A 72,089-nucleotide genomic window follows, 5' to 3' on the forward strand; every position below is an offset into this window, starting at 1 on the left:
TTTGGTGGTGTTTCTCCAGTGTTTCTCCAGCAGATCAGATTGCTATGCTCAGCACCGCTGTAAGACCAAGGCTGTTTAGACATAATGGGTCATTAGGTCTGGGTGATGAGAGTAGATCTTTGGCCGCTGACCAGACATTGTAGGGAGGTGTTGCTGGGTGCAGGCTGGGTTGCAGTCCATCTGCCCTGTGCACGGCATTTCTCACCCACAAAAGTAAAAATAAACTGTGAGATGCTAAAGACTATAAATCTCTCTTCACAGTGCCTCTTAGGGCAATATGACTACATGCTGTCTCTCAGTCTGGGTTATGAATTAGCTGCATAATTGAGCTGGGCTTTGCTTACTTAGAAGGCTTTTTTTTTTTTTTTTAAATAATTTGGAAATTGTGAGGGCACATGGATGGCATCCAAAGTATTGTCACCCCTTGTTGCCTTTGGTTCATTCTGGAATTTTATTAATAGACACCATTGGAGTGTTTAATTGTACATTTTAATTCAGAACATAAAACCCCATTATTTATTCAGATTATTTCAGAAGATAAATCTCGATGGCTGTTTATAAAATTGGATATAAATTATATATTCTTTTGTACTTCAATAGCATTTTATATCTTTAAAAATAAAACAGATACTAAAAAGAAACTATATTTTCCTAAAACACACTTTCATCTTGTAATGTTCTGTGCTCATAATACATATATGCAAATATTAAAATGCAGTTTGCTTTCTGTGTCATCATCTATATAAAGATTATGGGCCAACATAAAGTTAGGTAAGACACATCTGACAGTCATATTTCACTGCTACTTCTGCTAGTCATAGATGCAAAGATTTGATTAATAGTTTTCCTGTCAGTACAGGCAAAATATGAAAAAGCAAATGCACCAGTATTGACTCTCCTTCATAACACACACAGCACCTGAATCGCAGACAGTTCCTACTCCTGCTTCCTGGCTGAAACCCAAAGAAAAACTGCCTACTCTTCTGTGCAATTGAATGGACAGTTATTTTGGTTGAAACTAGACAGGGAGTAATTTATGGCACATCCATGTAACACCTATTAGTTATTATTATTTCTATTGCAACAAGTAACCCAGGATATGGAGAAGGCTGAGGTGCTCAATGACTTCTTTGCCTCAGTCTTCACTGGCAAATGCTTGAGTCACACTGCCCAGGTCACAGAAGGCAGGGACTGGGAGAATGCAGAACCGCCCATTGTAGGAGAAGATCAGGTTTGAGAATATCTAAGGAACCTGAAGGTGCACAAGTCCATGGGACCTGATGAGATGCATCTGCAGGTCTTGAGGGAACTGGCAGATGAAGTGGCCAGGACACTCTCCATCATATTTGAGAAGTCCTGGCAGTCTGGCAAAGTTCCCGCCAACTGGAAGAGGGGGAACATAACCCCCATTTTTAAGAAGGGTAAAAAGGAAGACCTAGGGAACTACAGGCCGGTCAGTCTCACCTCTGTGCCTGGCAAGATCATGGAGCAGACCCTCCTGGAGACTATGCTCAGGCACATGGAAGATAAGGTGATTGGTGAACAGACAGCATGGCTTCACTAAGGGCAAATCGTGCCTGACAAACTTGGTGGCCTTCTATGGTGGAGTTACAGCATTGGTGGATAAGGGAAGGGCAGCTGACGTCATCTACCTGGACTTGTGCAAGGCGTTTGACACTGTCCTGCACGACATCCTTGTCTCTAAATTGGAGAGACATGGATTCGATGGATGGACCACTCGGTGGATAAGGAATTGGCTCGATGGCCGCACTCAAAGAGTCATGGTCAATGGCTAAATGTCCAAGTGGAGAACAGTGACGAGTGGTGTTCCTCAGGGGTCGGTACTGGGGCCGGCACTGTTCAACATCTTTGTCGGCGACATGGACAGTGGGATCGAGTGCACCCTCAGCAAGTTTGCCGACGACACCGACCTGTGTGGTGTGGTCGACACGCTGGAGGGAAGGGATGCCATCCAGAGGGACCTGGACAGGCTGGAGAGGTGGGCCCATGCGAACCACATGAAGTTCAACAAGGCCAAGTGTAAGGTTCTGCATGTGGGTCGGCGCAATCCCAAGCACGACTATAGGCTGGGCGAGGAATGGATTGAAAGCAGCCCCGAGGAGAAGGACTTGGGGGTATTGATTGATGAGAAGCTCAACATGAGCCGGCAGTGTGCGCTTGCAGCCCAGAAAGCCAACCGTGTCCTGGGCTGCATCAAAAGAGGTGTGACCAGCCGGTCGAGGGAGGTGATCCTGCCCCTCTGCTCTGCTCTTGTGAGACCCCACCTGGAGTACTGCGTCCAGCTCTGGGGGCCCCAGTACAAGAGAGACATGGAGCTGTTGGAGCAAGTCCAGAGGAGGGCCACGAAGCTGATGAGAGGGCTGGAGCACCTCTCCTATGAGGACAGGCTGAGAGAGTTGGGGTTGTTCAGCCTGGAGAAGAGAAGGCTCCGGGGAGACCTCATAGCAGCCTTCCAGTACCTGAAGGAGGGCTACAGGAAAGCTGGAGAGGGACTGTTTGTCAGGGAGTGTAGTGACAGGACAAGGGGTAATGGGTTCAAGCTGAAGGAGGGTCGATTTAGATTAGATGTTAGAAAGAAATTCTTTCCTGTTAGAGTGGTGAGGCACTGGACCAGGTTGCCCAGAGGGGTTGTGGAGGCCCCATCCCTGGAAGTGTTTAAGACCAGGTTGGATGAGGCTTTGGGCAACGTGGTCTAGTGGAGGGTGTCCCTGCCCATGGCAGGGGTGTTGGAACTAGATGATCTTTAAGGTCCCTTCCAACCCGAACCATTCTGCGATTCTAAGTGTTCTTACAGCAGCCCACTGCATGTACTAGGTACCATTCAGCTCTGTCATTTGTATTCTTGGAATTTAGCTTGGGCAACCAAGCTGTGTTTCAGAGAATATTGTTTTGATTACGTTTGGTTGTGTTTAAAGGAAAAGGCAACAGATAAGGCAGCTTCTCACCTTTTTTTTTTAAGCTGTGGTTAAGAATCAGGTGGTGTGTAATCATACTCTACTTATGATGATTGCCTTGGTTTTAACTTAGGATTTATGGAGGATACAATTTGTACCTTCTACATGATTATGATGCAGTTCTGGAGTTTTTATTACTAACAGCGAGACTGGTTAAATTCTACTCTTACCTTGTCATGACTGTGATTCCTGAGCTGTGTGCATTTGGTTAAGAACAAATAAACTGTACCCTTAAGAACAAGCCATAACTTAACACACATTTTATATATGAAAGCAGTAGAGTGATATAAGCAACTGTCTTGGCCCTACTTTGCAGGTATTAGGAATCAGGATTTCAGCCATAATGCAGTCCATAGGGAGGGCTAAAAATAGGAACAAAGCAGAAACCAATCTAAAAGACAATTTGTGTTTCACAAGGTTTTCCAAAAAGGATGAAGAGTTTTCCCTATACCAGGAATAGCTTGTCTACTTATACCTGATCCAAAAGAAAATTAATGGAGAATTCTGTTTTGTGGTTTGGATTGCCTTCTTCGAGTGACTTATTTGTGTAAAATAAATTTAGACTTAGAAAATGATTGTGAGCTGGAAAATAGGAAAGGAACAATAGGGAATGAAGCATATGTGACCTAAAAGGAGACTACCAATGCCTGCTGAAGGAGAAAAAAAAATTTAAAAATGACTGACTGATTCGGAAAGGTGTGAATTCCATACAGGTTTAAAGCATAGTCGTAATTTTTCTTTCATCCCATTAAATTGCCAAATTATTCTGGCCTCTTCTTTTCTTTTTTTTCCTTTCCACTGCTGTAAGGCAACGCTGGCAAAATGACATGCAAGATATTTTATATGTGCAAAACACTACTTAGAATTTCCTGTGCTGCAGCAACATATGGACTTCTATTTGGAAAAACGAGGAGAGACCAGCACTGATATTCTCTACAATTGTTAAAGTTGTTATGATAGCTAAAAATACAACCAGTTGCTATAGCAACTGGAATTTGAAGGCTCAGATATTGATACTTCTTCTACTGCCTTTCAAAAATTTATAAAAACAAACCTTTTCTTGCCCATAAGTTATAATCTTTACCTGTCAAATTAGATGTTTTATGTAATGTTTCTTTCCTACCTGCTCAATTATGAGTGACTTTAGGAAGTGCTATAGAACATACCTGAGTAAACTATAAGCACATACTTCATATAGGTTACTGATATATGTTAGGGTTAAGGACTAAATAATTCCAACAATCCAAAGAATTTCTTAAGCACCATAATAAGCACATATCAATGCCTTTTGCTATTCTAACATATTTTAAAATGTTCAATATTAAAGGCATGATATAAAGTAAGTATAAATACATATTAAAACTGTTGGAATTCTAATCTTTTTTATCCAACATCTGTTCTCTAAGTTCTACATCTGGCTGATTTTTATTTTATTTTTGAGCTCCACAGTTTCATCCAAGTTGCTGCTTTAGTGTTCTTCAATTTAGCAAAATCTGATCTTTTGGTTTGTGTCTAGTTATTGTTAACTCTGTTCTGTGTTAGCTTTTCTTAATTTCTCTCTTATGGCTTGACAATATTTAATTAATATCTGTGGCCGTTTTTTCCATTCTGATTTTTCCTAAGGTATGGCATTAGATAGTAAACTAAACAAAATCTCACTGAAAGACAAAACCATGATTATCAATTAATAACCCTAATTTCTGTTGTGTGCTCGCATGTCTGTAGTGTCAATGTCTAGAAAACCAATTCTCAATGAAATGTATCAATATTTCTTACTGATCAGGGGGTTCCTCCACTCACTGTTTCTCACTAGTGGTGTCAGCATGCAATTTCAATCAACTTTACTAGATGATTGGTGGTAGTAGGACTTTGTAGATTGAGGTTGGCTGTAAAGACAGTGTCTCAGAAAGGCCGACAACTAAATGAGAGGATGAATAGTCCAAAGCCAAACAAAACACTATCTTCGGTGTCTAAGATACTCTGGAGTACTCAATCTTTTGATGTAAGATTCACATTTTAGGATATGAATACTAACTCACAAGTGTACTGTGAGACTGGATAACTGAGCTTAAGGTATCAGAATGGCTTTGAGAATTGTGTCCACAGATTTGGATAGGGTAATAAATTGGTTTATTATTTTGGCTGATTTTTTAACAACTGCTAAGTTTATTTCATCCTAGGAAGATTCAACATAAAACTACAAATGTTCAAGTTTCCAACCTTGGACAAAATTCCCTGCATGATCTTTTTAAATACATTTTATTTATTTATTTTTTTATTTATTTTATTTGTTTCTATCTGCAAAAGGAAATAATGAACATGGTGCCTGTTTAGGATATTAAGCTCATCCCATATGTACATAAGAAAATCTCAAGCCCTTTTTCTTTATAAAATTCAGAGGTATTCTGCCTGCCTCCTGCTTACATCCAGTACATCAGAATGATATTCTCCCAAGAAGTCAAGATTGACCTAGTGCTGCTCTTACTGAAGTCAGAGGTACTTTTACCACTGATACCGTTAGGAGCAGATATTATCAAATGCCGAGCCCTCAGAAGCCATTAAAAAACCCTGTTTCTGTCTTTGTCTGTATCCTAAAATGAAAGTGTGGGTGCTAGCAGCAACAGGATTGCTGAGGCTGATTTCCTTCTGCTATGAGGATGGAAGCAGCAGTGAGGACGTAGTACTACAGAGAAGCAGGCTGGAAGGGCTGGCGCATGTTGTGTTACTCCCCTGCGTTGTGGCCAGTGCTGCTATGCCTTTCCTATTGTCATGTCCAATGCCATGGACTATCAATTCAATTCCTGCATTAAAATGAATATTGTGTACTTCTCTGTAGTAGAGGCACATCATGATTTTGCTGCACAGGTATAAATTACTGTTGAAAGTGTTTTAGGATTGAGTTGGGTATAATAGAGGAGAAAGCAGCAAGAATATAGTTTTTGTGATCTTTATTTGCTGCTGACTAAAGAAGTTGAAAGAAATGAGACATATTAGAGTGGTGCACACACTATGTTCTGATTTCAGGACTGTACAAAAAAGAAAATAAAAGCAAAGCATTTTAATTAGTTTTTGCTGTTATTTTAGAAATTAAATGCTTATGAGAGCTAAAGGAATGTAAGGACCTTAAATATTTTATCAATGATTAGGAGTATATTCTGTTTATACTGATTTAATGGACTCTGTCTATGTGGGTAATTCTCTGTAAACATTAATCTTTATTCTTGCTCTTCATATTTTGTCACTGAGCAATCATATAGTGCTTGCTTACCATTAAAGTCATTAGTGTATATTTGACCTTTCTTTATGAAAAACTTAACTGCAATAGACCAAATTCCAATCTGGCTCAGAATTTAAATTATCTTTCCTCAGGCAAAGCTGAGTTTTAATTTTGAAAAGGAATTTCATAAATTACTATTTAGTTAGCAATCAAGGACTAATGGAATTTTTTTTTTAATCCCTTAAAACAAAAATAAATGTGTAGATCATTAACTATGGTTCTGACTGAATGCAATAATCTTTAAATGCTTTTTGAGAAGTTTGCGTATCATCTGGTAAGTATTTCAGATAAGTTGATTGTATGGTTTAGAATTGTGTAAGATGACATTGCATCTGAATCCCTCCACCATTGTGGAAGGAGATTTGGAGTTTAATCTATCCGAAGCCAGAGGACACTTGCATTTCAGCTGCAGAATCCCACCCAACTATTTCTACAAGTTTTCACCCAAGATAACAGTGATCTATTAGGGATGGCTTATTTTAGGGACTAAGTCTGAAAAATTCCTCTTCTAAAACAAATAGATGGATACAAACAAAAAGACATCAGGAAGAAACTCCAAAATGTTAAGTCAGTGGTGAAATACCTGTAATCTCTTTTCTCCAACTAATTTAAATCAAGACCTTAGCATTCAGATATTTCCCTTTTTAGAAATCATCATTGTTATGTGTGTCAATTTATTTTGTATTTCATATACTTTATTGCACATATGAACTTAATTTTGTTTGAGGGTTTAGTTTCCATGATCCAGCTAGTACAAACCAAATAAAATGTTAGATGTTATCTGACAGGAGGATAAAGTACCTTGTCTATTCTGAGTACCACTGTGGTTGCCACGGTAACAGAAGACGAACCTATCGGCATTCAGAACTTAATTTTCCTTTCTATTTCTGTGTTTTAATGCATCTTAAGAACACGACTCCACTTGAAATTTTCTATAAAGTAAAACCCCATACTTTTGGAACTGCAAATTAGATTTTATTCCTACTGCAAGGCAATAGAGAGCCTCATAATTAGAGCTAGAAATTTATTTATTTGAGTAAATGGTTAATGGCCTAAGAATGCAATTTTTCATCATCATTTTATTCATCCTAGGAATATTTGAAAGTCAATCAGAATTCAGCAAATAGTGAACTGAGTTAAAAGACAGGATTTAGAGCCATAAAATGAATTACGTGTATCTTGAAGGCCATATGTAACCTTCAGGACCCAGAGTGCTTCCCACCTTGCCACCCAGTCATTCTGTTCCATGATTTCCAGGAGCTGAAATTTGGAAACAGCGTTGGTTTATTAGGTCTACAGTGTGGACAACAGAATTGCAGAAACAGGGCATAGCATCCTACCATCTAGAAATGGTTGTATTTAGTTTGCAGAATCTACCCAATAGCCCAGTTATTGGTAGTCTCCTCAAGGATATAGAACAGTGCAGTTGGAAGGGTTGACAAACATGTATTTAATTTTATTTCTTTTTTTACTCACTGAGTAGATAGAAACCCAAACCATTCCTCTGCCAGCAGATTGCCCAAGCACCAGCAACAACATTTGGGAGGGATGCTTTCAGTCTGTCTTGTTTTCTCTCTTCTGTTTCTGAATAAGGGACTTAAGATCCTAGTTGTGAAAACGTTTTAACCTGGTTTAAGATTTATTGCATTCATAATTTTGGAAGTTTGTGATAGAATAGATCAAGGATTGCCGGTTGGAGAATTAGTAGGTTCAACAATTTCAGGAAAAAGGATGAAGTTACTAGTACTTTTATGATCCAGAATAAGGCTTTATGCATAATATTTTTATGTTTTTTTCTAAACATGTAGATGTTTTATATTCATGTCATTCATCACTTTTATTTGCTTGCTATGTATTTTTCTGAAGACATATTTTTCCTAGGACTAATTTAGCCAGGCAAGTCTCATTACTGTGGTCTAGATGAAGTTTTCATAAACCAGCTTGTCTCAGTCGTGGGGCTGAGAGAATGAAATCTGGTACTGAACAAGTTATTGGAATCTCTTTGCAGAGCTCTCTTTATGTCCATATATATTTTAGTATGCCTGTTTGGCCTTTTCAGTTGATAGGTAGCCGTTAGTCAAACTACTTGACCCATGCTGGTCCCATTTGCCATGTCTAACTACTTGACATGTCAAACTGCTTGACTCATGCTGTCCCAGTATGTTACATGCATGTTACATAGTGTAAATTATAAGTAGTTTGGGTGAACAAACCCAAATTGCATCATAGCATGAAGCAGCATTTCATATATTTGCATTGTTAAAACTTGTAACTTTAACAGAGAAAGAAGTTTCAGCTTTCAGTTTGGAAAAAGCTTGTGCTTTCTGTTGTGTTCCTCACTTATTTCTGAGAGACTTGTCTATCACCTTTTCCTAATGGCTACTTTGCTGTTTCTTTTTATAGTAGTTGTTGGTAAATAATTTGCTTTGAAGGTAACTTTGACCACTGCTATTTGCTCGGTTTGTTATTGATTAAGAGACTTAGAACTTTTAAAAACTATGTGGAGGAAAAAAGAATGAATCTTTAGAAAACAATTCTATGCTTATTTTGTACATTCAAGAAATAATTATCCACCATAGAGATGTAGATTGCCTTCCATATCTGTGATATAATTAACTTTGACTGTAATTATTTAGGCACCAGATAAGTAGGACACTTATAATTATTGGTAGCCCTGTAAAATATAGATGTCAAACTGCTAGTATTTGCACTTGTAATTACCATGAGACCTGGAACTATGCCTGTGAATTGCAGATAAAATTGAAAATCTTCAATGTATTGACATCTAAGCCACTGTAATTGGCATTTCTTACTGAACTCTATGACACCTCAGTTTTGATGTAACAAAAAGGGCTTTTAGTTTATAATTTTATCAGTGCCATTCAGTCAATGCTTTTTTATTACTTTGATTACTTTGATTACAATGCTTTTATTACTTTGAGCATGAAGAGAGCCATTATATGCACAGTACTTTAGATTTTATTACACAAAATTAGAGATCAGGTGAACTTCAAATTATGAGATATATAACCTCTCTCCAAACTGGCCACTGATACAAAATATACTACACCAATATACTATACATTGAAAACTAAAGAAGTTTGAATGAAATAGGAGCAAAATTATAAGCATTCTTTCTAGAAGGAAAAACTGACCTGAAGAGAAAAAGCCTCTCAGAAAACACTATTTTTTTCCAATACATAAAAGGCAGCAGTGAAATTGAAGACAATTGTTCATCATAGTGAGGTAAGAGTGGGCAAGAATTACAGGGTTCAGATTGCAGCAAGGAAGTTTTCTACTACGTAGTATTGGAAATTGCTAAGGGTGAAGATAATAAAAAACTGAAATAAATTGCCTATAAGGCTTTGGAGTTTGCACTTTGGAAACTTTTGAGAACTGATTGCATGTAGATCTGTCAAGTTGATTTCTGCCTTCAGGCACAGTTAAGGACAAAATAAATGCTTTCATTCTTACCTGTTATGATTCCTGGATCATTTTCATGTATCAGTTAACTGTTTGAAAACAATTAATACATTTCATCAGTGAATGCTTCATTTGAAGCCAAAAGAAAATGAAGAAATGACACTAATGAGAGAAATGAAAAAGAGAGGGTCTGAAAATAGGGTTTATCTCAGAGCTGCTGTTTTACTACTGCTCAAAAAAAATGTTAAAGTGTTGCCAGTGAGCTTTCTGAAAGATAGTACTAGTACTAGTGAAATGTACTAGTGTGCTTTTGAAATGCCAATTTCTGACAATACGTACTGTAATTCAAAATAATAATACTGTATAGAATGACATTAATAACTTTCAAAATCAAAGTTATTAAACAGTAAGTCTACTATTTTAGAGACACCTCCCAATTTTTTTGCATATATATATATGCAAAATATTGTAAATTTTCAACAATATATATGTCTAGGTACTTCAGTACAAACACTCCTCTCTCCTCCACAAGATCTTTATATATAAATAGGTTCAATGTGTGTCACAAATTATTCACAGATTGCATTAGAAGGCAGCATTCCTTTATTTTAGAATACACTTCAGAGTCTGTACAGCAGAGATCGCAGTTCTTGAGAATGAGCCACATTTCAGCTGTCATTTAATAGTTCTTGACTTCTCCTCTGATTCTGAAATCTATAAAGCGATTTCTGTGTGACTGTTTTTCTCTGTGAGTATTTGGAGCAACACACTAGGATCTGAATATGCATATCATCTCCAAATCACACTGTTGCCTCCCCATAAACCCAGCTAAGCTAGGCAATAGTGCACCTCTTAGCCAGTACTGGCCTTCTTAATAGTCCATGAACAACTTATGGTAACACTTACAGTAGAAGCAATGAATAATAAAACAGCAGATGAAAATACTTGTCAGACCAAGCAGAGTAATGCACACCTAAGTAATAAAATGTAAACTGACTGCTGATTTGGAAAGGGGAGTCTCTAGAAGATCTTTCTGGTAAACAGAGCAGAGCTGTTCTGCTTTGTTACTAGTCCTAGTTTGTTTGGTTCATGAGAAAACTCTGCTTATTCCCCAGTGTTTGTTTTTGTGCCTGGTCTTCAATCGATCTTTGTCTCCTAGCTCCTGACTGACACTCTGTTGCCTTGATGCATCACAGCTTGAGAGAAGAGAGCCATTGGAGTAAAGAAGAGAATTAATGAAGTATACAGCTAGGGAAAGAGTTTTCTCCCAGGCATTACATTCTCATAGTTTCAGCATTCCCACAATTCATCGCTTTCTGACTCAGGCAATGTGTATACACACATACACTGAATGTCATCCTTTCTTTCTTCCATCCTAAACTTCATGAGTGGTTTGCTATAAAGTTATCTCATTGCTTTGGTTACCATTTTTCTTTGCTAGCCACTTTTCACTAGCCATCCATGTTTTCTTCTGTTTTAACCACTTTCTCTAGTTCCTCAATCCTTCTACAACATGCTTTCTGCAGTTGTGGGAAAGCTAAAACATGTGTGGCACAAGCAGCTAGAAAAGAATAAGAAAGGTGAGATAACCCAAATATACTACCATGACTGGAGTTTAGATCTCTGCTCCTCATGTATTTCAGTGTGTGTTCAGGGATGTGTCAGTGAAAGTAAAGTTTGCAATGGAAAAATGAAATGGTAGCTTGAGTCTAAATTCAGAAATACATGATTCTGATAGATTTATGCTTTAATTGGAAGTGACTAGATTCTGGGTGTGAGAACAGGAAAGTCTTTGTTACTAACACCCTTTGAAAGTGATTTAAAAGCTCTTTAAAAAACTTTATTGGGTTGTTTACTTGTTTTAAATCAATATTTCAGCTTATTTTGCTAAGTCAGTTTTGAGGACAAGATTGGTGGTTATACTGTATGGATCTTGACTTTGTCTCAAGTAATGCTGTCTGCAGAATGCTGGAGGAATGTTGTTCTAACCTATGCATTATTGGAGTGTTAAGCAGAAAGGTGAGGAGTGCACAGAATTTGTACATAATTTTCTCTGCTATCCCCTTCATGTCAGAACCTAGAAAAAGATAGAGTAAATAAACCAAGTTTATAAAGTCAAGTTGTGCTAGACAAGCATAGTCACTTGATAATGTTCAAATATACATATTGCAAGAACACATGAATTTCAAAATATGAGCTGAATTTTTTACGTTGAAAGCTGTTTACTTGTTTTTAGATTTTGATTGATAAATAGTAGTGCACAGCCTACATTAAGACTAAAAATAATAAATGTGAGAATACAGTATATAGAAATTTTTCTTGAATTAATGTAAAACAGAGAGACAATCTAATTTGTTTGGAAGCAGTTCCAGTACTCTGTATACTCTCAGTAAATACAAACACATATAGTGAAATACTTACTGGCAATTAGTTCTTAAAAATGTACTGTATTGAGTTTGATTTCTCTTTTATCGGTAAGTGTATTTTGCAGTCCTCCAATTATGGTATTTTAGAGTGTAGTCAGTTAAGCCCAGTTTCATTTAACAATGAAAAACATTTTATTGTTCTCTATCACAAAAACCTATGTAGACTGCACATATACTCTGAGTGTATTTTGCTTCAGTTTTAATTTGCTTGAGATAGTAGTAACTGCTTACCACACTTCTCAAGTTTTTCTTCTTTGAATATAGATAAAACTTACACATACTGGTTGCTAATATATTACATTACATTACAGGACCTGTAATGTATGTTTGCTCTGTACAACGAACCTTAATTAGAAAACACTAAAATGAATTTAGAATGAAAGTTAGTTCCCTCTCCTCTCCTCTCCTCTCCTCTCCTCTCCTCTCCTCTCCTCTCCTCTCCTCTCCTCTCCTCTCCTCTCCTCTCCTCTCCTCTCCTCTCCTCTCCTCTCCTCTCCTCTCCTCTCCTCTCCTCTCCTCTCCTCTCCTCTCCTCTCCTCTCCTCTCCTCTCCTCTCCTTTTTTCCTTACATATCTTCAACACAAAGCCTCTCTGAATTTTTGTGGATTCAACAAGTTGAACAAGGCCATGTTGCAAGGTCTTGAACATGGGTCAGGGCAATCCCAAGCATAAATACAGGCTGGGCAGAGAATGGATTGAGAGCAGCCCTGAGGAGAAGGACTCGGGGGTGTTAGTGGACAAGAAGCTCAACATGAGCTTCTGTCCAAGAAAGCCAACTGTATCCTGGGCTGCATCAAAAGAAGCATGACCAGCAGGTCAAGGCAGGTGATTCTGCCCCTCTACTCTTCTCTTGTGAGACCCCACCTGGAGTACTGCATCCAGCTCTGGGGGCCCCAGTACAAGAGAGACATGGAGCTGTTGGAGCGAGTCCAGAGGAGGGCCATGAAGCTGATCAGAGGGCTGGAGCACCTCTCCTATGAGGACAGGCTGAGAGAGTTGGGGTTGTTCAGCCTGGAGAAGACAAGGCTTCAGGGAGACCTTATAGCAGCCTACCAGTACCTGAAGGGGCCTACAGGAAAGCTGGAGAGGGGCTGTTTACAAGGGCATGGAGTGATAGGATGAGGGGTAATGGGTTTAAGCTGAAGGAGGGTCGATCTAGATTAGATATTGGGAAGAAATACTTTACTGTGAGGGTGGTGAGTCACTGAAACTGGTTGCCCGGAGAAGCTGTGGATTCCTCATCCCTGGAAGTGTTCAAGGCCAGGTTGGATGGGGCTTTGGGCAGCATGGTCTAGTGGAGGGTGTCCCTGCCCATGGCAGGGGGGTTGGAACTAGATGATCTTTAAGGTCCCTTCCAACCCAAACCATTCTATGAGTCTCTGATTAAAAGGGAGTGATATCAGAAAGGCATCTGCAGTAAGTGTGCCAGACATGCTGGAAATAAACAATTTGCCACAGAGAGCATGGAAAATCCCACTAGCATCCTGTACATATTGATAATATTGCTTAATAGGAAGCACTGAGTCACTGAAATTTTTGAAATGTGTTGCACAATTCAGGACACCAAGTAAGCAGGCATAGTAGTGTCCTTCTGACCTAATAAAATTATCTGCAACTATGAAAGTTAATTCTCCTGTTATTAAAACATATTAGATAACAGATTTTGTGACTTTTTATCATGAGCTGCTTTGAGGCAGAAAACAATGAGTCTATTCAGAGGCCAGTAGGTTTGCATCCAGGTGATAATGTGCTTATGGTATTAGCACAGCGCTGTATATCACTTTATATTTATCTACTGAATTTTAGCTGTCACTTTATTACCAAGACAACCAGTTACTGTAAAGGAAGATGCACAGCTCCTTGCAGTCATTCTTTGTCTTGACTACCTTGAATAACTTTGTATCATTGGCTACTTTGTGAATGCACTATCCGCTGTCATTTCTAGAGTGAATTAATTAATGAATATTCAATATGTTGAACCACATAGACCCCTTCAAGTTTTCAATGGTGACTTCTCTCCACTGAGAAAATTATCAATTATTCTTAATTTCTGTCTCCTCTCTTTTCCCCAGTTATTTATTCAAGTGAGAAACACAGAGCTGCCTTGACACAAATCACTGAAGCAAATAAGATACTTAATAGTATAGAAATATTGCTGCTGTGGTAGAACTACTATTAGAACTACTCACCCTGGCTTCTGATGATCCAGAGATAGGATTATTGCAGATTTGCCTATTATGAAATTTTCATGCCAAGATCGTACAGGGAAACAAAAAGAAAATCTCCATTAACCTCTTCATTGCAGTGCTGCTTTGTGTGATCTCAATAACATGAAAAATCACAATATAGTTAGAAAAGGTAAGTAGATGGCAGTGGTTATTCATGGAACACTCTTGGCTTAACTGATATCAAAAGATTTATTTTGTTGATGGATCAGTAACAGTTCTCCCTAGAACAATACAAGCCAGGGCAATGAAAGTACTTGTTCTTCTTCAATATTCCAGAATATCTCATAGATGTATCTGTAAAGAATGCTACTTTGTTAAAGATATATTTTTTTGTCTTTTGGCTACCACTGAAAATGAAGAGAAAGATGAAACCTCCAAGACTGAGACAAATGCAGGTATTGTCACTTTCATTAAAGTGAGATGAAATGGCCAGACAGCTCACAACTATTGTGATAAATAAGGTAATGCAACATTAATGCAAGAAAATCACATGTGCATTAAGACAGGATAAAACTATTTGTTGTCTCAGTTTGATAGTTAAATATATTTTTGTTCTAAAACCAGTAAGGTGTTGGTTTGCTTTCTGAGACTGCTTGGAATACATTGGTTTTATTTTGGTGTAAATTTGTTATTTTCTTCTTGTCACTGCTTGAGGGTTAATGGTAAACAAAAATGCTCCAAATCTGAGATTGTAGCTGCTTAAAGTTAAGCTTGTATTTATATAGATTACTGAATCAATAATTAATTCTCAGAATTTAAATGAAAACCATGGTAAAAATAAGAACAAGTGATTTAGTTACATTTATAGGCAGAATATTAAAAAATGTTGAAGGACTACTTTTGCAAATGTACAGGTAAAACTTGCTGTGTGAAGAACTATGGATATAAGGAATCATTTAGAGAGCAACAGGCAAAACTCCTGATAGTCAGTAGAAGGTAGATAATTGTAACAATCTGTCCAAATATTTCACTATAAATTAACTGAAAAGGAGTTATAATGAAAAAAGACTAGGATCACAATTCATTGAACAGTTCAACGTAATTGAGTTCCTGAAGTGATATGATATGGATTAAGGGCTCAACTTTATTGGGTCAAAGGAGTAATTGTCCTTTTAAGGTGAAATTTCATAAGGTGTCTGAGCCAATCTAACAGGGAGTGGGGCAGGGAAATGACTGCCACTTTTAGCAGCAACAATTGCCTGTTAGCCAGTGAGACCTCCCTTTTCTAAAACTTTAGCTATTATGCCATACAGCTTCTCGAGAGAAGTGGAAAAACTGGGTAAGTCAAGAGAGGCAAAAACCCCCACAGGATTCTGGGGAGGGTGGGTAGAACAGGAAGGAAAAATAAAAAAGGAGAATTTCTTTAGCCTAAGTAGACACCGCAGCAGTTGAAAACCTCACATATACATTACTTAATTATTTTGGATGATATTCAAACTGAAACATATAAAAAGTCTTGTTATGTTTATAGGTACAAATATATGTATAAGTAATTTAGTTGTACAGAAAAAAAATCACTGCACCTTACTTAAGACAGCTTTATGACATTTGTAAGAAGCATAACATATTTTGAGGTTCTTGCATATATTTGACTCCTTATTTGGATAGATAACCATTGGATATAGGTTGAGTATGAAGTTCAAAGTTTGGCCTACTATATGTATATGCAGAGTTTCCATGTAAATTACATAACACGTGCAATATGACCATCTATGTCAATGACGTGGAAAAATATCAGTGGAAGGTTTTCCACACACTCTGCTTTCTTTTTTCCAGCAGAGAAGCTGATTGTGGAATATTTTACTTTTCCTATTTATCACCTTGTTGAAGTGTCAGTTCCAAACCTAAAGAATAGCCAAAAGCAAAGTGAATGTTGCTGTGAATTGTTATTGTTGCCAAATGCCAGTTTTTCCTTTGCGGGGGGCAGGGAGAAGGATTGGACTTAATTGGTTGCTTTTTTTTTTTTTTTTTTTTTTTCTTTTTAAAAAGTGCTTTAATTTTGTGTTGAAATTGCTGTTTGGGTATGAAATCCATTTAATTCTTCGCATTATCTGCAACAATAGTAATCTTAATTGAGGAAGCAATAATTAACCTCTCCTTACATACAGAGGCATACAACTGCTGCCCATCTCCCATGAAAGATGTCAGCTGTACCCAAATCCTCTTTTATTTCCCTCAGAAGAGCTTTGGTGTACACTATTGATTTATAATCGCATTGTGTGCATATGAACTATTTCATGCCTTAGTAATATTTGCAAAATTTTCCCCCTCTTTCTGGAGCTGATACAGGAATTTTACAGAAAGTTCACTAATGAAAGCCTTCTACTTCATTTTTAGTATTTTGTGTTATTGGTGATTCTTAGATAAATATAGTATCCAAAGATCATACCCTAGGTAAAGATTCCCTTTTTGGCTTCCCTGGTATGAAGACAGATATGAAGAAAAACAGTCTTGGTTTCAAGAAGTTTGCAGCCTAAATAGCCAATGCACAGAAGGTGGAGGAGAGTAAAATAGAGTAGGAGTGACTCTGCCTGTCACCACCTAGTTGTCATACGGATGACCAAAACTTAAGTCTTCTAGCTGTCAGCCAAGTGCTGTATCCCTGCACTATTTTGCTTCTAGGTAAATTTAACAGAAGTAGACCTGTTAGTATGACTAATGCAGCAGAATTCTGCTTTTTTAAAGAAAGAAATATAACCTGAAGCAATAATGCAATTGTTGATAATGGGAACAACAGAAGTATAACTTAAAAATGTGAATTGAAGTTTTTAGCATTATAAAATGCATATCCAGGTGGGGGTTTAAAATTTGCAATGGTGTTCGGGAATACTTTTCCCCCCCTCTCCTTTTTAGGAGCCTCATCTTGTTTAGTGGCATGTATCTTGTGGGTCAGAAGATTCTCTAAGCAATATATGGTGTTTTCAGATCTCCAAGAACATGGAATGCACCTTAAGACAGACGTGGTTATATGGCAGTATTTGAATCAAAGTACATCTTTCAAATTTTTTTATATAACTATAAATACCTTTTGAAAAGCAAGAGCCATACTAAAGCGTTAAAATCAGAGTCCCCGAAGTTTGGCACCAGATGCATTTTGCTTCTTGAGACCATATCTAGTGTTTTAATAAGACTTAGCACATTCTTCAAAAACTCTTACCATGAAGTAATCTGAATGACATTTGTGGACAGGTGGTGATACCAAGTTTTCTCCTGGAGGGCAGGAACACTTGCAGTAAATGGACTATATTCATATGTCCATTCAGGAAAAAAACCACAGGACTCTGCCCTTCATCTGGCTTGACAGAGTTAAAGAACATAGCTGAAGGAGTGTGCAGAAAAAGCTGCCTGCAACCAATCCACAAATTACTTTGGACACTTTTCTGTATAAAAAGTGTGCTCCATTGAAGCACCTTCAGAATTTGTAGTTATGATTCTAAGAATGTTATTTCATATCTGTTTCTAGATTATGTTTTGGTTTAGTTTGGTTTTGATATTGGTATTTTTTTATGCTGTGCATTTACTTTACAGTATAGTAATATTAGTAAGAGAAAATAACTATAAAGCTCTAATTTGCCCGTCTGAAGTCTATGCCATATAAACAATTCATTTTGAGCCAACATCTGCTTAGTGTTTTCACCTTTTGAGAATAGGTTATTAGAGTGCCTACAGCATACAAATGTCATTTATGGAGTAACAGGGGAAAATACCAGATGGTATTTTGCTGTAACAATGTGGTTACTTCAAAGCTAGTGGCATTACTGCTACTGGGTAGTATCCTGGTCATGTAGCTAATCACAACATAGACCCCTGCTGTGCCTAATTTTTCTGAGGTTTCTATAAATGATGTAAAAACTCATTAGAACTATAATGCTTCGTGCAGGCTTGAAACTTTTGTATGTTTTTCTATTTCTTGATAGCCTCTTTGTAGAAAGATTTTTAATACTACATGTGCACATCTTTTTTTTACTCTGTATACTGTCTAGTGTAGTTACAATATACACTTCTCAAAGTCACTTGATAACACTGCAAATCAGTAACACTTCTTAATATTTTTACATTATTGTATCAGAATAGAGATACACATAGAGTCGTCTGACATGTGATGTAATTGAGAAAAATTCTTTAGTTGTCCAAGGAAACAAAAATTGTTGTCAAAACAGAGGTAGTGAGAGACTTGGGACTGTTTACCTGGAGAAGAGAAGGGTCCGGAGGGATCCTTTCAATGTGTAAAATTGGGAGGAAGTAAAGACAATAGAGCCAGACTCTTCTCCATGGTGCCCAGTGGCAGTAGTAGTGACACATACTATGATTGTACACATACTTGGGAAATAATACCCAATCATCTCTTTTTTAGAATGCAAGTGCTTTGCAGCTTAAAAAGATCTGTGCCTGTGGCTTTAGTGATAGAACTGGTGTAATAGGCATAAAAGCTTTCTGTTTGTTTCATTATACTTAATTTGATAAACTTTAAAACATTGGAGAGATTTTTGAATGGAGCATCAAGTCCTAAACATCCGAGAATGACAAATTACGCACAGTGCATTTGTTTTTCTGACTCATTATACATCATATATTCTGGCTCATTAACAGTATATAAGGACCAGATCTCAGCATTTTAACCGTAAAATAATTACATAAGAAGCTAGTCAAGTAGTTGAGGTTGACCTATGGGTATGTTTTTTCTGGTATTACATTCCTTACCCAAAGCCTGTTTATGTCAAAAGACTCTTATCGACAAGGCTACTTTGGATACAAGTTTAGATGTAACTTGTGTCATTCTTCACCAAATGTTAGTGTTGAAATGAGGAAGGAATTAGTCACTATTGCTGATTTTCAAAACTGAAGTGTAGTTCTACTCGGTCTTGAGAACCTGAACATTGTGTAGTTCTTCACTGAGTTGGGTTCTCGCTGTGTTTTAATGATCTGGAAGTTAACCATCAGTGTTTAACAAGTCATTAGACTCTTTCTGTGCTTGTTGTAGATAAATATGCACCTCCACCCTGAGGCAGGAATGTGAAATAGATGGGATGCTTTGGAGGGATGTAAATGCTTAATGATTATAGTTAGGTAAGTCTGAATCCCATTTTTTATTTAAATTGTCATAGTTTCACCCAAAAATGAATCTCTGACTGTTTATGTAAGCATGTGTTAAAGTAAATAGCTTATTATGAGTATGTCAGTAAAGAATTCTTGGGATAGAATGTACAATAAAGATTCGCCATTCCAGAGATTTAAATCCAGGACTCCACTTCCTATTGACTACTCTAGCTACCAGCCTGTAGGCATATTTCTGTCTTTTCTTTATCTAATCTGTAATTATTCTGTACATTGCGAAACAATTTTCATAGGAGAACGCCTCATTCCAGACTACACTATAGCCTGGAAATCAAAGCCCTTTTCATGAGATAGATGCATATTTCCTCAGTCAAAAGATGTATTGAACCTGACTGTCTTCTGTGTAAACGGAAAATAGTCTGAATTATGCAAAGTAAAAGGGAAGCAGCACTTCTTATTTAAGTACTCAGAGCTTTAACTGCTACAAGGAAGAGTGGTATCTGAGCAGGGCTTTTTTAAAATCTAAGTTAGATATTTGGGAACTACACTGAAAATTATGTGTTCACTCACTGCATTTGGCACAGGGCTTCTGCTGGCTTGGTCATCTTCTGTTTCTGCTTCAAGATTTTTTCTAAGATGTTTCCTCTGCTCTGGAAGTTCCCAAGGGAAAGTTGTTTGAACACTTTGATTTAAAATCCAGTAGAGTTTCAGCACTGATAAGGATTTTTTCGGAGACGTAGCACAGCATCAATGTGTCTCACAACTGATTGGTGATTCTTGATTTATATCTTGCCAAAATTTTATTTTCTTCCCTGAAAATGTATCTGTGTTAGGATTAAAAAAACCTAAAACAACCTCAAACCAAACCAAAACAAAAAGCCTAGCTCCATGCTTCAAACATGACATTAACAAAATTTATTTGTCTGTCAGTGCAAGCACTTTGTAATATAGGATTGAGCATGTATATATTTCCATTTTGTTGTTTATGAATAAATGCAGATAAATCATGGCAAACCAAACTGGGGTCTATTGTTAGAAGACTGAATTACAATCGTACTACAAGCTAACTGTTAATCTTTTCTTCCCATCTTGGTATTGCAGTCTAGAACTACTCTCTGGAAGGATCATGGTAAGGGAAGTTGGTATATCTAATTAAAGAAAAAGCAGTGGCTGACCATGTGCTTTATGATGCTACTATAAATCCTCTGTCAATTGAATGTGAGGCTTAGAACGGGAATTTTCTTTCTCCGATATGCTTGTAAGACTATAACTATAATGGATTTCTTGTTCTAGAGGCTTATTCCCTGTTCTTAAGGTATCCTAAGTAACTTCACTTTTTGTTGTCATAACCATTTTAAAAAATATTATTTTTGTCATCTATAAACTTATAAGGTGATATTTGCACCCATATATTTGTGTGACTAGATATATTCAGGTGCTAATTTAATTTCCACTTGCCTTGAGGTCTAGACAGTAGAAAAATCTGTGTTAGTTTTGAATTTTATATGTATGTAGTGGTGTGTGCATCATTACTTTCTCTGAAGCCCATCATGGACAGCTTAAATATGTGCAATAAATTATTTATACAGAGGACTAGAACTATAACTTTGGACTACTTCCCATTTCTCTGCTAAATGCAAAGAATAATTGGGCAACTTGATAAAGTATTATTTACTACTGAGGCCAAAATTTTTCCTCTCTGGGGTAAACAAATCATTAGGCAGATTTGAAAAGCATCTCTTGTATTTGTAAAACCTGAATGGTGGTCTCCTGTGTAAATAATGAATGGCCTTTCTAAAAGCAAGCATATATCAGCAAGTTGTGTCAAAGCTCATGTGTTTGCTGTATCAGTGTCTGTCATATTTATAGATGGATATAAGATGATGGAGAGTTAATAGTTGACTTTGTGTTATGGCACTTTTCAGTATGAAGTTACTGATTCACATTAATTGAAAGAAACATTAATTTAGCAATTCCGGCTTTTTTTAATTGCTATTTTTCCATGGGTTGCAGAGCTTTTTCCAAGATCTCAGTTTTCCACTTTCTCAGGCTGTCTTGTCATCTGGTATTCCTCTGCAGGATTCCCATTTGTCTTTATCTTGTTCTGCACTAAATTCTACTGAACATTTAATTCTTTTAAATGTGTTAACCAAGGGTATACATAGACTGTTACTGTGCTCGGTTGGTGCATGGCTGCTTGTTAAGTTGTGGCAACTTAGTTGTGTGCCAGGTCCTCAGTTTCTTTAACAATTATCTTTTATTCAATCCCTGCTTCCAGGTTTCCAAAAGTGGGATGGTTATTTTGTAGGACTGGAGCAGGGGAGTGGTATTACTACCTTTTTGTCATGTGTCTAGTTAAAGGGGAGTCTTCTTCAGTGTAAGGGGAGTATTTCCTGGGTACTGCTAGAATACAAATGGAAACAGTAATTTTTCCTAATCACATATACGTATTTCTTACTTATATGACACCATACTACAGAGGTGAGTGTATGAAATCCATAAAGACAGAGATTGTGTAGGAGGGAGGATGTATGCTAGCAAGGTCTATGGGGAAGAAAAGGAAGTCCATAAATACTGAATTCTGTTACTGCAGTTTAAAGCAGTAAATAAGGTTAGCAAAATTGTTCTTTTGCAATCACTTTAGCTAAACATGAGAATATTTTACTCAGTTGGATCCCTAAATTTGGCTTCTGGTACATCTGAGGTTTTTTTGATGTTAACAGATATTTTTAGTGAACTTGTGTATACAATTTCAAACATCACCAGCCTCTTAAAAGCCGATGAATGATAGGCAAGCTGGTATAAGATGCATTATAAACTTTTTGCAAACTAGATGATTTCCTGTTATAGAGCAGCAATTTCAGGTAATAACATAAAACTTATGAGGACGAATTTTCTTTGAAATTATTATCTAAATTATAGTAACGTTTCCAATACTTTCCAAGCATAACTTTATGGCGATACATGAAAAGGAACAAGACATGCAAGAGACTATCCATCTGAAACAAACTGACTGTATTGGGTTTGCGTGGCAAGGTTTTGGTAGCGGGGGGGCTAGGGGGGTGGTTTCTGTGAGAAGCTGCTAGAAGCTTCCCCTGTGTCTGACAGAGCCAATGCCAGCCGGCTACAAGACGGACCCGCCGCTGGCCAAGGCCAAGCCAATCAGCGCCTCTGTGATAACATATTTAAGAAGAAACAAACAAACAGTTAGAGCTTTTGCAGCCAGAGAGAGGAGTGAGAAGATGTAAGAACATCTGCAGACACCAAGGTCAGTGCAGAAGGAGGGGCAGGAGGTGCTCCAGGCGCCAGAGCAGAGATCCCCCTGCAGCCCGTGGTGAAGACCATGGTGAAGCAGACTGTCCCCCTGCAGCCCATGGAGGGAGGATGAGGGGGTGTAGCTATTCCACCTGCAGCCCGTGGAGGACCCCATGCTGGAGCAGGTGGAGGCACCTGAAGGAGGCTGTGGCCCATGGGAAGCCCATGCTGGAGCAAGCTCCTGGCAGGACCTGTGGCCCTGTGGAGAGAGGAGCCCACGCCAGAGCAGGTTTGCTGGCAGGACTTGTGACCCCGTGGGGGACCCACGCTGGAGCAGTCTGCTCCTGAAGGTCTGCACCCTGTGGGAGAGACCCACGCTGGAGCAGTTCGTGAAGGACTGTAGCCCGTGGGAGAGACTCACGTTGCAGAAGTTCATGAAGGACTGTTTCCCATGAGAGGGACTCCATGTTGGAGCAGGGGAACGATGAGAGGATTCTTCCCCCTGAGGATGAAGAAGCGGCAGAAACACCGCGTGATGAACTGACCGTAACCCCCATTCCCCGTCCCCCTGTGCCACTGAGAGGGGGCAGAGGTTGAAGCCAGGAGTGAAGTTGAGGCCGGGAAGATGGGAGGAGTTTTAAGAGTTGATTTCTCATTCCTCTACTCTGTTTTGCTTAGTAATAAATTAGATGAATTCCCTCTCTAAGTTCGGTCTGTTTTGCTAGTAATGATAATTAGAGAATGATCTCTTCCTGTCCTTATCTTGACCCACAAGCTTTTCGTTGTACTTTTTCTCCCCGGTCTAATAAAGGAGGGGAGTGATAGAGCGGCTCTGGTGGGCACCTGGTCCCCAGCCAGGGTCAACCCACCACACTGACATACAAAGAAAATACCTAATCTCCTTTGGACATTGTGGATGAATACATTTTTTAAAAAAGAATGATGGATCACATTTGATTTCTGAAAAGATTTGACAAGCTGAACACACATGAGCCATATAGTATCTGTAATTGCAAAAAATCCCTTCATTTATAATCTTTTAAGTCGTGAACACATGATCAACTCAGATAATCGTCCTGTGATAACATGTCTTTTTATTGTTTCTTTCTGATATACAGTGTAAAACTGGCCCAGAAATGCTATTTAACAGACATGAAAATATTCTGAGAACTAAAGGAATGAAGCATATAGTATAGACAACACAGTCAGTGTGAAAATGAAGCATGTTGTTCCTTCCATGAAAGAAGGAAATGGAAGATGTGAATGAAATGTCATGCTTCCATAGTGCTAACATCGTTTCCATAATTGTTTAGTATAATTATGGTTTTGAATATCTGTATTTCTCAGAGCTTTTTAAAGTGCAGAGAAGTTGAAAACAGGGGTTTAAATGGTTTTGCGATGTTCAGAATACTTAGCCAAAAGTTTACATTGTATGATACAATTAAAATGTTACATTGTATTGTTATGTCCTATGAATGATATTGCTACACAATATGATACTGCATTTTCATTTAACATGAAAGTGCTTTTCAAACATTGCTGAAAGAGGATTTAGTAGTTACTTATCTTGAGTTCTCAAAATATTAGAAGCAGACAGTCTTACCATGATTACTCTTAATATCTGTGCAATTGAAAAGTAAGATCAGGGTTTAAATTCAGTCATTGCCATAAGTAGTGGGATAATGCAATTCATTCAAAAGACAAAACTGTAAAGTTTTTAATAACAGTTCCTCTTTAATAGCTATGTGTATCTGTTCATTCCAAATGTGATATAAAAGCCAATATTTAGATTTAAAAATGCTACAAAAGATGAATATGAATCATAATCCCAATAACTAGGGACTGCATGTCTTGAGGGTCTCCACAATGGTCAACACTCAAGTTAATGTGACTGAATATTTGGTGTCTCTTTGATTGAATTTGCAGTCTTTATAAGTAAGTGGTTTGTATCTAACAGCCACATCAGTTTATTCAGCTGCTGATGTGTATGTCTGGCATTATGAACTACTGCAAATTGGATGAATCTGGAGTTTTAAATCTAGCATGAGTAAGAGCACTTCCCTTTATGACTTCAAAATCTTAGCATTCATCTTTCCAGACAAATTTTCTCTTAGCTAGCTAATGTAACGATGCTGCCTGGTCTTTCTAATTCACAGAGGCCTACTGATCCTCCTTCTCCTTGAGGTCTGTAGACATTTTCCATGCAGTGTGGGGGTGAAGCTTAATCCATGCTTTCTTATTATATGCCTTGTGGAAGTAATGTAGTGATTTGTCACATAAACCTGACTCCTTAGAAAGCATTACAGTCCTTTATGCTCCTACCAGATGTTCCTCACATTTTTCTGGAAACTCATGAAGTAATGTAAATATAAAAAGATATCTTCAGTCCTAAAAACCGGAGTTAAATCATTTACTGCTCTCAATTTATGAATGTGAAAGATCCTTGTGATGTTACTAAATTTTGTTTTCTTGTTCTTCAGCTGCCAGTTAAGTCCAACAATTCCAGATACTAAGCCAAAAAAAATAGTAAAAAATATGTAAATCCAAAGTGTCTTCTCTAGTTGGGCACAGGTTGTACTGTCCATTAGAGTATGACATGTCCTCCTTCTTTCATGTAATCCTGGTATCTGTCTGCCCATCTGTAATCCAGCTATAACCTGGTTTATGAGGTTTTTTTCTGCCATTACTCTGCTCTGAGAGTGTGTTGGGAACTTCCTATATTAGATGATTTAAAATGATTGTTCGTTTCAGATTCCTTCATTATTCACACTTGATGTAAGCATTATTCTCATTGCTATCTATATTATGCTACTTTTTCTCTCATTATATGATGTTCCAAATATTCCTTTCTCTTCATAATGTGAGAAAGGTCACAAATACCCAGAGGTATGATATCTCTCTCTGACAGTAGAAAATGTAGATGTGAAATGAAGAGTTTGTCTGCATTAATATCCACTGGGGGAATAAAGTCTGAACTAGGAAAACCTGTTGTGACTTGTAGTGAAAATCATGTTCTTCATGTACATTTAAACCAAATTCAGCCTTTTGGCACTGAAAAACTCTGCGGCTGTGGTTTTACATACTGTAACTTGCTGTATGTGTTATCATTTCGACCCTTATAGACCCATTTCCATTTATTCTCCAGAAAGTATGTTGCTTTTTGAATTTAAAGTTCTCAGGCTCACAGTGTGTAACTCGTGTTATGTCCTCAGATGATGATTGGACAGAAAGCAATAGCATCCCTTTTAGTATTCTTTGGTTACTCTTTACATATTTGCATATTTTTGTATTTTGAAAATGTAAATTATGCATGTTTTGAAAATGTAAATTATTTCCAGAACTTCTTTCTTGGAAGGTGTGTAGTATCATTCCTATTATGTGGAGTGCAACATTAAAACAGAAATAGACATTTTCTCACATGTGAAATCTATAAACTACTTAGCAGGTGGTAGGTTTTGAACTCAGGGAGTTGGTAGCCTCAAATCCCTTTCAATACATTGTTACATCTAATGGAATGAAGTTTGAGTAAAATGAGTTCTTCACCATTCTTTAGTGGTAGACTCGTGGCAGAAGTTGAAACTATTAATTTGGTGGCACTTTAACTTGACAAAGAAGGAGTCGAGATACATCTATAAAGTCAAACACATACAATCACAAAGTGGTTTCACATATTTTTCAAGATACTGGGATGCAAGCCAGTTTCCATCTGGCAGCCGTGTAGGACTGTACAAAACCTGACTTAAGTAATTCATCTTTGCATCGTGACCATGTAGGCATGTCTGCAAAGAGATGGGCTTGTTTACAGGGGGCTAGATTGTACCCAGAGTAATAACTAACCCCACGTAGGATTAAAGAAGTTTCATATGTGACACTGAGAATCATATGTGGCACAGAGTTAGAGCTCTAAAGAAATTAATCTCCTTGGTTAAGTGGCGGTTCATCCTTGCAAAACTATTTTTAGATGGCTGCATACTTTACCACTATTATAGGAATCTGCTGTATCATTAATCATATTTAGATTTTTTTTTTTTCCTGGAGCCTTGACTGTCTTAAAGTCAAGAAAATACCTGGTAAAATATGAGCACATCATACATTACTGTCCTAATATAAATGATTTTGATAAAGTTTGAAGGAAGATGAGCCAAATAAAATGTTTTATTCTGCAAAAGTGCAGCTTTCAGGTAACACTGAAAAGAATGCCCAGTTTGCATATGAAAGGAAATGGTCTTTGTCAGCTTTCAAAAACAGTCATGCAATTTTCTTACATGTTGATGACAAGCTCCTAGCTAAGTCAACAAAGTCATTTTGTGTATGAACAAATTGTTCAGATTCCTTTATGTGCAGCAGTGTTTATCTAAAACTAGGATAATATGAGCCTCAGGCAAAATGTCTACAGTAAAGTGGTCTCACAGTTAAACTTTCTTCTTAGAGAGTGGAAAAAGATGTTTGTGTTAGTTCTGGCAAGTTCAGTCAATTATACATGTGCAATATTTTGAGTAGAGACATGTTCTACCAAAGATGCTCAAATTAAATGCAAACAATAATAGGTAATTTTTTCTCTCATTTCTTGTGTTTATTTGAACAGATTTTTTTTAAATCTTCATCTGAGCTAAGCTGCCTGCCAAACCTTAAAACTCTGGACTTTCCATTTGAGGTAAGATGTGACAGATCAATACATCTATTTTTCACATTTTTATTTCAGAGTGCAACTCTAAAAACATGTAAAGATGGGAACTAGGAGTGAGTGTAAAGCAGAAAGGGCAAGGATGAGGTAGGAGATAATAATTTTAAAAAAACCAAGAGGATTTCCCTGCAAAATTATTTACCCATTTTCCAAGACAAATTGTAAATATATTGACAAAACCAAGGTCATGACTATCTGAGGAGAGAGTGCAGCTAGTCATCAGTGTTGCTGCAATAACAGCACTTTTAACAAATTTTTAAAAAATAATCTCCTACTTAGCATCTAGGGGTTTCTTTTCCTAGTAGGATTCTCAGAGATCAAGTTGATGTGGAAGAAAATGCTTCTTTACAGGTCTTTTTTTTTTTTTTTTTTTTTCTTTTTTCTTTCCACTCTAGTAAGTTGCAAATTAACTGTATCAACATATCGGTTTTGCTCCCTTTTGTATTGCCCTAGCCACTTTTGGTTCGTGCCCTTTCCTTTGTTTTCAGATCCTGCCTCTGATTCTCATTTTTTGTGTCTCGATAGAGTAGTATGTGGAAAAGTTATATTAAAAATATTCCTCCTAAAAAATTAGCAACAGGGTAATTTTAGAACAGTAATTTCTGGCATGTAAGACATAACAATCTGCCATCAGAGACCAGTTCAGTCACCTTGATGCAAGAAATGTAATCCATAAAGACTTAAAACTAAGGTCCATATTCTCTGTTTCCCTGAGCCCCTATCCCATGAGCAGGAAATAGGCAAAGATTTAATTTTTAAAAGAGTAATATGTTTTTTTCTCTGTGTGCTGTACCAATGACATTCCTGAAAGCTCAAGTTTCTGTTAATGGCTAATTAAAAAAAAAATAAAAATCTCACAGTAAAAAGCCATATGCTAGGCCTCTTCCACCATTTCAGTGGAAATACTGGTACAAAGTAAAATATGTAAAGGGAATAAGAATAGGGAAATGAAATTTTGCTCCATGACGTTGTCATTTTATGGGCCTCAAATATCTGGTCTCAGAGGCAGTTAGAAAAGTGCAAGAATGTGGCTAATTTCTGGCAGTAATATAAAGGCTATGAAAACAGATGTTGTGATACCATTTGCCAAAAACATGAAGACATTGATATTTTGGATAGAAGTCCATGCAAGTGAAACGGATTTAGCTACCTGAAAGAACAAAAAAATGTCATTTTCTTCATGAGGAATGTCACCATTTCCCATTAATATAAATAGGACCCAAAGGCATTCTTTGCACAATTCCTTAGTTAAAATACATATCTTCTGCCTACTGATAGCATCCTTGAGTATGTTACCTCAGACTGCTCTGATTGACTGACATTCTTCATCATCTTATTTATTAACATATTCGAATATGATTTTATTATTTTCAATGGGCTCCTTATGGGTGATTGTGCCTAAGTGTGATCTGTCTGTCTGTCCTGAAGTGAAGGAACTGAATAATTCATTTGAAATCAGTGGGAATTATCGTATCCTGAAGGGGAAAAACAGGGTCCAGGGGACTCAAATCTTCATTGATGGGTTCAGTTAAAGAGTTGGATGGCAAATAATGATACATTAGAGGTATTTTGTCCAATTGACTAATGGAGACAAGATCTTCAAGTGCTTTTTATGAAGGAGTGATTAGTACCGTTTCAGTTTCACTGTGACAGACTTGTTCCTCTATTCTGTGTGGATTTGAAACAAAACAAAATAAAATCTTTAGTGAGCTTTTAGTGAAAATTAACATTAAAAGCATGGAAGATTGAAAAAAGGCACAAGTGAGGCAACATCCCTGCCCAGGAAGATGCAATTATGGAAATTAGTCAACAATCAGATGACTTAAAAAACTAAGAACTGCTATCAAAGTCAGGACTGATGTAGGACAGAATATAGAATTTAATTTTGACCTCAGATATAGCAAATTTCTTAAGTTTTCATGCTTCTATTTTAATTTTGGAAACAGTAAACATTAACATGAGAGTTTGTCCGGAAGATGACACACCACAGTCTTGCCTTGTTTAACAAGCTACAGCTCGTTAGATAAGCCATATGTGTGTATACATTACAGAAGTAAAGTAAAATGCATTACCTTAATCCACTCTAAAGGTGATTTCTACTAATCTGTGTTTAGCTTGCAGTTTAACAGGCCAGACACATGGCTACAGACAGTTTTTGTGACTCAGTATGTCAAGAATGGTTAACCATCATCATTATTTGCTAGTGCTTGTCCAAACCTTAGATGTTATAAAAGTAAGAAGTTTAGAAACTGAATCGTGATGTATTGATATTCCCTGTTTTCATTTTCTCCTTTGGATTTAAAGATTAAGTAATAAATTTGCTTGAATTTGTGGCCAAATTTATACAAAAAATACTTTTTGATGATTTGATAACTGTCTTTCTGACAGCTCACATAATATATAGTTCATTATTCTGATAGTAAATTAATATTAAAAAACTATTAAAAATGTGAAAATCTGCTGAATTTGAGGTGTTGTACCTACTCACAGGAGAACAAAATTTGGAGCTAATTTTTTCCTACTGAGTAAGGAACTTTCACCTGAGATTATGTCCAGACTTTTCAGCACTGTAGACCTAACATGAGGCAGCCTGTGTACCAGGTCTCGATTAAATGTGTTCAGCCAATGGATGTTCCATATCTTTTAGATTTAGAGATCCCATAGTATGCCGAGATTTAGTTTAGAGATTATAAAACCTTTCTTTAATAGACTCAAACATATCTTTTTAAGCTTGGTATCTTGGATAGTTCAATTTGCTCTTAAACTGGCTTACAGTGTCATATTAGTAATATCTTGTGCTTACTGGCGTTCCTACTGAGTGTCTCCAATAGCCACTGAAGAAAGAGTGAAGTCACAGGCAATACTATTGGCTATGTATTCCCCAAGATGCCCACTCCCCTCACCTCTAGGAGGGCTGCTTCCTTTCAGCTATCAGAACCACAGACCTCCATATGCAGCTCCAGGCAGGGGAGATTGATGCAGGTCTCATACCCAAGCTGATTTACCAAAATGTACTTGGTAGGTGGAACTGAAATGGAGTTGGACTGTTGTATCTGCGTTAGACGATAAGGTAGGGATTTATTGATATGAGAGAGATTTAGAAAGGGGAGAAGGATTAAATACATATATAATTTTTATATTTTTTTTAATAAATTATATTACCTTTAATTCCTGTTCTTCTGAATGTGAAGGTCATCTTGGATTTCCAGCTGGCTTGTAACTGGGGTGGTCTGGTAGGTAAAATATGTTACTTTTTACCTAGGTTGTGTTGGAAGATTGTCTTACTGCCCACAGAATGTTGGGTGGAGAAGAGTAATGAATAGTGCAGAGTTACAGTTTCCAAAGAAAACAGACAGCATGGTGATAAAGGAAAAAATTTCAGTGCTGCTTAGTGAGTCTAATGCAATCCCTAGAAATCCATATTTATGGCTAATATGTAAATGAAACAGCCATCTTTGGCTCTGATTAGGTATAAAGCACTGAACAAATGAAGAATCAAAAAAGAAGACAAATAGTCTTTATGTTACATAATGTCTTAAAAAAAAAAAAAGCTGGCAAAAATACACTACTATAGAATGGAAACACCAAGAGAAATGCTATTTTTATAGCAATTTACTGGAAAATTCCTTGAAGAAAAACAATTCCTTTGCATAGAACATTTGATGCTAATGCCACAAGAATTTTCTTAGCTATGGAGTTTCCAGTGAGGTAACTCTCTAAAATGTTTCCTTTCATTTACATTGTAGACAACCCAAATATGGCAAAGAAGATTATTTTAATTTTATTAATAACTCTAAATAATACTTAGAGGAGAGGAATGATAAATCTCAGGACTAAGCAAACATTGCAGTGAAGGATGTCATAAGGCAGAAAGCAGTGTGAACAGGCTGATTATTGTTCTTTAACCAGATGGTACATAGAGGACTAGACTGATTTTTATGGTATGGTAGGTATTACACAGCACATGTTGCTTTAAGAGTAATGAAGACATTTGCCATCACCCAAATTAAGGGGAAAATGTATCGTGCTGTAACTAATGAGCTGTCTGAGTTATTTTTAACTCAGTTTATTAAGGAAAGATTGGAGCAAACCACAGCAATAAATCTTTAGGATACATGCATCTCAGATTGATTTGCATTCAAGGTCATGACAAAGTTCAGCAAAAATGCGGATCTCAGCAGAACAGCTCTTCATGTATCATTGATTGCTGTGCTTCTTTCCTTTTAAGGTAACACTAAAGTATAATGATGATTATTGTATCACGGTAGGATATGATGTTCAAAACAATATGTAGTTGTGCATGTTTGTTTGCCAGTGTTCGTCACATGCCCACTTGTAGCTTTCTAGTTCAAGTGGAAAACATGCAATACTGAACTTCACAACAGGTCTATAAAAAACAGAGTAACTGTTGAGTCCCCCTCCTCCTGGGGAGGCATTCATACCACTTCATTTTATTCATCCAACTAAAATGCCTCATACAGAACCTTATCTTCCTGTGTGATGAATGTGAAAAATGATTTTATTTGTGGTTGTAGTTTAGGACTTGGGAGCTGCTCCTGTATCTGACTCTGGTGTGCACCTTCACTAGATTCAAACTCCATGTCAGTGATCTGATTAATGTGGCAAAACCAAAGTACCTAAAATAGACTTCAGCTCATGTAGGATCTTAACTTTCTCCATTAAATTTATGTGGAGACAAGGATCCCACCTTAGTCATTTCATTTAGGTTTTAAGGTTAATCAGTTAGACATTTAGATACCCTCTGAGCAGTAGTTATCCATATCACAAATCTGGATAAGTTAATTTGCATGTGATTTTAGATGGCATAATTTTATATCTTTTTATAGTTCCATCAGAGGATAAATGGCAGTAATTTAGATATATTAACAAGTAAAATCTGAGTTATATCAAGTCTTAATGAAAGCTAGAGTGAAATTCAGGGTTTATTGAAGCAAATCGGCTTATTTTTAGCTCATTTAAAACAAATTTTATTTAATTGTTTTCCTTTTAGTCTTTCTAACATAAATATACTAAATATCCTGTGGCTGATAACTGGTCTGTTTTTCTCTCTGTAGTGCATCATTGTAGTCCCTTTGTGCACTGATGCTGCTCCTGTTGTGTGATAACTACACTGTGTCTCCTTTTCTTCTATTTTACTTTCATGCCTGGCAGAATGCATCTTTGCATCTCCAAGATTGTAATCCTTGGATAACAAGTTTAGAGTGGATGAGAGAATTATTCCTTTCAGGTCAGAGAATCATTTCCTACAAATAAGAAGAAACTGTACTGCAGAGACCACTAATCTGATAGTCACTCTATATTTTTATATAAATATCTTCTTTGTGAAGGAATCTCAGGAAGTATCCTCATTAATGCTACCACTACTGGAATCTTTGGGAAGAGAAACAAATCATTAAAAGATCCATCAGCAATTAAATCTCTCATCATTAGACTCTGCATTAGATAACGCTCTGACCAAATGACACAGGGCAGTGCATAAGGCTAAGCCAATCTAACTCATTTCAAAGATACTGCTGTACAAATGGAATGAGACAACATTAGAAAGCAGAGCAAAAAGCATAGTATCAAAGATGGGTAGGCATTTTTTGAAACAAGGAATAGAAATGGATGCATTTTTTTTTCTTTGAAAATATTGAACTATTAATTAAAAAAAAACAGGGTCTAATAATGGCCAGTTAAAAAGAATGGAAAACTTTTTTTGTCATTTATTTTGTTTCTATTCAGTTAAAGCCCTTACATTTGTCATGTAAAGCAAATGCTAATCACAACCTATTTCATTTAATTCCTTCAGCAAGTTTTACTTTAAGAGAAAATTCTCATGAATCTTGTGAGTCTCACTGCAGAACCAAAAAGCTATAATGTATGTAACGTGGAGGAAAAGAGATGAGGATGTGGTATGTCAAATGAATCTGTTTCTTAAGTATACCTGTGCATCTGTAAAATTGCTTTTTTCTCACAGAGGCTAGTGATACACTTTGCATATGAAACATTTTCCTGCCAGGCAGTGGTGTTTTGCTGAAATTAGAACTCCACAGGAAAAATGATTATTTTTGCAGGAAATTTCCATTTAGTTTTAGGTCAGGTCAGCTTTAATCTCCCTGTTGCCTGAATCACTTTCTTCTTTGGTCTTTTATGCTTCTTTCATTATATGGAAACAGGGGGACTCAGAGGCACCACAAAGCATGTGCCCGATTATGTCCTGCCTCTGTATGTGGATAAGTGTGAATGATTACTACCACGGTTTGGTTTCCATGGACAGAAAATCTACACATGAAGATCACACGGGAATGTGAGGTGCTTGAACTGGATCCCTGATATACCAAATGTTGTGCTGCAACAAACATGCCTTTACTCTTAACAGCCTTTTAATCTTTTACCTTTTCATATGTACATTTAAGAAGGGGGCAGAACAGGCACTGAGGATTGGTCAGTCACCACATATAAGCATGTCCTTGCATGGCTTTAATATTACTCACTTGGGTAGAAAGAGCAGCGAAGATAGCTGAAGATTGCTTGTGCAAGCTAGCAAATGTAGGGTCCATGGAACACTGTTGGCACTCGTCTGTGCTACTTATATGGAAGCTCCTTTGAGTATACCTGCATGTTTTGTAATTATGTGCCAAATTTCTCTGTAGCCAAACCTTAATCTCTTAATAATAATCTATTATTTTAGTACAGAGTGCCTCAAAACCTTCCATCTCCCTTCCTTCCTTCCTTCTCTACTGGTGACGCAAATGACTTTCACATGGAAAAGAGGAAACCTGGCTGGTTATGTGTGTTTGCATTGCACTACACCCTTGCTAATAAATCTTCTGGAAACTACAGCGCCAACCTTATGAGCTTATAAACCAAACTGGACCTAAGGTGGCAGAGCCAAGTTGGAAGTCTTAACATGTGCAGTTTGGATAAACTAGTCAGGGATAATTCAGAGCTGACTGTATTTTGAATTATTGCAGCTGTAACAACCTAACCACTCAGTATAAGTCATAACGCTGCAACACTCACCACACTGTGGGCTGAAACAATCCCTTGTTGCATAGTAAGAGTGAACAATGCCCTTTGGAAGTGTGAATTTGAAGCAGTATTAGATGAAGTCATTTCATTTCCCCTTGTTTTACAACTTAACTATTACTCATGAACTGAAGTCAGGGTATATTTAATTTTTTTTATCATGCATTTTATGTCAGGTTAAATTTAAAGTGTGTAGAGTTAAATACATTGAACAGAAGACTAAGAGTCTTACTGATACATTCAGTCATTCCTCACTGTTCTCTGCTTCAGCAGGCAGAAGAAAACTTCATAATTGTTAGACTTATTTAATAATTTAAGCACCTTGTAGAGCTGAGGCTGAGCAAAGGTGAATAAACTGAAGACACAGTTCAAAGAACAAAAAGCCCAAACACTCTAGCTGCTACTTCTTCTTTGAAGTGACTGAACACTTGAAGTGTATCATTTTTAGTAACAAAAACCTCGAGACATCTCACTGCTTTTGTGCAACTTGAGAATTGCCTTGGGCTAAGCCATTTAGCATTTGTTCCCAACTAAACTCACTTAGAATCCAGATGCTGCTGGTTCCATATATAAACATATATTCACACACAAACATAGATATAGATATATTAAACATTCATTAGATAAAACAAATACATGGTCTTTATAGCAGGGACCAGAGACAGGGCTCTTCCTTCAGAGCTGAGACTGCCACATCCAAAGTGTAGTCATACTCAGTCTTGTTCCATCATTGCATTGTAGCAAATCTTGAATTCTGTTTTACGGAGAGGCATGGTGAATACTCTCCATAGGTTCACTGCTAGGATATCCATGTGAAAAAGAATGTTTAAATTACCAGACGATGAAAAAAATAGTCTGAACTCAAGTCTGCCACTCCTTGTGGAAGCATTGAAACTTGAAGGACTGAAAGGAACCCCACTACTATCTCCTTCTCTTTCAATGGCCAGAGAACCTAGGTTAACAGTGTCTAAATAATTTTCTTATTGTTCATTTGTCAGAAAGAATTCTCAGAATAGGCTTTCAGGTTTTTTGTGTTTGTTTGTGGGTCGTTTGTGGGTTTTTTCTCTCCCAAGTGGGCATAGCAATATGGTTGCAGTGTTAAGCAGCACTGAGATTTCAGATGTATGTCTGTGGTCTGATTCGCTAGCCCAAGGGAGCTCTCTGCCCTGTGCACTGGACTGCTTTGGTTCACATTCTGACTCCCAGTTCTCTTCATGCCCTGTAAATGCTTCAAGAAGGAAAACGAGAAGCACCGCATAAAACTTAATTTCATCAGTCAGAGGTTATAAAGAGCTAGTGATCTCTGAAACAATGCTTTTTATTCATTTAAAGACAGTAAACATATTAAATATGGTATAACTAGCAGGCATACTCTAAGCATCAGCTTTTTGCCTCCATTTACAATCAAACACGCCTATTGTAAAGTTTTACACATGAATTTATAGTTTGCTTCCCTCTGACAAACCACTGCTTTCCTTTACTAATAAATGATTAGAACAAGAGTACATTTTCAATATCTATGGGAAGAAGTACTCTATCATAACTACATGCACAAATAGCATATCTCTATGGAAGCTATATTGATATAAAAGTAATTTTCCCTTTGTTTAAAAAAATTGGAACCAATACTAAGTATTTTCATAAGCAAGATTACAGCAAAATCCTACCCATGTAGGAAAAAGCTGTATGACAATGAAAAAAAACCTCAATAATGTGCTACGCTCTCTTTCTCCAATGTTAGTTCATCTAATTCAGAATCAGTACAGTTGATTCCCAGTAGCTTTAATGCAGCTTCAGATGGAGTGATAAACAAGTATAGGTTTTACAAGCATAACAGAGGAGTTTTTAAGGAATGTTGTTTGCGTAGAAAGCAATAGGTCTGACTACATTTGTCAATACCTGACCTTGTTTGTAGAGGGGGTTATCTAGATAAGGCTATGGAGAGGGAAGAGTGATCAGTTTAGAGGCCTGTGGAGCATTCACAAAATGTTGGAGGAATGCATTTTATGGAAGAGGAATCTAAAGAGGACAGCCTCATGGGAAACAGTGGCTAACAAAACTTCAAGAAGATGATTTACTAAACCAGAGACACTTGCGGAACATAATGCATATTAAGGATAGTTTTAGCTAGGAAGAGATAATTGGCAAATTGGTTGTGAACAGTTCTACTCTGTGAAATCTGAGAGACAGAAGTTGAACTGGAGAAATGGTAGATGGAATAAGGGAGCTTCTGACAGTGGCTGTAAGCTGAACATTAAAGGATATAAAAATTATGAAGAAGAGCTTGTAACTGTGAGGGAAATAGGCAAGAAATGAAGTTCATAAGGATAAGACATTTATTTGCATAGTTAATTTGACACAGAAGAAACAGAAAAAATGAGAAGACGACCAAAAAGAAAAACAGGGGGAACAGATACAAATGAGAGGAGAATCAGGAAATGCTTGAGATGGGAGGAGAGGAGGAGGATAAGCTTTCAAATTTCTTGTGGGAGAATTTGGTTATAATTCTTCAAGGGACAGGAAGAAAGAAAGAAGAAAGAAAGATGTCTCTCCTGTACTGGGGCCCCCAGACCAGGGGAGACATGGAGCTGTTGAAGCGAGTCCAGAGGAGGGCCATGAAGCTGATCAGAAGGCTGGAGCACCTCTCCTATGAGGACAGGCTGAGAGAGTTGGGATTGTTCTGCCTGGAGAAGAGAAGGCTCTGGGGAGATCTTATTGTGGCTTACCAGTATCTGAAGGGGCCTACAGGAAAGCTGGTGAGGGACTGTTTATCAGGGACTGTAGTGACAGGACAAGGGGTAATGGGTTTAAGCTGAAGGAGGGTCGATTTAGATTAGATATTAGGAAGAAATTCTTTCCTGTTAGAGTGGTGAGGCACTGGACCAGGTTGCCCAGAGAGGTTGTGGAGGCCCCCTCCCTGGAAGTGTTTAAGACCAGGTTGGATGGGGCTTTGGGCAATGTGGTCTAGTGGAGGGTGTCCCTGCCTATGGCAGGGGGGGTGGAACTAGATGATCTTTAAGGTCCCTTCCAACCCAAACCATTCTATGATTCTATGAAAAGCAAGTTGTGTAGACTGGGAAAGCATTCACATCATTTTACCACTTTTCTCTTAAAACAAATTAGCTATATTCAATATAATGTTATAAAAGGCAACAGGAGATAGTTTGAGCAGTGAATCAAAGGTGACGAGAGGCAACTAGGAGCAGACAAGTAGTATTGTTAGCTGGAACAATGGAAGAACTGAAAGTAAAGGGTTTTGACTCAACTTCAAAGCAGATCCACTGAAAAACATTTTATATTTTTAGTGAATGGTATGGATGTTTGAAGTCTTAGAATGGTTCCATTTGTTATCTTAATACCTTAATGCTCTTTAAGCTATTCTGTTTTTTTCTTTACACTTTCTGTTTTGTTTTGTGTTTGGGGTTTTTTTTGTTGTTTTGTTTTGTTTATTTTTGTATGGTGTGTGTTGAGTAATTAAAACTCGGGAAGTTTACATGTGTAGTATTGTGTCACATGTCTCATGTCAGTCATACCCAACTCTAGTCCAACCTTCATTCAGGTTACTAAGTTTTCATCTTGGATAACATTGACAGAATTAAAAATCAGATCTCCGTTAAGTCTTGATTTGGGTTTTTGGCTTTGGGCTCCAACTGCCAGCTCTGGTCTGCAATTGCCGAGAACTTTGCACTCCCAAAGTCAGGAAATCCAGTGGGATGTTATCTGTAAACTTCTGGGTAATAAGGCACATGAAAATCTCTAAACTATGAACTGACAGTTTTCAAGGATTTGGTAATTTGGTGAAAGCTGAATGGATTTTCACAGAGTGGAAAAGTCATATGCTAGATAGAAAGTGCAGCTTCTGGTTAAATCTATTTCCTGCTTCAGTGCCTTAAAACTTTTAAGAAGAAAAGCTGCACTCTCTTTACATAAATATTTCTTTCTTTTTTCTTTCTTTTTTGTATTTTTTTTTTAATATGGAGAAACCTTTTCTTCTTACTCTCAAAAATGGTTATGCTGTTTAACCTGACATTGATTTGAGGAAAAATCCATGCATCCATGCAGAAAACAAAACAACGAGAGACAATTGTCTAGCAGGAACAAGTTCCACTCACGTGGTTAAAGCTTGGTAGTCAAAGCAAAACAGTCTTATGGTGGAAAGCATGGAGCAAACTGTAAGTAGTGGTGCCTCCTGCATAATTTATATTTCAAATCCAGAATGCTGTCTGTCATTGAGACCTAGCTTGCTGCCGAGAAAATTCAGAATATAAAAATAAAGAGTTTCTACTTTTCTGAGGTTTTATGATCAGTATATTCCTGATTAGCATACAGCTTTCTTATTTTTTAAGTTTGTGTAATAGGTAGTATTTATAGATTGCAGAGAGCATTTTTCTCTTATCAACTAAATTAAAATCCTTCAAGGGTATAGAAGTGCCTTACCAACACAATTGCCCTCCTGAGTTGTGTTTCAGAGAAAGGAAGAAACACTGCTGCTGTCAGTATGTCTGTCATGGCTGCTGAATTCAGGGCTACCAACAGCTCTGAAAGCCTTTTTAGAAAATAGCATGTCAGTAGCAAGTGTGAGACAGAATGTAAATTCTCAAAGCAAGTCTACTAGTAGCAAACTGTGATCACACAGTGCAGGAAAGAGGTGTTTTACATCATGAATCACAACAAAACCAATCATTGTGGCAGTCATCAGCAATGGAGGATTGTGATTAAACAGGGAAATGGCAATTTCAAAATAATAGCAGATGCCGTAAATGAAACTGGGAATGAGAAAATCTTAAAATGTTGTAATTTACTTTAATCTCAGCTGCTGGGCTGCACTCTGAATTTTCAGGTGTGGTTAAGACTGTAAGTAATTGAGAGGTGCTGATTACAGGTGACCTAACCTAGCGTGGAGAAGCCCTAACCCTATTCTGAGATAATTTTGATAAGACTTTTTTTTTTCAGTTGAATTCAGGAGCAGATTTTTAATAACTAGTTACACAATGTATTACCAAATGTTATTTTGGTAATTTTGGATTAATGTTATCCAATTAATCTTAACACCTTTGGAATAGTTAGAGTAATGTTGTAGCTAGCTGTAACAACTCAGTGGGACACAGGACATTTTCTCCTCCAGCTATCTCTCTTCCAGTATGCAAGCTTGCAGTACAGGTGGAATTACAGCCAGAGCAGACTTGGCTCTGCTGCTGCAGCACTTCTTGGCTACTTGTGCTGCAGGGCTCCTCCCTGCAGAAAGCCATGTTGACTGTTGGCACCAGTATTTCAGTGGTGTAGTACACTTGCTTCAAGTCCTGGGTCATTATTGTGAGTGGAAGGGTATATAGTTTAAGAGTGAGACTCTTCTGGAAAAAGGTACTTGGCAAGCCAGAGCTGCACTGGTGTGACATAATCTGCACTGTGCTGGGAAGGGAAACATTTGGACTGTGTGTTTCCCACAGAAGTGTTACAGGCTGAAGGCTATGTCTCAATCTCAGTTTATCTGTGGTTAGAGCTAGCTTCAAATCTGATTTACATGAATTAAAGATATATGCTAGATTTTATTCGGTTTTGAGGTTGTTCTAGACATGTACACTGAAATAGTTTCCCCAAAGGGCTCGTATCAGAAGCCTTATCTGGGCTCCTTCACAGACCATGAGTATTTTTTTACTGTTGAATGCTCTGAATGTGGCTTATCATATGTTTTGTATGCTCCCTTAAATCACAGCCTACAAGGAACCCAGATCGCTTTCTTCAGACCTCCCCTTATGGAAGAGCTGATGTTTGGCCCCAAATTTGCCATATCAAGTTAATATCCATATGAAAAATTCTTGCCTGGAAGTAAGAAACTGAACAAAACACAACTGTGAAAAACAGGAGAATAGCACGCAGTGACTGTTGCCAAAACTGAGACTAAAATAATCCATGTCTCAATACCAAACACATGATAGGTGTATTCTATTGAGAGGTATTTGTGCAATACATCACATACATTTACACTTTAACAAGGAGACTGTTATGGCTAATACATAATGTATATGGCCTTTTAAGGCCAAGAGATATGTATTGAGTGAATAAGCTAGATTTATTGTTTAATAGTTCCTTTTTAGGACATATAACTAGATAAATTTGAAAAATGTACACTATACTTTCTCCCAATTGCTAACTGGAAGAAACTGAAGAGATGTTTCAGCTCAGAGGACGTTTCTGTTATTTATTTAAAATCTATAACTTTAGCTGTAACTGTGAGGGGAAAAAAAAAAAAAAAATCAGTGCAGAAACCTTCAGTAGATTAGTAGAATTTCATAAATCACCAGGCAAATAGAATATTTCAGCTTCTGGAAAATACAGATGTCTCCCACTGGGAAAAAAAATTATATTTCATAATCAGTTACCCTGCCTTAAATAAAACTAAAAAAACCCCCATTTTTAAAAATCAGTGTGCAAGATAAATGTATGACTTTGGGGCTCTAGTATGAGAAATGAGGAGCTGCTAAAGTGTATCCACAAACTTTGATAAGGAACTGGAAGTACACTTAAGCAATTTTTAAAGCTTAATTGTAAGTTTTGGCCTTTTCATCCAAATATTTTAACATTTTTATTCTGCATTGATATTATTAATATTTTTACTTTATTATTAACCAGAAGTCCCTAGAATGCTGGAGCTCCACTGTGCTAGGAATTTTTCTCTGTTAAAATAAAAGTTAGGAGCAGCTGCGAGTTTACAGCCTTTAGGTTCAGTTTGGCAAAAGCTGTGCAAAAATAAACTGTAACTTTGTGGTTGCTTGAGTGCAAAGCATGAGTATTTGTAAGACTAAGAACTAAATCTATGTGTGATATGGTAATTCTGGGAATTAAGGGGAAATAGGCATTATTGCTAATCAAAATTATTTTCCAGAACACACAAAATAATGCATATAGAAAAAAACCCAACTGTCTTTTAAAATTTTGTTTTCTAAACGATAATTTTAGTTTATTTGCACAATTATGAAACTGTTGCCATCATGGCTATTATCAGTTAACAGAAACACGAGGTGATCAAGAAATCACAGTACTCCATGAGCTGGGACTTCCTTTGTATTTGGTGGGATTTTTAGTAGTCTTAACCACACTGAAAAATAGGAAACATAACAGACACTGTTTTTCAAGTATTTCATCGAATCACAGAATCATAGAATAGTGTGGGTTGGAAGGGACCTTTAAAGGCCATCTAGCCCAACCCCCCATGCAATGAGCAGGAACACCTTCAACTAAATCAGGTTGCAGAGGTTTTCAGAGGGTACATCACCTTCTGATCATTTCCCTAATTCGTAGGCCAAGTGGAAACTAATTTTGCTTCCAGAGTAGCTCAGGCAAGTCTGCGTTGCAGTGGGGAGCTTTAATTACATCTTTAATCAAACCAGCAGCAGTAGGTAATACTAGCATCGGCACAAATTTTGGTGTGGGCTAGAAACCAGAATGCTTGTTCCCACACTTTTCTCTTCATTCTTTCTGTTGACCATCCTACAGTGAGGCTGAAATAGGTCAGCCTGTTCCTGCTAAGGTTATGCCCCCAACCACAGTGCAGTCGTACCTTGACAGCAGTGTCACGCTCCTTCTAAACCTGATGGTGGATAAACAGCCCACAGAGTCTACTCTGCCATCTGGAAATAGCAGCAGTCTAATTGCCTTCCTACTAAACCGAGTCATGTTGTTGCAAGCCCTGAACCTAGTAACACGAAAAATAGCTATGTATTTTTCATCAATAGAATTTACACTTCTAAACAGTTTTTACATGCTTTTTCTTTATGCCTAGTTTAAGCACAATCAACGCTAAATGACAGTGAATTTCTTCCTAGCATGTTTGAAATTGCATGTGTTTATGAGGATATATCTCAAAGTGCTCTATTTAATTAAAGCCCAAAGACTCTTTGTTCAGGCTGCATTTATTTTTCAATTGTGTGGGTGTGCATGCATGTATTTTCCTTAAATTGTATTTGTACAATCTCACTTCTTCACTGAAAGATTTTGCAGCAATAAAATGTTGCAAGTGTTACCATAGCAATAATGATCTCAGAGTATCAAAAATGATCTCGTTAAATCCCACTATAGAATTGTTACTCCTGCACTTTCAGCATCACTGTCTTTTGCTCAGTGAATTTCCTGGTTTTTCCTAGAAATATGAAATGAGTGTGACATCATATGATAGTCATATATGAAATGAAACTATCATTTCTAGTCTATCATTTCTAGTCATTACCAGTGACCCACTGACTTAAGAAGGAATATGTATATCAGTAAAGATACTTCATATAAGAACGAACTGTGACTGGACATGAGAATAAAATAAAGGCATCATTCTAAGCTCCAGGAAAGATCTAGGATGTGACAGTTTTCAAATTTATACTGCAGTAACCTAAGAATAAATATGTTAAGGCTAAATTAGTTATATAGGTCTTAAATGAGTACAAGAGAAAGGAGCATATTAGCAAAATCTTATGATCCCTGCATGCCAGTTGTAAGTGTATGGAATTATTATAATATTAATTAAAGTCTACAAACAATGAATATACTCAAGTAGGAAGCTTTGGACAAAACCATTCAAACATTCAGCTATTAATATTAAATAACAAGGGGTTTGTAACACTGCAGAGATACTATATGTGTATGTATCGGACTTCCTTAGCATTTGTGGTGATGAGATAATTCAGTGTGCTAAGATTCTATTGCACAAAATGGTATGATATGACTTCTTTTTATAAATCAACCCCTCGTCTCAACAACTTATTCCAGATGGTGGTCTTGACATTTGAAACTTTGTGGACCAAATTTTGTATCAGAAGATGCTTACAGGACTCTTACTGCATATCCTGAGACTTGATTTCAAGTCTGTTGTGTTGTATGGAAATCACTGGACATAAGATGATTGTTATGCCATAATGAAAAAGATGTCATAATCATGGTAGGAAGAAAATTGTGTGTGATTGATTGACTTTCTGATCTCAAATTTTTTATTTCAAATGTTATGTATTGACAGTTATTCAGAGTTTCCTCAATACATTTTTAACTCATGCATAAGTCTCTGAATAGTGCGGTTTCTGAGACTGCCCATTGTTTTTCTCCCCTTGCAAGCCACATCCCCTTTTCTTCAACAAAAGAATTATAAATATTCTTATCTTTAACATAAGGAAAAATCAACTCCCTCAGATCTCTTTTGAGCAAGACCTTTACCCATGCTTTTCTGTCTCTGAGTGGTTTTTGAATGTCAACCTCTTTTCATGTTTCCTCAGGTGCTCAGTAACACAACTGTGAAAGCAATGTTGTGGTTTTGTTCTTAATGCAAGTCTCAGATATTTTAGTCTTTTCCTGTGGACAGCATTAAGGATGAAAGATGTTGGATTCTGTGACAAGACTTGGCATGTATTACAAAACCATTTCATTTAATCTTCAGGTGTTTGCTTTGGAAGGCAATTAGGCACCTCTGTTCTTTTGAAGTTTCCCATATTTTGATATTCCTGTCTGTCTCCTTGCTGTTTGTTGGTTTTTCTGTGTTTCATAACAGAAAAATCAATATTGAAAAGGCAGTGGCTTCTCATATTCCTCCCTGTGGGTTTGTGGTGATTTACAAAATATGACCAATTAACCTAATAAAGTCTGAGAGCTACACTAAACACTTCTCGAACTTCATACTCATTTTTTTAATGTATGCAGTTACACTGGTATTTAATACTTCCTTGTGGGATAGGTATTTGTAGAATTTCTCAGAATTATTTACTGTATTAACCTTTATAAAATGACCATAATATTGATATATCTTTGCCTAAAAGAACTTCACTGAATTGCATGTACCACAGTTCCTTCTACTGTGGCGATTGCATATGCTTTAAACCTCTGCTGAAGTACCATTGCTTAATGAGTGGTACATCTGAAAGTAACTATGTTGAAATACCAATGTTGGCTTTTGGGATAATACTTCAGTAGGAATTGGATAGATTGTATGTTAGTATAATACGATTAGTATAGTACAATTGTATCTGTTGTATAATAGTATATTGTATATGCTATAGTTGTATACCACGACGCTACATCTCATCTCGGTAGTATCTCAGGAATAAGAGTTTATATCCAGGAAAGATATCTTAATGTATTAAATACTACATGGTGCCTACCGAACAAGTAAATTGTCAGATATCTCTGTTACAGATCATGAGTTATTCCATTTATCAGTAATAATATATCATTTGCAAACATGTACTACCTTCTTATTCAACATAGGTGCACCGTCATGATCGTGAACTTATGGATATCTTTAGAAGAGTTACTATAGTAAAGTAACTATTTTTTTCCAATTGAAACAGTTTTTTTCATAAATTAGGAGAGTTTTCTATAAATATTAGAGCTGATCATTTATCATTAATTGCAATTGAATTATCAATCTATCAGAGCACTGTTAGAACTTTACAAAGATTTCAATCAATAGTTTCTGAAAAAATTCAGTTTCTATGTTGCTGATGAGCTGTACACTTTCCTTATTGCATATGATGTCACATATCACATGGTATTACTTCTCCTTTTATTGTTTAAATAAAAAGAAACAAAAAAAATTAATAGCAAATAACATATCAATTTTGAGTAATGTCTTCCAAAATTATGAGACCTCAATATTCATAATTATACTAAGAACTGATAAATAAGAACAGGACTGAGATCATGCATATTTATTAATCTACACATGGATTTTTATGTTTAGAAGTAGGAAAAATGCTTTAGAATTTGGACATGTCAGCATTGCTTTCCCGTGTCACCCATCTGGCTAATGTCTCTAGTCTTCCCTATGCCTTCCCTGGTATCTGAGTATTAGCTTGACAAGATATGCATTGATATATGTTTAAAGCGATCTAGTGTTTCTTTTGAATCCCATATTGATTAAGCCTGCTGAGTTATTCTGAATTGAAAGTGTATGTCTTGCTGACAGGTTATGGGAATGCCTGCTGGAAAAGAAACATCATGACATTGCATAGATTGATTTCTCTAAATTACATGGGGCATCCAAGGTTTGTTTATAAACTCTCAGAAGGAAGATGCTATGGTTTTCCCATTGCAGACTGATATCAAAAGAACTCTGCGATGCTCCTATTGTGCTGTGAGATATGATTTCGTTACGATATTGGATCATTTAGTATGTTTGATGAGAAGTGAAAATGAAAAACCATGGACATGCAAATAACATTGTACTTCTAGTGGTTTTTAATTCTTGCTTAATTAGCTACAGTGCAGAAGCACTCTGCTTGTGAAAAAATCCCAGATAATTTTAATTTTACCAGGATGATATCTAACCAGTGGTTATGAGAATTGTACTGGAAATGGGGATTATGGTTTGTTCCCTTTACACATGTCATTTGCTACAAAATTTTAAAGAGGGATCTTTATTCAGTAGTTGTTTCTTGATAAGACTTCAAAATATGCCCAGGTGTTAAATTCTTTAATATCCAGTATATTGCACTCCAAGGATCCCAATGCAATCAAAAAAGGAGTACTCTCTATTTTAAGAAGTCATGCTTTCATTAGGTCCTTTTCTCAAATTCTCCAGTAAACTCCCCCCTGAAACAATATATTTTTCCATTAGGAAAAATTTTATTTTTTTTTCCCAGAGATTATAGTAATTCCAGAATTACAACACTAGGCATTTGAAATCTGCAGTTCTTCAAATATACTTCATTATCATTTTTACATTCATTGTGCTTTATTTCAGGAAAAATAATGAATTTTCAATAACTGTCCCAGAAATATATTTGATTTACTATTACATGCATATACTTGTGTTGATAGAAGAGCTAAAGATTTGCTTCTGAAAAGACTTTTTGTTCATTGTAAGAGATGTACTGGGAAAGTAGGTTAAAATTGTGTTGCTAGGAAACAGAAGTGGATCCTAGCAACTGCTGCTGAAAATGAAAATTGTATGCCTGTGTTAAAGATGGAGCTTCAACCCACAGCAATTCAGCTGGCTAATATTGTTTTCTTAAAGAGGATTAATTTTGTAGTCATGATCTATTTGCTATTTTATTAGCAAAACTGTATTTCTTATTTAGAATTGTGCTCTTTGAAAAGGAAAAGAATTTTTTGTCTATTATAGTATCTCACAATGTACTGGTAATGCTCAGTGTTCAGCTGAACCAGAATTGTAACCTTTTGAGATCCACATTCCTCATTTACATGCAGGACTCACCAGTTAGAAAGATACTCATTAACCTATGGCTGTAGGCAATCAGTACTCTATTGGAGTATTTGTTTTAATGAATTTTTGTTGTTTTGTTCAGGGACTGAATATCTGAGGGATGAAGTATGCAGTTGTGATCCCAAAGTATTTTTAGAAAAAGAAAAACTATAAAGGGATTTTTAAAAATATACGAAACCCACTCTTCTTTTGGCACTAGTTTCATTTCCTTCCTGGACTTTCATTCTTCCATCTTGTGTTCTCTGTTGCTGTCATTTTTCACAGAAGTGAAATGAGGAAGGGACAACAGGTGAAGAAAAGACAATCAGATGTGATAGAATTTACTGTCTATAACAATCTCAGGTAAAGTGCCTCTGTATATAGGCCAATGTTGCTAAGGAGTGGCTTCGGAGAGATTGTGATTTATAAAGTGAGGGCTTTTTGGAGGAAGAACACGAGTGAGTCAGGAAATTGTGAAGAATCAGTCAGTTCTTGTAGGTGTATGATAAGGAAGACTGTAGAAATTGAAAATAAATCCTTATTTCTCCATTGTCGTTTGAAGGATTTGAATACCACAAAAATAACTGACTAGAGGTGCAGGGGTATAAGTTGTATTTGGTGCATATTTGTGGTGGTTTAGTCTGGGCATGTGCGTGATGTACTGTAGGAACTGTTGTGATGCAGTGGGGCAGCTCTTCTCTCTCACTCACTAGTCAGAAAGTAGCCAATCAAGACTTGAACCAAACCAGCAAATTTCTGCCTATTTTGTTTACTGGCTGTTTTTGTGCCCTTCTTCTACAAAAAACTTAGGGAAATAACCTTTAGGCTTTATTATTTGCAGACTGAGGAAAAACACTAGACTATCTGTGTGCAGGAGCTGGGTCCAAATGTGGAGTTCCCCTCTTTTTTGTTACTATAATTCCACAACCTGTGTGTCTTTGCTAAGATACATTTCAAGTACACAGGCGTTGTCCATTTAAAAGACTATAGATCAGAACCAACAGTTTGAAGTAATCTGTACAGAGGTAGATAAAAGGTGCAGAAGTTCCAGCACTACTTCCATTCACACCTATGGAATATCTTATTTACCAAATGAGCTGATATATCCTATAAACCAGCCATTAGTGAGTTCACATGAAGTATAGTCCTGGGAAAAATACATTATGTCTTCGTTCTCACCTGCTCTTGGAAGGTCCTTGTTTGTGCGATAGTCTCATAGAGTACTTAAGCTAGGAGAAAATTAGTCAATCAATATTAGAAACTAATATCTCTGTCCTGAGAGGACATAAACATGAGTTTATAATTTATAAACAAATACACACTTGTTCATGTGTACATACACTTATAAATCAGCCCACAGGCAATAAACTAATTCTGCTGTTACAAGATTACTTTTATTGCAACTAACAGTTAAAAAGGCTATTAGAATCTATTTGCCTAAACATGCAATTAAATAGAATTTGGAAGACTCCTTGCTGTAATATTAACTTCTCACTCCCACTAATGTTGAAGAGTATTTTTAATGTTATTTCAGTTTAATCAAATAATTGGGTAAAAGATGATTTATTTTCAGCATGCATTTTTTCTTTTCTGTCTTCAACTTGGAAGCAATTTCTGGACCAGAGATTTTGTGTGTTGTGTAATATTTTTGTAGAAATTTCTGCTACATTGAGATTGAACTTGTCTGTCCTCTTTGTAATGGGAGTGCAACAGTGTCACCATGGCTGCAGGTTAAGTATGAGAAAAAGGTTCTGTGGGAGGCTGTTTAAATGATGTGGTTATAAGTAAAACAGCAGAAGAAAGTTATGCACGAAGCAAAATGAACAAAGTTCTTCCTGGCAGTGATAACATTTTAGAATTTTCCTCTGTGTGAAAGCTATCTTGAACTGCATAATCTCCTAAACCTTTCTTAAACGTCATACTTAAAGCAAACAGAATTTGCTATGGTGTCCAACTGTATTTTAATAATAAAGCATATGCTAGTCTGTTTAAGGAAGAATAGAAATGTAGTGTAACTGTCTTGTATCCCTCACGTGTTCTTATGATGAAATAGGATAAAAAGATTCAGTTCCCAGAAAGTAGATGACCAATGAATGTGGGATATAGGGGGTTTTGGGTAATGAAGCTTTTCCAACTCTAGAATACTGAAGGTTCTGCTATTCTTTAATCAGGATCGTTAATCAGGTAAGGATTTAAATGATCTCTACTCTTTCCAGATTAGCAGACAGACAAAAATTATGGAGTAAAAATAATATTAACTACATGTACATGCTTGTATAGCCTAAGGATTGATATTAAGGAACTACGTACATGCTTATAAAAGTAGACGTGGGAAAAAGTTTTCAGATTCTGTAAATCTCAGACAATAATGTGAATGTCTGGCTCCAAGTTTGTTATTTATGCAAGTTCTGTAGCATTGTAGTCTAAATACTTCTAAATACAGCTGAAAAGACAAGAGAAGAAAAAAAGAAAGTATAATACAGAATTGTGTGCAACTAAAAGGACACAGAATATGTTTTCAAAGATGCAAGAAAGCACATACTGGGTTTTTGAAAATTAAAGTTCTTCACATGTATTATCTGCTAAGAAATTTAAAAATAATGGTTTGAGGCATCCAAATATCACAGCAGTCTACAAATTGATGCCCACTTAAGTAACAATATTCATATAAAATCAACATCCTCAGTGATGTTCGAAACTAGTGAATTGCACACACATTTGTACTGTAGCTTATGTGATGGCATTGTTTTAGTAAGGTCATACTGAAATGACAGTATGTGGAAGAAGTCAATGTGTCTGATAAAGCTGAAGCAACTTAATGAAAATACAGGACCTGAACTGTTTTTAGGGGGTGTGAGGTGGTAGAAATCACTGGAGAGAAGATAGCTATCCCCGAACCCGGGGTCATGTCCCAGGCAACTTAAGCATCCTAAGTGAGTATGTCTCTTTTAGAAGAATGTGTTGCTCTTTCATGCTAGTTTCGTGGGTCATTGAAACAACATACCCATTTTATAGCTGCCTTTCCTCCTCCCTACCGTCCTTTTTTTTTTTATTATTATTTTTATTTTAAGCCTTTCTTCAACACTCTCTTCTACTATGGCAGAACTAAAGCTGGTACGCACACTCTAACCACGAGATATATACTTGCCTTGAGTGTCTGCCAGCTCAATCAACTGCCAACCTGTGCAGTCTTGCAGTACGGAGATTTTGCATGGGCTCCCTTAATAAAGCTAAACTATGCCTAGAAATAATTATGTACAGTAATTAACAAAGGGGCATTGTCCCTTTAAGGAAGCAAAGATATTTTAGAGTGAGTAACAGTGTAGTCCTTGTAAACATAGCTAAAACCTCAATAAGTTAAGAAATACTAAAAAATAATCAGCACCATGTCAGGATTCTTGATTAATAAGTAACTAAATCCCACGACCTGATGAATATGGGTGTTAAATCTGATGAAATTAGATCTCAGTGGTGTGAACTGGTCTCCCATTTTAAGTCAAATAAAATCCCCATTGCAAGAATTAGTTTGGTAATCTTACTCAGGTCCTCAAAAGGTTTTACTTTGCATTACTAAACCACTTAATGGTTTGTAAAAAGTTGGTAAAAATGGTGATTTCCAATATATCAGGATGATCTATAGGTCAGGATGAAAGAGCTCTGTTGAAAAAGGTGCTAGCACAGAGTAAGCTCAAAGTATGATATTCTGGTTATCTTCTGCTTCATTAACCCCAAGGACTGATCACATGTTAGATTTCTCCTTGTATATATTGTCATGTGTTTGAAAGCTTGGGGAATGCTGTGAGGGAGGTGATAAATTGGGAATGCAGAATCAGGTAGAAATTATTTGTCTATTTTCCACTGCATTTATTTCCACATGTTGTTATTTCCTGCAGTATTGCCATTTAGCTTATTTTTATTTAAAAGACATGCCTTGCATTTCATATATTCAAAGGTATGTTGTTCGAGGACCTTGACAGAAAATTGACAATGATAAATAATTGCTCTATGAATGTTAGGAAGCGTCACCTAAGACTCAAAACATGGCTGAACACACAGCATATTTAATGAACTTTAACTGATCCAAAAATGTGGTTGACATAACAAACTTTTATGATTAAATCAAGGATTGTTTCCAGTCCAAACCCCCAAATTAACTACAGCAAAAACAATCCTAATGGCTCCGGTACGCTAAGCAGGATTAAAGAAAATGTGTGCTAAATCTGACAGTGATCATTGATCAAAACTTCAGTCATTTTAGCCCTAAGGTAACCGAGTCAAATTTCTTCACTGTAATCCTTAAGGTATAAAATAGAAATTGTACTTGCATGGTGATGCAAGCTGGCTATGAAATTAGGAGGCCTTGGCTCACAAAATATGAAAAGTTGGCACACTCAATGGAAATGATGTTCAAAGCAGTTCACAGTAAGAATGAGAAAAGCAGCTTGTGCCGCTCTGAAAGAATAAACAGTTCTCTTTTTGCAGCACTTGTATTCCACACATTAATAAGTATTAGAGAAAAAAAGTAAAATATATGTTAAAGTAGGAATAAAAATAGTGATCCTTTGAAGTTTCTAAATGTTAAGAAAATGTCTATTATGAAACTTCTGTGTGTAAAGTAAAAAAGATTTTTTGTGAAGAAATAAGGATGTAGGAAGTAAAGTCTTCTGCCATATTTTGCATCATCTCTGCAAGAAAAGATCTAACTAGGAACATGAAATAGTATATTTTCCTCCAGAAAAACAATCTAATAAGAAAACTAGCTCTTCAAAGGGATTTGAGTAAATGATGAATAAAGGCAATTTCCTTTTGATATGGATTTTTATGGTTGCATTTGTTACTGTACAAGAGAAAATTCTTCTTCTGAGGAGAAAGGGGGACTATTTATTCTGTCTCACAACCCTATATATTAATTGTAAATCCTAGATCCTTTCCTCAGCAAGAGGACCAGAATTTGAAATGCACATCAGGAGGAAGGATTGCTAAGTGAGAAAGTCTGAGCCATGAGCATGCTGTGTCAGTTCTAATTGTACTTTGTTTTTCAAAATAGAAGCAGAGCATTGTGTCAATAAGACTCCTCCCAAGAGGATGGTCTGGGATCTCTAAATAGAGTATTGGACAAGAAAGAAGTCATAAATGCCCAAAATAATGCAGAGGTGATGTGAGGAACTTGTTCCTAACCTGTCTATTCTCAGCAGTCAAATTATAAAAGGAAAAAAGAAAATTATTATTTTTTCATATTTGTATGTTAAAGTCACAGAACTGTTTGAGGGACTAGTTCTGCAGCTCAATGAAAGGCCATAATATTATCAAAGCATAATTGTTTGGTTTGATGTTTTATATTCCTGTGTACCTAAGAGTTGATGATAGGGTTCAGAAGTGTAGCTTTTCCCTACCCCTTCCCACAAGAAAGGCGTAGGAAAAGCCTGTACAGTACAAGGGCTGTATCTCCTTTGTCCTTTACAAGATCCCTGCCAGCGAGGTAGATGGTGCATAGGCACCTGTCTCACATGGCATCCAAGGGCATGGTTGCTACTGCGGAGGTTTTCTCCAACTGTCTTTCCTCCTCCCTTGTGCTCTTGGTGTCAGCCCAGAGGTCTCGGTGCTTGTCAGAGGCAGCACCACGACCAGCATTACAGTTCAACAAAACGCACATCCCAACTCAATATGCTGCCGCACATATTCAGGAATATTATGATTCCAAGAGCCATCACTTAATCATGCAGACAGCCAGAGAAAACTCCGAGCAGTACATGCTGAAGGAATAAGGCCCTCTTCAGCTATTTATATAAAAGCGATCTCTTTCTTTTTGAGGTGCTTCACTGCATGCTGCTAGAGGCCCTCTAAAGACAGAAATCACAACGGGCACACGATGCACTGCTGAGTAGGTGGGCTGTGATCCCCTCGTGTGTCTTCTGAATGGTTTCAACCTGATGTGAACTTCTGGCCATCTCCCCCCTCTTTGTTTTCTCTGTTGATCTTTTGAGCAAAAAACAAAATTAAGGCAGTATAGCTTATTATGTATCTCTAAAGAGGAAAAAAGGGTAACAAAGGACACTAATTTAGAAAGACACAATGGAAAAATGGTGATGAGAAACTGCCACAAAACAAAGATGAAATAACATTGAAGCATTTGAAGCAGTGACTAGCCATTGTAATAAACTACCATCTAAGACATCTTGAAAATGGACTGGATAGCTGAGGAAGTGGGGGGGCAGGGGGAGCTGGAATATGCTACAGTCCTGGGTTGCTGCAGGAGTTGGAGCCTAGTTTCAGACTGCTGTTGTGCAGGTGCCTTACACCACCCTTAATTAGTTACTTCCCTTTCCTATATACTCTGTGCTCTTCCACTACTCCAAAGTTGACATTTGCAGCAGGCATGTATATTTAGCAGCTAAAGCATGAATACATCAAATCTTGCCTTGTGGACAGGCTTATCTATTTAGCTGCTAAAGACTGCACATGGGAAGAAGGTATCAAACTGGAAGTATCAGGAAGGGCTGTGTAAGAACAGCCTCTTAGAGGAGGCTGTGAGGTTAAGATGTGAGCAGCTAATGCTTGAGCTTGGAGAGTGGCGGGGTTGGAGGACAGTCCATCTGTGGAGAGTGAAGGTGTCAGGCCAGATTCACCTGACAAAGCCTGACCAAGAATTAATTTAATGCCTTGGACTTTTGATTCTGAACCTTAATGATCTGTGTATACTTACTATTAAAATATCGTTATTGTTGGTTAAGCTTACTCTCTGCCACTTATTTTGGAAAACAGTCTCCTAATAATGTTCTATTTCTTGAACTAAATTTAGGAATTTTCCAGCACTGGAAATGTGCTTATTTCTGGGCAATTCTGCCTAGAAAAAAACATCAGCATAGAACTGAAAGAACAGATCTCTCATGCACATTTTCTCTCTCTGTCTCTCTCTCTCTCACACGCGCAATATATATAATTATACTGCATTATGTTATTTACATGCAAACACATGAAAACCCATATAGGAAATTTAGGAGGTGACTTAGGAAAGAAGCAAAAATGTAATAACAAACAAACATAGCTTTCTTGAACAGTACTTGTAAAGAACATGGTAATCTGCAAATGAGAGATGTAATCATGAAAAAGGGACAGAGCTTGTGCAGCATATTTATAGTGATGCTAAAGGGAATAAAATAAGTAAGAATTTTAAGATTCAACTGAAATGTATAAAGATACTGTGAAATGGAGGCCTATTCAAGCAGTGGGATGATTTCCGCTGAAAGGAGCCCTGTCAATAAAGTAACTTCAGAATACACCGGAAAAAATACCACTAGGAGTAATCGTACTTTGGCAGAAGATAGACAGAAGTAACACTGTTCCCGTTTCTTTTCTGAGGAACAACAACAAAACAAAAACAAAAGACAGTGAACATGGATTTTCTTGGATGAATTGAGTGCAGTACTTTCAGAGACAAAAATGTGGGAAGAGAATGTTACTCAATAGCATTTCTATAGTTTTATTGATAGTCACAGGTAGTGAACAGTCCACATTTTAATTTCTGTTCTCTAAGGGGTACATTCACAGCGTCAATTACCCTCTGTCCTGTTTTGCTTTGATGCACACGTGTCTGGTTAGACATAATGATTGGTTAAGCATAATGATGATTATCTGATTTTAATTTTAAATGTGTTAAGGTCAGGCTCACAAATGGAAATTGTTGGTCAAACTGTAGTAAGCCAGTGTAAAATTGCTTACTCCTTTTGCACATATTCACGTAAGCTGTTCTTTCAAAAATTCCAGAACATAAATCACTCCCTGTGTTAGTGGAGAGGGAAAATTGTAGTAAGATGTTTCATTTGCATAGGCTGCCTACTCGCAGTTCCTTAAAGAACACTTAGAAGCCCCATGAGTAGTTTCAGCCTGACTTGGATGGTGGGAGTGTGTCTCCTCTTGCCAGCGAGTAAAGGGAAAGGACAGATTACACGTTGGTATTGTGTCAACCTGGGGTTCTGTTCAACTCCCCCAGGTTCCTTTGTGCTCTCCAGCTCAGGGGTCATTTGAAAACACCGAACAAGCATGACATGATAACACAGGGAGCTATATACAGCTGGAAGCCATTAAAAAGAGCCATATGTTCTTTTGGGGGTCTTGCCTCCTTACCTATCTTTGGAATAAAGTCAATTCAGTAGCAAGAGAGTGAAGCCTCTAGCTGGGATTTAGCAAGAATCTCTTTGGGGAGTAGAAGCAGATCTGAAAAGAGACATTACAAGTTCTGTTGTGTGCTGGTCCAATTTACAGGTGGACATTAGTGGATAAATGAATTGATATCATCGTTAAACACATACCTATGGGATATTCTCATCGATGTCTTGGACTAGAGTTCTGCTGCCAGAATTCTCAGAAGGGCTTAGCATGTCTTTTACTATTCAGTTGCCTATATATGTGTGTATGTGTATTTTATTCATATTCTGAAAAAATTCTTAAACATTACTATACTCATGTACTCATTTTGCATGTGAAAACCCTATAAAGAAGTTGCATTTAGATTTCCCACATTTTAGGGTGGACTTCAGCTCGGTTGGTTTATTTCTTGCGAGGGGCCTGTGATATATTGTATCTGGCCCTTTTTTCCTGCCATTAGCCACTGGGCAAAGGGTTTGCAAAGGGTTCAGCTGAAGTTGAAGTAGTAGAACCAATATTCACAGTAGTTAATTCGATTGGCCAAAGTTCTTTTGGCTTCAGGGCTTTAGGGAAAGGCCTTATTAGTTTTTTCCAATTTACTTTAAATGATCTGAAAATGATTAGCAGCACACTATTCACATACACATAATAAAATATTTTATCAGAAAATTTTGAATTGACCTCTGTAAGTTACTAACAGATTATCTGTCGCTGTAAAGAAAATAAGGGGATCTATTTTCAGCGTGTTCCGATAGCAAAATTACTGTTAAAACAATAGTTAATATAATAGATCTTTTTTTAAGATCGCATGCAGTTTCACTGGACGTTTACAAAATCACTTTTTAAAAGAGCATACTTTATAAAAGAATGGGGTTTTGTGGAAGAGTAACTACAGCAGAAATTAAAAGAGTATAAATTATGACAATATCATGTAACTATATATGTGAAAAAATGTCAGTTCTCAACAGAAAGAATCCTCCTGTAGAGAAAGGTGATCAAATCCGGGTTAAAATTCTGACCAAAAACTGCTAAAGCCTTATGCGTCTTTGTGTAGCAAAGTTAACGTGTGAATTCAGATAGTGGCAAATCAACTTGCGAAACCCTACTTACCCTAAGCAGGACTTTTACACGCAATATTTTGGTGGCCTACTAAAGTGTTGCAAAAGACCCTAATTACTACATTTACTGCTTTCCTCATGTCAGCTGGAGATCAGACTGTCATTTGGAATATGGGAGTCCGGATGTTGTATTTCTGCTATATCTGATTAAAACCCAAAGACTTCTGATGTTGGCTGCCTAAATCCCAGATGGAAACTGCCATTAATTGGTTTCATGATTATCTAGGTTTTTAGGTCTTTGCTTTTGGCCATACGCTTGGCTCTCAATCTGAACTATCCTTTTGGGAATTTTCCATTTCAAAATCAGCGTGCTTCCACGAAAAGGTTGTGTTTTGAAGAATCAGAATTTCTTGATGTTTCACAAAAAAATCCAGACAAGTTCTAACCTTTTTCCAGCCCCACCCATTTTATACTGATTATAACTCACCTAAAATCACATTACAAATATGTGAAGGAAGGCATGCCTGCACTGGCACGTACAGGCAGGTCTGAGATCACTTTGGTTGTGCTAGCCTGAGAAGGGCAGGGAAATATTGGGCAGAGACACCCATGCCAGTTCAATGAAATTCCAGCTACTTTAGTGCCATCCTTCACACAGCCTAATATGACCAGCTGAGAGCTCACTGTCAGTGTAGTTCACTATTAGGGAGAATTTTTCTGAGCATTAACCCTTTAAGGAGACAAATGTATTGCTTTTTAAAACTAGTTTGGAAGTTCTGCCCTTGGTTTCCAAAAGGGAAAGACCAGACTGTATCTGGAGTTGCAGGAGCAGCTGCAGCTAACCATAAGGGTCAAAGTGGTCGTAACATGGTATATAATATGCTTGTTTCAGTGCCTCAGAATCAGTTGTACAAATGACACAAGATGGAAATGTTTTATAAGACGACTAGAAAATTTGCCTTTCTGCAGCTATCAGCTTGCTTTGTAATCCCCTATTCACTATGTAGTATAAATTAATTTCTACTACCTAAATCACAACACTATGTAGAACACAGTAGTTGCACATGAGTTCTCCACCATCCTCTGTTTATGAAATCTTCTCCCAATGAACATACTTTCAAACAGCCCTTTTTGGCATCCATTCCAAAGAGTCACTAAACTGGTGGAGAATGACGTTCTTTCTTATCTGCTTAATCTATATATGGAATATTAGAAATGAGGGATTGTTTTCATTACTTGAATTTTCACTTAAACTAATTCCACCCCCACTGATCTTAACTGGTAGATAAAGACAGGTATGCTGCTGTACAAAGTAATTGCACAAAACTTCTACGGTAAACCCATAGCATGAGACTTTATGCAGATGGACCCTGAGACTGAATTGTGCAGGTACTGGCCACAACTTCAAGACATCAGGCACTTTGGCTGGAGCTCAGATATCAGAAATCCCAGACAAATGCACAGCACTTTATTATGTTAATAAGGGAGGCTAGGATTTCTTACACACACACACACGCGCGCGCACGCGCCACCCTGGCTATAAATCCATGTCTGACTAATGAAAAAGTAATATAACTAACAAGCGGCATGTAGAGCTGCAGCATGAATGAAGTCCCATTTCCTATGGATTGGTGCCTTGCGGTTGGTTGGCCTTGATGGTTAAGGTACAAAAATCCCGAGGCTTTTCGTACAACTGAGTATTTTTAAGTGCTGGCGTGCAGATTCTCAGGTATCATAAAACAATGTGAACTCTTTCTGCAGCCTTTTCCTCAGCCAGAAACTTATACGGTCTCAATTCTCAGTTTGACCATCTATTTCTGCAGAACGTATGGAAACATAATAATATTTCAGATCAATGTCCTTTTTTTTAAATTTCAGTTGAAATCAGACTGTGGGTTCTAAAGCTATTTAGGAAATACACATGCATATGTATTGAGTGTAATTGGACAAATTTGGACAGCCAAACAAACTGTGATAGAAAAAACAGTGTATTTTTCATAACTGTCATTAATGAAAAGTTAGAATTTATTTTTCATGATTCTGAATGTCTGCATGGGAAAAATAGTTGTCTTAAAATCTTCTGCTTTGACAAGTTTGAACTAAATCTTGATTTGTGCCTTCAGAAATAATGCCAAATAAACTAGCTGCCTTCTTAGAAATTCCAAGACACAGAAGTAGGGTGATGGACAATAAAGCAACAGATTACAAAATTATAGACTTGTGAAATTTAGATTAGTTTTGAAGTTGCTCTGATGCTGCACTCTGACACTAACCTACAACCCAATGCTTTCCATTTCTTGTATAGGAACCTCATCTCTTCCAAAAAACATTTGAAAGTTAGTTCTTAATATTTTATAATTTTTGTGACTTTCAACCTTACAAAGCAAACCCAGATACCTTGGCTAACATTTAAAAGATCAAAGAAGCAACTTTTTACTGAAAAGCAATAAATAATTCTGATTGTATTTATGACACTGATTTAGTACTGATTAAAGCAGAAAACCTAGTTTTTCTCTGAGATAATATACTTCTGTGATGCATATAAATTATGGTTCTAATATGTAGTTGATCAGAGGCTTTAGCACCACTAAAATCTTATTCTTGGCAGACATCAGTTTCAATGAAATTTGAACCACAGTTTATACAAGTTCTCATAAGAAATTCATGCATTCATCTACGCAAGGCTGGAAATCAGACCAGCAAAGATCCGTTTAAAAATATGGAAAAGTGTGGAGAATGAGCCCATGGAGGTGGCACTGATTACCTGTAGCTCACTCCGTTCACAGAAGTCATGTCTAGCGCAGCTTGCTTTGTCCTTGACTTTAAAATATAACGCCACCACAACAGCCCTTGCTCCTTGCTGATGCTGCCTCATGAGACTGCTCTTCTGCTCTCTGCAGACTTGTGGAGCGATCTGCTGAGACAGAGCTGAATTATGTGGCATTGTATCTATTTCTCAGAGGAGTTATCTCACGTAGAACACTCTTTGCATTTGCCAATTCAATGCACGCTCGTACATTGAACTGCGAACAGGCACACATGCACCTAGAGATACTCACACATGCACAGACACAGAAAAACAGTGGTTTTGAAACTGCATCCTGGAAGGGAAGAAATCATATTTTAAACCGAAAGATAAAATTTCTAGATTTTATCTGTCTATAGCCTCTGCATTTCTGAATGAAATTGCTGTTTTGATAGCTGAACTTAATACTGAGATACTTTCAATGCATTTACCTTACTCCTTACTTACCTACAGAGGAGAGTAGTGGGAATTTCTGAAGGGAGCAAGGGAATAAGCACTCTAGTTGCCAGCAGCAATAGAAGAGAATGGGTATTTAGAAGAAAGAAGCATTATTTATGTATAGGTTTTTTCTTTTGCAGTACGTGTTATGTCCAATTTAATTTCTGACATCCTTGCTCTTTTCACTTGATCTCAATGTTCAGCTGAGCTATATTCCAAGGCTTACAATCTAATCGTTATTAGGATTCAAGAGTAAAAGAGACATGTTACAGAAGTGCTTATAATCAGAAACCAGTGATTTCCAGACTGGTTTGCCACATCTGTTCTACGTTCTAGTTATGAACAGTATTATCTTGTGACTTTTATGAACAGTAGAGAATACTGACAAACATGTGGCAATGAATTTACTATGCCGTAGAGTACTTCTAATAAGCAGCACAAACCTGTGCAGCCTCTGATGCATTCACAAACTCTATCAGAATTTTTTTTTTTTCCCCTCTTGCAATTTTGCGGTCTTACTGGAATATCTGAAATGAATGTTGCTTGACTTTGGTAATCAAAGATATTATGCTTTGTCAGTCTGTATTAAAGTACAAAAGAACCCTCTGAAGTTCTTTAAGCATGTCCAGATAAAAACTACAAAACCTGTAAAATATGGCTGAACATTGCAGCCATTTAGTGGTGGCTTTTCTGAGCTGCCGTGCTCATGTGGATTTGTCAAAAATATAATACATTTTCTGTGCTAAATCAAGGTCCTGCTACTTCAGTCTAAAATCCCACTCAACGTGCAATTATTGTTTCTTCTGAATAATAACATTTTCAAAATCACCTCAGTGACTTAGATTGTTTAGCTTTTTAAATAGTTGTTAAAAATATTATCTAAATACATTCAATTTCCTAAAGATGTATGTGAGAAAGACCTGTATGAACAAAACAAAAAAATAGGGATAGATAAGCCTGGAACCCTTGAATACATCAAAAATACATTTAATCTTTTGTGAAACACCATTTAATTTGCCAAAAAATAATGTGTCCAGTTTATAGTAAGGAACTGTTAAACTATTCCTACGCAAAAAAAAGTGCTACAGAGGCATTAGCATTATTAAGCAGCCTCACAAAGTCGCAAAATTAGCATGGTGCAGATATACCTCATTTAATAGTCATTTAGCCTGAGTAATTGCATTAATCAACACCTGAAATTTGGTCTGAATATGGAGTTCCTATATCAGCAATGACTCTGCAGTGTGATTCTCTTGGGAAAACACTGAGGTGTTACTTTTTAATCAATATTTTCCAAAAGCTTTGATAAAGTATGTGGAAATGTTTTTGAGAATCAATATAAATGTTTGTAAACCTAAATTTAGCTTGGAGATTTGAAAATTTTGGGACTTTGAATTTATCTTTGTTCTCATTGTCCAGTAATCAGAGTATGCAGAAACATAGAAACTGTGAAGTCCCTGATTTGGGACTGAAGGAGTAAGATTTGGAGATTGGAAGAATGCTCAAAGGGAAGCATCATACATACTTGCTCTGTTCTTGTGCTCTTCCTGGACCTCCACTTTTGGTCCCTGTCAGAGACAGAATATGGACTAGGAAGACCTTTGGTGTAACTCTTGTGGTTTTTATGAGTATTTTCTGCCTTTTTTCTGTCACTCGAGTTGGATTCATTACAGTAGTAAAGACTATAAGCTGAGGGACTCTGCATGTGTTTTCAAAATGCCTAGCATCATGGGGCACTGACCTTTGCTAATTCTTAGGTGCTGCCCTGTGAAAATAACAATAACATGATTATTAACATCATATGCTACATGATTTTCCACTTCTGAAGTAAAACTGTGGGGGTTTTATTGATCAATTTAAGGAAATAAAAATGAACTTCTATGAAAGAAGTGGGAGTGGAATTAAAGAGAAAGCTCAGACACTAAATCAATGTTCAGGTAAGTGTGTGATCTTTTACAAATTTACTGAACATATAATACACTAGGACATTTGGGCTGCACTGTATCTACCCCCATAACATTTCCATCTGTATTCATGTTTCAATACTGTTGTTTTAGTAAGCCCAGATCCTTCAACCAGATCATGATGTGCTAGTGTCCTCTGTTTAACCAGGTCTTCAATTAATGTGGTGCGTTTTTTTTAATTGTGTAAATAAATTGAAAAGAAATATTACAAAGTTAACTGAAATATATTCTTCAGCAATATGATTGAGAATTTGGACGTAAGTCTAAAAATGTTTCTGTAACATTATTCTGTAATGAAGTAGTCATCTTCTGGCTTAGGGAAATTCCTGAGAAGTTGGAAAGATATGCCAGTGAATTGTTTCTACATACTCACACCTGTCTCATGCCTCAGCTAGTGGTTGAAGATACAGGACTAGACAGACATTTGCTGCAACTCAGAAAAGCTGTTCTTTTCTTACATTGTTACATGACACTGATGTGTGCACCTCCACTTCCCCCCCCCCCCCCCTTGTAATTTCATCAACTAAATCAAGCTTCCGGATGACATGGCCCCTTGAAGCTTCTGATACATGAGTACAATATTTAAACAATTCAATGTTACTGACTTGAGATGAGATGAGTTGTTTTATGGATCAATAGAAGGGTGACCTTAATGTCATAACAACATAGAAATGAATTGTCATTTCACTTGTTCATCATGACCATTCTTCTAGAATATACTTTATTGTTTTACTACCATAATTCTTCCTCAACCCATGTTCTCCTTTTATAAATAACTCTGCTAAAGAAAACAAATATAAGGTTTCTCTCACCAGGTTGGCAAATTAAGTGAAATAGGCTGTAGTAATTCTTTTTAATTAATTTCAGTCATTTTCTTGCTGCCTGTTTTAAAAAGTTAAGTGAGAGATCATCACGTATGGCCGATCAGAGTGACTAAATGTCAGTCTTTACCAAGGACTCTTACGACATGACACTAGTGCTGGTAATGTCCTATATATTTATGATGACTGATGAGTGGAATTTCTTCTCTGAAGACTTAAAATACTATGCCTATGCCTACATTGTATAGCATATTCCTATTAAAGTCAAAGTGACCATCTGGCAAAGCAGAATTTAATATTTCATGTGCTCTTAACCTTATCACAATGATATGAAAACGTATTTTAAAGTATACTGGCTATTTTTTTCTTCATGGCTGAACTGATATACATTAAGAACTCCACCAATATTTTTAAGATATTCCTGATTTATACTGAGTTAAATGAGAGCAAAATTTGGCACATAGTTTTATATCATCTTACAGTAATATTCATGCTGCAGAACAAAATATATGTCCCAATGTTGCAGAGCTTATATCTGAGATTTGAAACATTCTTTTTGGAATTCTCTCATTTGTTTAATATTTTACAGTTCTGTAAGGCAGAAGAAAAATTAGTAAAAAATATTTACTTGCTAGCAAGCTGTCTTTCAGACTGATGTCCTAAATGCAGGAGAAAATATCCAAAATTCAGAATTTCCCACAATCCGATGGCACCAAACACTACTTTCACTCTCCTCCTTAAGGCTGGAAGCTTATGTTTCAGCTTTCCATTTTAAATAAACCAAACAAAATAGCCTGCTCTAAAGAACTGCAGCCAGTGTCTGCCATTTACCTAAGCAATGTTAGCTGCTGGCAATGAATAAAAGCTCTGAGAATGGCACAGCTCTTTGAAGCAAAAAAGATCCCTCAGCATCCTAAAAAGAGTGGGGTTTTCCCACCTGGCATTCCTGCTAGACCTTCACAGTCTCTGGACAGACATAACATCCTCTGAAGCAAAGCAATCTTAAACACAGCAGTTAAAAATCCTGCCTTCTCTGATATCCGTGGCAAAAATCCCAATGGAGACAGGATTTCATCATGTTTGTCCAGGCTCTGAGATACTTCTTGACGTTTATGGAATCCCACTATGCAAAAGAAATAGTATAAAAGTTCCTTTGACAGCAGTTTCCCATCCACAGGCATAAAAGCTGATCCTGGCTTGTTTTGGCACAAATATTGGCAGCTGGCACAAGCCAGGGTTGCACCCCCCAGCCCCAAGACTAGCGAGGCACGAATGTGTATAACACCACCATTTTACCACCTCTCCTAGCCCTGGCTTTCATAAAACAGATCTCAGTTTATCCAGAGGATCTGGACAATTTCTTTTAAAAATCACTTAAGCATTGAGAAATTACTTCTCCAATATGCTATGTGTTAGATAGAGAATTCATGCAAGTGTGAGGTGATATAAAGGTTTTATTTGCACTCATTGAGGATGACCTGACATTACGCACAATTGGCAAAACCACAAGCGAGTCACATGGCTGTCCTAAATGCACACCAAGAAAGTCTTTGTGCTACAACACACCAGTGAGACCAGCAAGTCATCAGTGAGGCACATAGTAAGTAGCTGACAAGAATGACTCGCCTCTGGAATGTAGCTCTGGCTTATTATACCTATTAATTTCTGCACTCTGCAAGGGCTGGGGTGTTTCTGAAGCAGACTGGCATACCATAGAAAAAAATGACACTTGCTTATGATGTGAAGATGAAAATTTGATTTGCTACTATTTGAGTCTAATCAGCAAATATATGACAAGCAAACTTAACATTTTGAGAATAGGGAAAATGAAAACAGGATACACATTTCTGTAGCCTAATGGTATGACTATGTATCAGCCAAAAGCCTCAACAAAGCCTCAAGTCATAGCACAACAATTTTAATAAAACATTTTATTCTAGACTGTGGAATTTACCAGGACATAGTAGGCATATCTAATATGTGAAGTGGCTTGCAATAAGGCTACTTTATATTCAAAAGAACAATTGGTAAATTTAGATCCCTATACAATTATGGAGAGGAAGAATGCTCTAACAAACCTTTTCCCTTCTACATTCCTTCTAAAGTCCATGCAGAGCTCTTCTGCTGACATCTGGAGTGTGATGGTGACCTATGTGACATGGTGCTTTTGAAAATGGGTATCAGAATAGTAGTTTCAGTATGTTTATCTTCTTTAATGACTCCTATTGCTGCATACTTCCCTTTCTTGGTACATTTTGATGTCCTGTTTTGAGTCATGGGTTTATTTTTTCTGGATAATCTCATTCATAATTGCTCAGATTCTTTATGAGTCTTCCACAGTTTTGTCCCAAACAGCATAGCTGCTAATGTGTGAAAGAAAGGCTGAAAGGGTAGACCTGCAGTTTGTTTGAGGCTGGCAGGAAAATAAAAGTTAAATTTATTGTATTAGCTTATTGTTTTACCATGGCTTTCTAATTAATCCTGTGATAAAAGAGAATAAATTGAATGTTGCGAATGCAACTGTGACTAGGTCTTGGATAATGAGAACATCCTGTGACAAAAGGCTCATCTATTCACTTCCATGCATAATATTACTTGTGATTTTCTCTTGTTCTTCCCCACATACACATGATTCCTTTCATGCTTTTTCATTTTCAGTTATTTATGATTTTCTCACTTTTATAATCTTTCCTATAATAATTTCATATGAAAATCTTGTTCTGACTGGTAGGGTTTGTAACAATGACAATATTTACTTTCTATCACAGTTTCATCCAGAATAATTCACTCAATAGAAATAAGACACCTTTGAAAAGCAGACATGTCTGGGAATGAGGACACGAGCCAGTATAATGATAAAAATCCTAGACAGTAGCAAAGAGCAAACCATTATTGTTAATAAAGGTGCCACTGGATTGTTAATGTTCATGCAAAAATTAGAAAACAGAATTTAATTTTTTTTAGTTTTTTATTATTTATGATGCTCTCATTCTGCAAGATTTAGTCACAATTGCTTTCACAACATTCAGTTTATTCCCTTTGAGTGATGAATATTTGGAGTGGCTGAATCGGTGAGAACATTTGAACCTGCGGTGCCAGACAGTCTAAGCTTGCTGCATTAAGATATCACTCTTCTGATTTCTTTTTCCTTTTTTTATGCAGTGTCTTTTTTTAGATTTATGTAGAATTTCCTATCTTTTGTGCCAGGATGTTTGGCAGCTTCTGGGATGATTTTTACTGGTAGAGTGGCTGTATATTTACTTAGTTGTCAATTTGCCACCTTTCTTTTAATTCCAGTTGAAAGATCCACCTGCCTGATGTTCATTTCCCCTTTGGTTTCTCAGGTAAATCTCAGAATTTGGATTGGTATACTGTTTTGTATGATGTGGTCAAATTTTTTTCCTTAAGTCTGCTCATGTAGGGTAATTTTTTTACCTTTGCCATAAAATGGTTTTCTTCCAAAAATATTGAAAACCAGTCATGCTCTATCATCCTTCCTGAGCCATAGAATATGAGATATACATAAACAGACTGACCAAAGAACTCAGATTAGGCTGGCCAAAGGGAAATTCACATGTTCTATGGTTGCAGGATTACAGGAAAGCAAACAAAAGCTACCGTATGACGCAATCTTCTTATATATTTTAAAAAAAATATAGATAACTTAGGTTTCAAAATGAATCAGCTCAGCAGAAAGTTAAACATCTAGTGAGTTAGCATTCAATCAGATAAGCCTAAGCAGATTGGGACACTATTCCTATAACTAAACCTCAACTGTGTAGAGACATGCATTTGAATTAATTACATTCATCTGTGGTTGTAGGAGAGAGGGGGACACTTTCAAGGTGTAATTTATGTCACCTATTTTAGATGCTTGTTTTAGGAGGAGAGGAATCATCCTGCAAATTGGAGAGTGTAAGCTTGCTACAGCATTCTAGAGCAGCTAGAGCTCTGCTGATGATCGGGGGATTCACGCACATCCAGCTTTAGATAGGTGAATGATTCCCTTTGCAAAATATCAGAGAAACAAAGTGAGTATCTAGTTGCTCGAGGGATGAAGCAGAAAACTTCAGAATGCAACATCCTCTCCCTTACAAATCTTGTCAGTGTTTTAACACAATTTCTGTAGCATTTATCTTAGGGTACAAAATAGTTATACAAATACTTCCTTGAGTATGTTTTTATTTTCTCATAGAAATTGGCATCCTGGATTAAGTAAAATGAAGTGCCTCAGAATGACATCTGTAGAAACCTGTAAAATGAATGGATGTAGCCTAGTAGCTAAACTGGAAGTAGTATGAGATTTCAGCGAATGGGCAGTCTCCTGCACCTCAGTTACTTTGGCGTGTAGCTGTTGACTTTGAAGGAAATGCTAATCCATTACCATGCTTTGGAGCTATTCACTTAAATGAATAGATTTGTTTCCACAAAAGTTCAGCAGTGAGGATATTCACTAGAATGAAAGAGATCCAGTTTCAATTTACCTTATGTCTAATTTAGAACAAGGGCTTGAAGTTATGTCTTTCATGTCCTAAGAAATGGCAGGGAAAGTGGGCAGTCTGGGAGGATTATTTCTCAGTCTTTCAGATTGGAACTGCTGAATTTTGTAAAAATAAATGTTAATTTCAGGAGTGCTTTAAACCTCTCTTTTCCATAGCCTTATTAAATCTCATGGTCATGAAACTAAAGAATCAGTTTCTCACGGTTGTTGGTATGGGTGTTTGTGTCTGTGCATGTCTGTCTCTTGCCCTCGCCATTCAATGACTTTTTTAGCTTGGGCAGAGGAGGGACAGTAAGGGATGGCTGAGTAGTAAAACACTGAATTGTTGCATAAAATAAGAAACAGAGTCTCTCCTAAAACAAAGTCTCTCTTTGATTTCATCCCAAGCTTTTTTTATGGAGGTGTCACTAGGAAGCATGCTTTCAGAGCATCTTCGAGACACAACAGGATGGATGAGTATAGAAATCTGTTGGGGTGATTTACCTCAGCAGCGTCAGAATTTGAGAATTGCAAATGTGTGGTGGCCTGTGGAGCAAATACTATGTTAGACAAGTAAACCCATTTTGGATCACAGGCTACCCAAGTATTTACTCTCCAAAGTACCTGTTCTCCAAACCTTATACTATCATGAATGCAATTTTCACTAAGTCAGAGGGGATGGTTTTTTCACTGCCTTCTTTGCAGATGCCTTGGTATTACATTACTGATGGCTCTTTTAATCACAGGAGGTGACTAACCTTGGGTTATCTTATATTGAAATCAATTATTTTGGGTTATTTTCTCCAAATATCATTACATAAAGCAATAAAATGTGCTAATTTGTAAGAGAAAATTATGTCGTGCATATATTACAGGAAGGGACACTTCAAATTCTAGTCTTATGAAAATCAGTGGCTAAGTAACAGTGATTTTACTGGGAAAAGAAACAAGCTGAAGTTACAAATCACCACCTTTAAACTAAGTTGATTGCTGAAGATCAGATCTGGAACACTGATACATGACATTATAGAATAGTTGGTGATAAAATGGTGCAACTTCCTAGGAACAGAAAAAAAAAAAAAAAATCACTTTGGCGAGCCTAGCTGTGATGGCAAGTGCTTAATCCAGCAAATGTTTGCATATTGGAATCCATCATAGCAGATAACGGACGGGAGACACTGGGTCTTCACAGTCTTTGTTGTTATTGAGAACTGGCAACAGGAGAGCCCTGTGATATTTCACTTCAGTATGCCCAAGGGTCAGGCAGTGTGACTTACAGCAGCTAAGACACAATTTTCAAAATATGAGAAGAGTAACATTTTCACACTTTTTATTAACATCAAAGAGATTTTTAGGAATGGCATCAGCCTATGGAAATTCACGAGGATTTTTTTTTTTTTTTAAGTAGAGCTCTTATTGCAATTATTTTCTGTTTTGTTCTACTTTTTTTTGATTGAGAAGTATGATTGTTATTCATATCCAGAAAAAACTAATGTGCAAACTAATCAGAATAAAAAGTGTCCTATAATGAGTATATATACATTCTAGTCAGATTATGACTGACACACCTCTATCTATAATCCAGATATTCATGATATTATCTTTTAATCTTTGTATCTTTCACTTTTCTGTAGTTATGGCGAAGTTGCAACTAAGTTTGTGTCTTCAAAGAAACCTCTTTGGTTTTGATGTTCAGTCTACTCAGAAATGGATGACGCATTACTGATTTAAAGACAGTCTCAAAGTTTTTAGAATGAGAAGCTTTATTTTCCAAATATAAGCTCTTTTGGTGTGTTCAGAGAAGCAAAAATCTCCAAGAGAACTGCCACTTTTCTTTATCCCCTTTCCTGTTGTGGTGGTTTTAGAGACACTAAATTATTTCGATTCTTTTTGGAGGACTTCATAGTGAAAAACAGCCCTGGCTGAGGACAATGTAATACTGGCGTAACTGCATGCCATATTTTTCCACTTTGCACCACAAGAGAAGGAATAAAATTTATAACATTTATCAGGCACTGGGTAGAGTGCCAAACCCCAGACAAAGTTCTTCTGAAGTCTGCACGTGCCAGGAAGGTAATGGATAATGGATTGGTAGTAAACTGTCATGCCAGGGGAAAATACTGGCCTGCCATGAAAGTCCCAAAAGGAAAAAGAAAAGCTCTAGCATAAGAAGCCTATTGCCAAAAAGCAGTGAGATCAAGTAAATGAGTACAGCTGCCAAGCAACGACGTGAGTGACGTTTTTATAGTTGTGAGCCTGTTTTTCTAATTCGACTTTCCCAGTTGAAGAAGAATGCACTAATGCTGATTCCTCCAGTCAGGCATACTGAGGTGCTCTCTCCCAGTGTTCCTGTGACCCCTGAACAGGAGCCATAGGCAATGACATGAAGACGAGACTTCCCTCAGCAGAGTCATGGGTTGGATAAAGTGTTAAAGTCCTATGGAAAAGGAAAAGTTAATTTTCCCTCCTTGCATACTTCTTTCATAGACAGGTACATTTAACTTCGTGTTCACCTTTACATGACATAATCCATACTTCAAAGTTCTTATTTCAGGTGTGTTTACCATGCCACAAAGCCAGTGCTGATCCTGCTGCTGAAGTGGAATAAGCTGCCTCACTAGGTTGCTGTTCTGTGACTTGAAAGAACTAACATAGCTTTATGTCTTGATGTGTTCCATGCTACTACATTAAAGAAAATTGGAAAGACACAGACTCCTAAACACCTAATATGGCTATAATTTTATTTTACTTTAATTCTAGTTTGGTACACTATGACATGGTAGAGTATAACATGTAAAATTCAGTTCTTAACCAAAGAGAGTCAGCATATAATACAGCAAGTTTTGAAACAACACCAGGATCCAAATTTATAGGAAATGAAAAGCTGTGAAAACTGGGAGAAAGATTTTTGTCAAATAGTAGCTTTTTCTAGGCTTATTTTTGTATGTTTCTTAAAATAATATAAAATACTACTATGCTTTAACTTTACTTTAGAACCTCTTTGATTAAAAATTGTACTTAAAAATGACTCTTTATTCATTGCATTCTACATATGTTGTAAGCACAGAGGCAGCCTTTTATTAACAAACAAACAAAAAAGAATTAAAAGGGTTATTCAGTATTTCACCAGCTAGAAAAATCAGAGAAGAAAAATAAAAATCCATGGGTAGGACTCTGTCAAGAAGTCAAGACACAAACTAGATTTCCTGTTCTACCAAATACCTCCAATACATTCCTGAATATATTGCTTAGTTTCTGTTGCACTTCAGCTTGGCTCCGCAGTATTCACATACCTTACAAGACTGTAGGGAGAAAAAACTGCAATAAAGGTTGTGAAGGGCTGAGCTCTACAAGTACAGACACAGACAGACAGACATCCTCTATAGAATCTTACAGGCCTAATGGTGTGCTAAGGAGAGACCTTGCTTAATTAAGCAGATTTCGGAAGAAAATGTATCATAATCAAGTAGCATGGGCTGCAGAAGTTTTAATACTCATTAATAGCATGCAAACAATATGAAAGGGAGCTCAGGGCTTATAAAAATGAGTTTTACCAATAGATGATGAGCTTAGTCTGTATCCTATTAGGTATCCCAGCTGGTATTCAGCTGATGGTTGCAAAGGTCCCTGGATACACAAGGGTCTCCAGAACTGGTTATCAAGTGAAAGAGGTGGCTGTATGTTGGTTTTAACAATAAGTGGTAACAGAGTTCCTAAATTAGCATAGAAAATAACAGTTAATTAATATTTAACCAGATAATGTAGTTATTCTTTTCTGCAACTGATAGAAACTTCCTATGTAATACTAAAGGTGCTGAGTTGAACTTTCAAAGATTAGATGCGCAGGGGTCATTTTACATGTATTTGTAACAGCTGTGCCAATTGCTCTCCTCCAGATGCAGAAGGAGAGGCAGGTTTCTTCCATGCATGCATGCTGACCCCCCTTTGCATGCCTGTGCAGATGACAATCTGAAAGCTATGGTCTAGTTTACCAGATTAAGCTACTTTTTAAAGCTCTCCTGGGGTCTGGTGCTGCTATACCTTGTTGTGAGATTTCCAAATAATAAAAGTGATTTTTCTGTTGGGGGGAGTATGTTGCAAGCATTTCTGTGATCTGCTTATTTTCACTTCTTGTTAAGCCATGGTAGCTAGTAAAGATTTCCAGTGAATATTTTCATCTCTAGATATTGTGATAAAATTTCTGCTACATGTTACTTGTTTTGTTGTTGCTTTTATTTTTACTCTTACTTCGTTTTCACTTTTAGTACATACAACTATGTTCTGTTCTTTTGTTGCTGTATTTTAAAATAAAAAGGGAAAGCCTTTGTGAATATATGACGATAATGTAATTTGTAATTTAATGCAATATTAGTGATGTAATTTACTGCTAAGTAAGCAATAATGAATCAAATTTGCTTTTAGAATGTATGCTGTTGAATTCACTTCCTCAATGTTAACGATATATTTTTTCTGATAAATTAGTTAGCACCACAGCCTGACCCTAGCCTTACCTTAACCTGTCACATTATTTTAGTTCTCTCCTTAGCCTGCGCATGTCTTGTTTCAGATTCCATGTTTATTTTTAAAATAACAAAACACTCACTAAAATCTCTTTGGGTTTGCTATAAACCAAAATAAAAAGAATACCTGGCATTTAATAAACACAAAAATTCAGTAAATTTTAAGTATTGTGCTGTGTAACTTCCCAATGGAAACATGAGAGCCATTTTTAAAGTTTATCTGCCTAAAGCTGTTTAACTTCATTTTTTTTCTTCATACAGTTAGGAACCAGAAATGGTGTAGAAAAAATACCACAGTTTAAAAAAGACGTGAAGGGTTAAAGAATTTTTCATTTACCATTTTGTCTAAGCTCAGGTGCCAGAGGTTAATGGTGATTACTGCTGTTATAGGCTGCAGGTTGGAGGCAGTTTGTTCCAGCTGAGACCTGAGGAAGGCTTTTCTTCTCAGTCTCCTCTTTCATACCATTTCTTGGACTAGCAGGAGTGAAGAGTTGCGGTATCAACATGTTTCCAGTTGAAGTTGTAAGTTTGATTTATTTACTTAGGTTTGGTGGTGGTGGTAGCTTGTGTTTTTTCTAGGAGGCAAGGGGAAAAAGGGAGTCAGTGTTGGAGAGACATCTCAAGACTTGTAATAAAAATGCCATAGGCAAGAAGAAAGGTAAATCTAGGTTATACTTGGCAGGTATGTTCTGGAGGAGAGTGACTTTCTGTTTTGGTGTGTGTAGTGCTCAAGTGTTGGCAATACTGTAAGTAGTTGGAATAGAGGAGCTTGGCGGGGATGTAGGAATCTGAGCTTTTCATGTGTCTCATTTTGGCTTACAAAAACCTTTGTATATATTTGGATTTGTGAAACTGAGTTATTCTGCCTTAAATTCTGCTTTCAGTCAAAATCATTAGGCATAAAGGATACAAATTGTGAAGAGCTATTCCCATACTAGGTGCAACTTGTTTTAACACAGAGCAATTTCTTTGTTCCTGTATGAGCTGTGTCTCTATTTACTATTATATGATTGCATAATTATATAATTAGCAAAGGTTTTGCCGTGTTTTTTCGGTAGAGTATTCTAAAACTTCCCTTTCTGCTGTATGGGGTGTGTAAGTGTTGTGTTTGGTCAACTAGTATCCTTGGTGTTGTCTTTGCTGTACCCTGAAATGATCACTTTCTTTCTGCTTGTATGTACAAATTTATTAAAAAATTATGGGTAGGTGGGAGCTAACATGATTACTTTGGTACTACTGTAACACTTCGTCTGTACAAAATGTAAATTTTTATTTATGCCGTTGGCAGTGGTGTTAAAGAAAAGCTGATAGGCGCTTTGCTTTT

The 72,089-nt window shown here is 36.9% G+C and overlaps 1 long non-coding RNA gene across 1 annotated transcript; it reads right to left on the reverse strand.

The window, feature by feature from the left end:
* Window positions 1-10,947: 10,947 nt before the first annotated feature.
* On the reverse strand, window positions 10,948-30,642 carry LOC142601729 (uncharacterized). Its single transcript, XR_012835305.1, has 3 exons — window positions 30,486-30,642; window positions 14,291-14,333; window positions 10,948-11,752 (listed from the first exon to the last, which is right to left on the reverse strand). It is a non-coding gene; the product is annotated as an uncharacterized LOC142601729 (long non-coding RNA).
* Between the last annotated feature and the right edge of the window lie 41,447 nt (window positions 30,643-72,089).

The sequence above is a fragment of the Balearica regulorum genome, chromosome 4, assembly GCF_011004875.1.
Source record: "Balearica regulorum gibbericeps isolate bBalReg1 chromosome 4, bBalReg1.pri, whole genome shotgun sequence".
In the NCBI taxonomy this organism is placed as follows: domain Eukaryota; kingdom Metazoa; phylum Chordata; class Aves; order Gruiformes; family Gruidae; genus Balearica; species Balearica regulorum.